General features: G+C 45.1%; 1 protein-coding gene across 3 annotated transcripts; it reads right to left on the reverse strand.

Annotated features, from left to right (window-relative positions):
- Positions 1-2,999: 2,999 nt before the first annotated feature.
- Positions 3,000-38,966, reverse strand: DAB2 (DAB adaptor protein 2). 3 transcript variants are annotated; one of them, XM_080972572.1, is made up of 15 exons: positions 38,775-38,966; positions 20,730-20,920; positions 19,393-19,532; positions 17,853-17,951; positions 16,461-16,592; positions 15,174-15,257; positions 14,448-14,474; positions 14,231-14,278; positions 13,826-13,888; positions 12,011-12,661; positions 11,105-11,255; positions 7,786-8,322; positions 6,774-6,886; positions 5,826-5,900; positions 3,000-4,284 (listed from the first exon to the last, which is right to left on the reverse strand). In XM_080972572.1, exons 2-14 carry the CDS (start codon positions 20,824-20,826, stop codon positions 5,835-5,837), a joined length of 2,208 nt encoding a protein of 735 aa, XP_080828698.1. In that variant the 5' UTR covers positions 20,827-20,920; positions 38,775-38,966; the 3' UTR covers positions 3,000-4,284; positions 5,826-5,834. The 3 variants fall into 3 exon arrangements, with proteins under 3 accessions (XP_080828698.1, XP_080828697.1, XP_080828699.1); XM_080972571.1 differs by having other exon boundaries at positions 7,669-8,322; XM_080972573.1 differs by lacking the exon at positions 12,011-12,661 and having other exon boundaries at positions 7,669-8,322; positions 38,775-38,960.
- Positions 38,967-72,089: the final 33,123 nt, after the last annotated feature.

Genomic DNA, 72,089 nt, shown 5'->3' on the forward strand with positions numbered 1-72,089 from the left:
TGTATTTAACTCTGGAAGTGTATGCTTGATTCTGACCAAAGTCAGTCTCCTAGAGCAAAATACATATCAGGAGGCTTAGTTTGGTCAGAATTGAGTACAGTGGTACCTCGGGTTACATACGCTTCAGGTTACAAACTCTGCTAACCCAGAAATATTACCTCGGGTTAAGAACTTTGCTTCAGGATGAGAACAGAAATCGTGCTCTGGCAGCGTGACAGCAGCAGGAGGCCCCATTAGCCAAAGTGGTGCTTCATGTTAAGAACAGTTTCAGGTTAAGAACGGACCTCTGGAACAAATTAAGTACTTAACCCGAGGTGCAACTGTATACACTTCCAGAGTTACACAAATACTGAAACCAGACATCAGAATGTGCCACGGTTAGTGGAATATTCACCCCCCCCCCAAATAGGGTGGGCAGGTTAGATTGGTGGGGCTTGTAGCATCGCTGAGCAGGATCCATACAGTTGCTTGATTCAAGAGGGAGTTGTACGTGGCACAGAGGCCAATGAAAACACATTTGAGATGCTATAAATCACGCTTCCTCAAACTCGGCCCTCCAGATGTTTTGAGACTACAATTCCCATCATCCCTGATCACTGGTCCGGCTAGCTAGGGATTATGGGAGTTGTAGGCCAAAAGCATCTGGAGGGCCAAGTCTGAGGAAGCCGGTCATAAATCCACCACAGAGTATCAGGCAGCAGAGATTAGTGTTAGTTCAAGGCACTGCAAGATCTGGCTTCCCTTCTGAGCCACTGTGCCATACCTGCATACTTCTGCAGGAATAGTTATGCAGTAATCTTAAGCTTAACTTGGTTGTACAGAAGGTTTGACAAAGTCCCTTTTAAATATGCCCTTGTTTGGAGTAAGATTGTTTACTTTTCAGAGATACAGAGGGACATCCGATTCTTTAGCAATCACGTACAATCAAAAGAAAAATTAAACATTTACTAGCTGGTTGTTTGTGGCACTTACTTCATCCTGAACTCGGTAGCTGGGGAAGCAACTTCGAACAATTTTTTTTTTGTAGCTTAGAACGAAGCTTTTGAGGCAAAAAGGGCAGGTGAGGAGGGAATCTCCAACAGTGCAGGGTACTCAGGAAACATGCTCCAAAAAGAGAACCTTGTGATTCCCACAGCCATAGTGGGAAAGAACTTTGGCACAGTCGTGGGTTAAATCTGGTTTACACACACACAAAAAATCAAAATGCCATTGCCAATGCCTCCAGTTGAAAAGATCAGGAGAGCCCAGTGAATTACTACCAGTCTGACAGCACATAGGAAGCCATTTTCTACCCGGCTAGACTATTAAATCTATCCAACATTATATTATCTCCATTGACTGGTGGTAGCTGTCCATGGTTTCAGAGGGCAGCCCTTTCCCCCAAGGAGATGCCAGGGATCTTTGTATGCAAAGCTTGTGTGCTACCACCAAGCTGCCCTTTGTGTAAACCGACCTTTGCCAACCTGGTGCCCTCCAGATGTTGCTGGACTACAATCTTGGTGCACATCACACAATAATATATTATTTATACCCCACCCATCTGGCTGAGTTTCCCCAGCCACTCTGGGTGTCTCCCAGTCGAGTGTTAAAAACAATACAGCATTCAATATTAAAAACTTCCCTAAACAGGGCTGCCCTCAGATGTCTTTTAAAAATAGGATAGTTGCTTATTTCCTTGACAATTGATGGGCAGGCGTTCCACAGGGCGGGCGTGACTACCGAGAAGGCCCTCCGTCTGGTTCCCTGTAACCTCACTTCTTGCAATGAGGGAACTGCCAGGCGGTCCTTGGCGCTGGATCTCAGTATCCGGGCTAAACGATGGGGGTGGAGATGCTCCTTCAGGTATATAGGACTGAGGCCATTTAGGGCTTTAAAGGTCAGCATCAACACTTTGACAAGGATGTCAAAGCCAAATATTAACTGTTGTACCACCAGCTATGTTGCAAGCCTTTACCCCAAGTTTGAGGCAGCAGCGAGAACCTAGCTGAGAGCCATATTTTCAATAGCAGCATACTGCTGTTATCAGTTAAGCCCGCATCCTGTGGACTGCATCCAATGTTCTTTGGACCCCAATAGTGGGGTAGGAGAGCTAAAAATAATGCCAATATATTTCACATCTGGCAACTAATGCGCTCCTTTGGTTTCAGATAGTACATGGGGAGACAAATTTAAACAGCCTGGGACACAAATTTTCACGGCCCTCTAGCAGCTATGGTGACTCATTTACCAGAAGTAGTTTATTTAGTGTTAACTCTGGAAGTGTATATTTAATTCTGACCAAACTAAGCCTCCTGATGTATATTTTGCTCTAGGAGGCTTAGCAAACTGTCCCATCCATTCTTTAGCAACAGAGAGATGCAAGGAGCTTCCCCCATGAACGGCAGTGGCTGATGTAGGTGCACTCCCACCCCAACTGGGCAGGTGGCTAGTGGGGAGCACATGCCCGCCAAACGTCCTGGGGAAAAAAGGACACCCCCTTTTTCTCACAAGATCACAAAGGCCACTTTTGGTGCCACACTCTTGCCCTGAAAAAGTGCTTTTTTGGGGGGGGGGGTGAGATCGTGGCGCAGGTCACGTGACTCACCTGGGAGCGCACCCAGAAGATGCATGTCCCAATTTTTGACACTGTGAAGTGGGGCGGCCATTTTGTGTTGTGGCATTTCACTATGGCAGCCATTTTATGACTGACACCCACAATTTTTCAGAGTTCCAAATGTGCCCTGGTCCTAAAAAGTTTGCTTATGATTTGACATGCTGCACCCGCCTAAATTGCATACTGGCGCACTGAGGGAAGCAGTACTCTATCAATGTGGGTCTACATTCTAGGTGATTCAAGGACCCCAGGCTTTTATAAGCTTCTAGCTACAAATGCTTTTACACACCTGTTCAATGACTTAGACTCAGGGTACCCAAGTAAAACTACTATCATATGAAAACAAAGAGTCCTGCTTCTGGGAAACCACGTTTAAAGTTTTCACCGAACTCCCTAGAGGCAGAGGCCGCTTTTGAAATGAAGTTACATTTAATTGTCAGAGTATTTGACTACTTTTTACAATGTAACACAATCCAAAAATTCCTACATTTCCAGTCAGAGACAAATACATATAAATTGATAGCTTTGTTTTGCATTACAGGAAAAGTGCAGTAGAATATGTACAGAGCAGATTGCATAATTCACCGGCAGAACAGGTCACTACAGACAAAGTGTTTACTAGAAAGCAGATCTCCCATTATGCATTTATCTGGCCATTTAAACATGGATACCATTTTCAAGTTTGCACTGATAAACGCTGTAAAGGAGACACACACAATGCTCTTGCATCAGTTCTGCTCAGTTTGTTATTAAGCCCCTTGTTTTAATGAATTGTCACTCTGCATAGAGTTCTAGCTATACTAAACCTTGATTGCCATGATTGCAATTTTTGCTTGCTCCAAGTACAGTTGCTTTTCAATTTTTACAAGTGATAGTACATTCACAGGACCCACCCCCTTCTTTAAAGGACACCCATCTATTTCTGCATCCATCCTTTTTCAACCCTGGTTTGAAGAATCTTGCTAGAGGGTTAATAGTCAACACACTAGATGCATTAAAAAAAATAAATCACTTCCAAGGTGTATCTCTCGACTATGACCACAGCCAGCCTGCATGGACATTAAGAGTCAGTCATTACACTTTTGGAACCTCCCCATTACAAGTCAAATATGGTTTTGAATGATCTTCATAACAATTCAAACATGCTTTCACTTTGACATTGCTGGAGGCAGAGAGGGTGTGAAATTGAGTTCTGTCCAGTTTTTAAAGCTTGCAGTTAAGGCTGGGAGACGTACAAGAGACCATTTTATGTTCTAGGTGACTCAGTGCTGCGAATTCATATCCCGGTTCTTTCCCCTTGTGTGGAGGTGAATACTAGTCTGTGCAGTTTCTCATCCTAGAAAGAAGTTCAGTAAAAGCCCCATTTACAGCCAAGGTTCATCCAAGCCTTGACAAAATGTGAAGTTGGCTGAAGGCCTAGGAGACACCACAGTGTTCAGTTAGTTAAATCCACTTGGGCTGAAGTTCGCCACCCAATTCCAGTTTGGTCACTAGCAGATTCCTTCCTCGGCTTCCGATGGCTACAATCCAAGGACTCTTTGCACCGTACTGCAATCCAAAAGTGGATGGCGAAGAATGAGGCAGATAATGCATGCAGAGTGAAGACAGTAACAGGGGAGGGTATCCAGTTATTCATCACATCCTTGCACCATGGGCAGTCCAGTTATTCCTCTGCTGGTTTGCACTCATTCCTGGGTCAAGAGAACGAGAGGGAGATGGTTAGCACCACTGGGCTGAGTCACATGAAATTTGCTCTCTTGGGGTTTGCTATGTGGAACTACTGAAAAGTAACGGGTAAGAATGGGATGTGCAAATAGGAGTAGATACAGCAGCAGCAGCATGCAAAAAGTCAATCTTTACCATCACTTTTTTTTTGCTGGGGTGCTTTTGGACTATGTGGTTCGGAATATAGTAGTCCTGTAAATGGCTGGTATGAAGATAGCACTGAATGTTGTTATAACCGTAGTATGTAGGAAACTACTTAAGCAGCTGGACTGGTGACTGGGAGTGGTTGTTGAGACCATATAACACTGGTCCTGAAAGACCTACATTGGCTCCCAGTACGTTTCCAAGCACAATTCAAAGTGCTGTTGCTAACCTTTAAAGCCCTAAACGGCCTCGGCCCAGTATACCTGAAGGAGCGTCTCCACCCCCATCGTTCTGCCCGAACACTGAGGTCCAGCGCCGAGGGCCTTCTGGCAGTTCCCTCACTGCGAGAAGTGAGGTTACAAGGAAACAGGCAGAGGGCCTTCTCAGTAGTGGCGCCTGCTCTGTGGAACGCCCCCCCACACCAGATGTCAAGGAAATAAACAACTATATTACATTTAGAAGACATCTGAAGGCAGCCCTGTTTAGGGAAGTTTTTTGATGTTTGATGTTTTATCATGTTTTTAATATTCTGTTGGGAGCCACCCAGATTGGCTGGGGAAACCCAGCCAGATGGGCAGGGTATAAATAAATTATTTATTATTAATAATAATAATAATAATAATAATAATAATAATAATTTTTTAAAAAAAAAAAAAACAACCATTGGTCCAGATACTGCAGTATATTCTACACAGTCTGGCAGCTGCCCTCTAGGTTTCCAGGAAGGAATCGTCTCCAGGCCTACCTAAAGATGCTGGGGACTGAACCAAAGACCATTCACATGTGAACCAGATCTTCTGAGCTAATAGCCATCTCCTTACTTAGCACCATATCCCTACTGAGCAACATTAAGGACCAAAACTGGTGTCCATCCTGCTCTGGGCAAGGCTTACTCCCCACCGAAGCAGTATACATATTTTGTTCTGGGTGCTTCTTGATCCTTCACCAGCTGACCTGGCTTACCTGCTACCACCATTTGTGGATGGCGTAACCAAACCATAGCTCCATGCTCAGATGACCTCACAGCTGGTTTTCTATAATGCTTTGGGACTGCCCTTTAGTGCAGGACTCAGCCACTAGAATGTCCATTGGTACAGCCAGAGTTGTGACTTTGGTAGCCTGTTCACATCTGTGTGCAATGTAAGGAGCTCACGGTCCCAACATTTATAAAGCCTTAAATGACACAACACCAATTGTGGTGGTTTGAATCCTGGTCTCCCAGATCCCAGCTCAAAACTAACTGCTAACCCACATTGACTCTCCACACAGTTGCCTCTTTTACCTCCTAGCATGACCCCTGTTTTGCCTTTTTTAGATCGTGTCAGGTTCAGGATCAACAGCCACCCCTTTAAGAGACACTTACCTATCAAGCTTACGCAAATGGGTTTCCAAAAGGATCACCAAATGGAGCAGAAGCCAGCTGGTGCGGTATGGCAGTCTAGAAAGAAGGAGGCTGCTTTATTTATGCACAATTTGGAAGTCTTTTTGCAGGCAAGTTGCAAATACTTGAATACCCTATGCTTGCCAGCTGTGTCGAGTTGGCAAATATCTTATTTGATCTAAGCTTCTCACATCCAGTAAGGTTGCAGCAGCTTGTTCAGAGGCAGTTCATGCTTCTTAAGTGAGAGTTGTGGTTGACATCAGCCCCCATCACCAGCTGCAATATCTAGAGTACAGATCTCTTGCAGGTGACAGGCGATGCAAGCAACAGTTCCGTTCAAGGCACCTTCAGAAACTGGGTGTTGGGTATTGTGTTCTTGTGTGTGTGTGTACACACCATATACTATGGTGGTTTGGTCTTACAGCAAAGTGTTGCTCATGCCACTGAATTATGCAAACATACAACCCCTGCCAATTAGTTTGGTCAAGGATCAGTGCAGTCTGCAGGCTGATAGCTAACAAGCATGTTGCTTGAGTGTGCCTTCCATTCTAACCAAGGGTCAAAGGGTGCTTGATTATTCTTACATCTATCCTCTTTTTTTTTTTTTTTAAATATACATATATGCATGGAGCCTTCAATGAATAGTGGTTGGTGTTAACACACTCTTATCTTTACAGATTGCCAGCTTTAAGCTACACTATAAACACTTTTGATCATGCCGTCATGTTCGAATAGCAAGAGCCAAGACAGATAATTTTACAGTTATCCTGCCACCTGCACTTGGGTTAACTGGGGACAGTGCCAGCTTTTGTTAGAAGGCAATAGGACCCCAGGGGTGCTTCAACTCTGGAGAAAGAAATGGTCCATAATTTACAGCCAACAGAAGTACAGCCATGGATACATAGAAGTGAAGTTTGCTCTGCCACTTACCGAGTTTAGCGATGGAACAGCAAAAGGGTCTGTCTTGAAAGGGTTTTCAAATAGGTCTTCAGCAGGCTTGGCAGTTGGCACAGTGTTTGGCCTGAGAACAGGATTTGGTGGCACTGCAATGCAGAACAGACTTATTTTTAAACCACCAGACACTGTAAGCCACCCATTTCACATAACACAGCAAACACAGCCACACTTGGCACCAAGCGCTGTGTTTTTCTGCTGAGGGCACACGTTGCAGGTGGATCAGTGGACATCACCATTTAGTTTACACATGCACAGAATTCAGAAGCAAGGCTTCTTAAGCAGTCAATATGGCACCTGGCAGGGACAGACTGTGCCCACAGAGGCCTTCTCTGGGGCTCATAAAGTCCTCTTACAGCATCACCCTGAAATTAGTCACTGAAGCAAGCATTCTACTTCAGTTCTGGTGTAGCATGGCACCCACAATTGTTCCTCCAGTTTTCAAATGTGCCCACAGGCCCAAAAAGAAGATGCTAACCATCTGCCCATCCCAGGTTAAAGCACACATCCACCTGCCCCAGAGACTACTTAAAAATATGCAGCATGTCCACTAAAATACGGTGGAACCTTGGTTTTTGAGCACCTCGGAAGCCGAATGTTTTGGAAGCCAAATGCCGAAAACCCGGAAGTAAGTGCTTCTGTTTTTGAAGGCGCCTCAGAAGCCAAACGGCTTCCGCTGCAAGTTTTTCAATTTTCTCAGTGGAAATTGCTGACAGCCCTTTGCGCCTCGGTTGTCAGATGTTTCAGAAGTAGAACGGTCTTCCGGAACGGATTACGTTCAACAACCGAGGTTCCACTGTATGCGTCTTCTGTGAGGGGGAGGAGAAAGGTCAGAACTTTAAGGTTCCCTCAAGGAATACAGCAGATTTACCACCAGTTTTTGTAGCCAGCCAGCTAGCTTCAAAGTCATCGTGGTCAGCCAACTCTTGAGGAACCCCCACTTTGTTACTGAAATAACTGGCAAAGGCTCCAGAAGCTTCCGACAGACCTTGTTGTTGCTGCTGCTGCTCTGCCCTCCTCGCAGGCACGGCGGGCAGTTTTGCCAGCTGGAAGTCTTTGAACATGGCTTTTACATCCTTTATTTCCTTATCACCAAGGGGATCCAAAGCAGTGAAGGCGTCGCTTTCCTTCTTGGGCAACTCCTTCTGAAGTGCAGTTCTGGGAGGCAACTGAGGAGGACTTCTAGCAGGCAACAGAGAGGGGCCCTGGGCTGCAAGCGGAGGTGGGAATATGGAGGGCTGGAAAGGGTTCCCAGTGCTGGAGGGCTGGACCCATGCATTAGGAGGAGGACCCCGCACAGGCTGACCCCAGAGATCGGGAGTTGGAGCCTGGATCGGGGCTCCCAAGGACAATGGTGGCTGACTCCAGCTGGGAGCTTGTGGAGCAGCGTCAAAGCCAAGAGGCTGAGGGAAGCTTGCTGGCTGAACACCCAGAACAGATCCAGGAAAGGCTGAAGAAGGCTGGTTGAAGATTGCAGGTTGGGGACCCCAGGCTGGTGTTGGAGAAGCAGTTGAAGGCAGGCCACCTGGGGAGAAAAAGCCCACACATCAATAGGTTATGCTGCTCTCTCATCAGGCAACTCCACAAACACCTTAGTTGGGGAAAAAAGCACGTTTCCAAGCACAATTCAAAGTGTTGGTGCTGACCTCAGCCCAGTATACCTGAAGGAGCGTCTCCACTCCCATCGTTCAGCCCAGACACTGAGGTCCAGCTCCAAGGGCCTTCTGGCGGTTCCCTCCCTGAGAGAAGTGAGGTTACAGGGAACCAGGCAGAGGGCCTTCTTGGTGGGGGTGCCCACCCCGTGGAAGGCCATCCCATCAGATGTCAAGGCAATAAACAACTACATGACTTTCATAATACATCTGAAGGCAGCCCTGCTTTGTTGTTGTTTAGTCGTGTCCGACTCTTCGTGACCCCATGGACCAGAGAACGCCAGGCACTCCTGTCTTCCACTGCCTCCCGCAGTTTGGTCAAACTCATGTTTGTAGCTTCGAGAACACTCTCCAACCATCTCATCCTCTGTCGTCCCCTTCTCCTTGTGCCCTCAATCTTTCCCAACATCAGGGTCTTTTCCAGGGAGTCTTCTCTTCTCAAGAGGTGGCCAAAGTATTGGAACCTCAGCTTCAGGTTCTGAAGCTTAGGGAAGTTAAAAATGTTTGATGTTTTATTGTGTTTTTAATATTCTGTTGGGAGCCACCCAGAGTGTCTGGGAGACCCGGCCAGATGGGCAGGGTATAAGTAATTAATTATTATTATTATTGCACATACCAGCACAAGGTTTAAATCTATCTGTATTAAAGACTCAAGAGCCCCACTAGATCAGGGCATAGGCTTATCTAGGCCAGCATACTTCTCACAGTGGCGAATCAGATGCCCATGGGAAACCTGGGAGCAGCGCCTGAGCAGCTACAGTGTTCTCCCCACTTGAAATTCCCAGAAAACTGTATTCAAAAAGGTATAATGGCAAAACCCTTCCCCTAGTAATATTGGGTTTGCCACAACTTTTTTTGTCACAAGCCTTGCCAAGGTAAGTAGTTGAGGATCAAAGTCGTTTTTCCTGCAAGGAACACAGTCCCTCAGCTTCATTATTTCTCCATCCTAACAAAAAGACTAACGCCTCTTGATTATCACCATTTGGCAGGAGGAATTCAACTAGATGCCTGGAAACTTAGCCTTCCCAGGAAGACGTTTGAACACCCCAGAAGCAAATTAAGATGATGAATGCTCAACAAAAAACCCCAGATCTAATCTAACCTCTGCATAAACTTTGTGCATGCAAATCAGAACGAATGCTCAACCAACAGGTCATTCAGAGGAGCCACCTTACCACGGCAACATGGTTCCTAAACATGGTTCCTAAACAGTCCCAAACAAGTTCCTTTGCTCAGTTAATCCTGGCTTACCTTAAAGACTAGTGCCAGCTCCACTACTAAAAACAAGCACCTGATGGAGGAACACACCTGCCTGGGATACACGTACAGGGAGGTGTAGAGGCTGCCCACCCCCTCCTCATATTAGCACTGCAAGGCTAACAGTTTCAAATCTCCATTTAATTTAAACTTCTGTGCCTGGATTGATCTGTGCTGTTCATTTATGTGTGTGGGGGGGTGTAATGTGTTTACTTGAGGATCCTAATTATGAAGTTTTATTCTGGAATTATATATAGGGTTGCTATATTTCAAAAAGTATAAACCAGAACACCCCCAAAATTGTATTTACATTAAAAAACCACCTTTTTTATTAATTTTTCAAAAATAATAATAAAATAAGGATACAAAAATCAAACCACCATCTAACATTTATACTTCTAATTAAAAAATCCTACTATTTTACAAACCTTTTCAGGTTCTTTAAAGCTCAATACTTCCTTCCACCCCCTTCTACTGGTTCTTTACATCTTACATCATTCTCTGCATTTTGTTATCATTTTTATCCACTTGTTACACCTTTGCATTCTCTAATTCCTTACTACTTACAAGTGCTTAATATAAACCTGCCAACGTATTAACTTGTTTACAGTATTTCTGCGCATACACAATAAATTTTCCCATTCTTTTTTAAGCTTCTCATTGTCAGAGTGTCTGGGTTTTGCCATCAGTTTTGCCATTTCTGCATAGCCTATGAGTTTTACTTGCCATTCTTCTATTGTTGGCAAAAACGAGCCAGCTTAGCCTAGCGGTTACTTCGGTGCAATGTTTGCAGGTTTTTTTAAGGTAAATTTCGGTAATTCCCCCAGATGTCAATTCTGCCTTTGAAATCCCGGTAATGTCTGGGAAAATCTGGACGTATGGCAGCCTTAATTATATACCACTTTGTGGAGGCTGTTATGCCCTGAAAAGGCAGGCTAGAAATCTTTCCATAAAATATAGTGAGCTTACTGGTACTTCTGCCCCCAAGTGTCTCTACAGGACTTAAATCATGCCCTAGAATTATGATAGTTGTTTTGTTTTTTAACCTTCAGAAATTCTACAACTCAGCTTATAAAGCGGATCACCTAAGAAGCGTAAACCATGGGTGGGGAAACCTATGGCCTGTTGAGTAAAGCCCTTCCCAATGTCTTACTGTCTTTCTGGATCTCACAAGATGTGCCTTTGAACTGAACACAAAAAACCAGACTGCATAAGACAAGATACAGACATTAAATTGCTTTGCAACGAAGGTACACACAGATCCATCAACATGGCTTTCCAGATGTTGGGACTGCAACCCCACAATCCATTGGCCACACTGACTGGTGCTCATGGGACTTGTAGGCCGAGAACAGGATTCCCCATCCCTGCCTCAAGGAAAGAACAGACTTTACTAACCTAGTACAGGCATGGGTGCTGCTACAGGAGCACTAGTGTTGAAGAGGTCTAGAGGATTGGTCTGTGCAGGTGGAGGCGGCGCTGCAGTTGTCAGAGTGCTTGTTGCAGGAGCAAAGATGCCTGAGCCAAACAGGTCACTACTGGCTGAACCCTGGAAATGTGTTGGTGGGGAAGACACACCAGGCATAATGGTACAGGGAGTTAAACATTGCCCAGATTGCTATTACAAGCACTACAACCCCCCCAAACTGTCCTATAGGCTGAATGGCTGAAGAGTCCTATAGTGTGCATCTAAGTTAAATCGATTCTTATTAAAGATGAGTGTGGGCTCCCATCTACAGCAGAGATGGAGAACCTCTAGGACATTTTAGACTGCAGTACCCATCAGGCCCAGCCAGCATAGTCAACGGTCAGGGACAATGGGTTTTGTAGTCCAGCGACTTCTGGAGGGCAACAAGTTACCCACCTTTGGTCGACAATATTCTCTGTCAGTTCTGTACGGTAGCAACCAAGAAGGGCTGCAGCCAAATAGAGATATTTTATATTGCAAGGCCGATGCAACACCTCGACACCTTGTTACTGAACTACACCAATGATCTCCCCAAAGCTACATTCAACACATGCATTAGGAGTTTAAGCGTCTTACTTACCAGAGCTACAGAGACATGGCAGCATTAGGAGGAGAGAGGAAAGTTAGGATTAGAAAGAATGATTGATGTACACAGAAAGCCAAGCCACAGAGTTTAAGGTTTGCTATGGCTATGACCGACAGCTTATAAGAGGACCGAAGGCAAGCTAGTTCTCTGCCAGCAGAGGTTTTGTTGAGGAAGGGGGAGGGAAATCCCTTCACCTAGTCCAAGTAGGAAAACATGCATGTCACCACTCTGTGCATGCACCATTGTTCACCTTAACAGTCCTCCTTCCTCTTCCTGGCTTGGTGCTTTGGGGAGGTGGGCTAATCGTGATAGAGTCATGCGACATCAATTGGCTGTTGCTATCGGAGTCTAGCCGTAATCCATTTTGCACTGGTAATCCTTTGGAAGAGCTCTCCAGAAAGACATTTACTGGGGACGTGGCAGGGAAGCCGTTCTGTTCTCTCTCCGGCACCCCATTTGGAGTCCTCGCAGCTAGTTGGGCAGGCTTACTCTCAAGCAGCCACTGGCTGGCTGGCATTTCCTGCTTGCCAGTTCGGTTGGAGATCTGGTCAAACTCTTGCCCAAAGTAGTCTACATCCCCATTCATACCACCGCTCCCCATGGGGCTAGTCACAACACTTCCCATCTTCTGGCTGGGAGGCTTCAGAGAAGAATCAATTGGGGGCTGCGACAATCGGTCAGGTTGCGTGAAAGGGTCATCCCTGAAAGGGTCAGGATTTGGGGTGGGGAAGAAGCTGAGATTTGCAGAGAAAGCATTGTCAGGCAAGAAAGGTGGCTGCAGCTTGGACAGTGGTAGGGGAGGCACGATGTCATTCAAGAAAATATCCTCCTCTTTGAGAGAAGTCGGAGGGGCCTCAATTTCAGAATTTAAATCCACTAACAGGATCTCTTTATCCTCCTCCTATTAGGTTTGAGAGAGAAGACTGATTAGCAGAAGAGACACTGTAGACAATGTGCAAGAGAGTCTCATGTGCTTATTAAAAATCACAGAGCAAGCAGAATGGCAATGGACTCCAGCAATTCTTAAAATAAGAAACCTGTGAACTACACACTCCCATGCCCTCACATTTGATAGGTAACCCTGTAGTGAATTTTGTGCACTTATTGGACAATCAACCAGGAGATTTGAAGATCAGGAGCATCAGTTCTGAAGTTGTGGTAAAGAAAGAATGTTTACACAATGCTGAGTGGAGTCTGGTCCATTAGGGAAAATGGAAACCACTAACCTCAGTCTGCTCTTGGCCAACTCCCATGGGCCTACCTTTGTATTTAGGTTCAGCCCAGGGGGTAGCCCCAGATATCAACTTTCTCCTCCTCGTGGATAGGACCCCTAATGCCATGGTGGCCTGTCTGGAAAAACCACAAGTACTTGCACCCAAGAGTTGCAATCTTCCCAAAGGCATCTGACTAGGAAGCCTGAACATGGCGGCAATTTGTGGTCACATAAATCCAACCAGGATTCTCAGTGCTTCGTACTTCTTCTAGTTTCCTTCTCAACCCTTGCTCGGAATATCTTAGAGAAGCACATTGTACTTTTGCATATATTCCCTGTCCCAATGCATCCAGCTACATGTATGTAGGGATTTTAAAATACTGGTTCACAGCTTTGATTCTGGCGGCAGTGTTCGAATCCCTGAATAGTGTGTTTAGTATGGCTGAGCCAATCTCTAAAGCATATTCTCTTCCACTAAACTACGGTAACATGTATGGTGCCCTCCAGATACTCCCCACCAGTTGCAGTGAGCATGGCCAATAGTCAGGGATGATGGGAGTTGAAGGGCACCATTTTAGCTACCCCTCTACTAAGTCAATGCCATCCTGCCAACATGGCAATTCCTGATAGGTACAAATGGGCAATGGGCCCAATTTCATGCATCTTACTCTGGGGGGTGGGACTGTGTTCACATTTGTATATAGAAAAGTTCAATCATATGGATAGGTAGTCAACTGCTCATCTGAAACCACCCCTAAGCATCCAAGACAGGCCAGTCCTTAGAAGATTTCTCCTACCATCAAGTCATTTAAAAAGCTATCAACAGTACAAATCCAAGTCTTTACTACTCACTGAGGGGCTGTTCAGGTCAGGAGGAGTAGACATGTCTCCAAACAGATCCATCTGCTCCACACCCTTTAAGAACAAAATGGACAGAAAATTAAAATCTATCATACACCTCAGCCTGCAAGGTCATTCGAGTCTAACCAAGAGCATGCTTGGAAGCCCAAGTCTCTGTGGTCTACTTCTCTGTAGTAGTTCAGTTTGTTCAGTCAATCAACTGGCTGCTCATATGTGAAACCTCTCTAGGGACCTTGGGTGTGGTCTCAAAGCAGAAGAGGCCACTATTTTGTTGAAGTCAACCAGGGCTGGTCAGTGCCTGGGTGGGTGACTATCTGGAAACCACATGGATTCCTCGCTGGTCCCATGACGGGGGGAGGGGGAGGCATGATACAGAAGAAAAAAGAAATCACATACCAGCTTTATTTTGTCGGCTCGTTCAGTAGCTGTTTCATCACTGCCATTCTGGAACAAAGGAAAGAGAATGTGGTTTTTTTGGTCTCTGCTACACAGATACTCAATAAGAATAAGCTTTCCCCCAATTTCACATTGTTTGTAAGCAGCAAATGTACTTAAAAGTCTAACAGGCAATTGCATTTGGTTTTTCAGGCCTAAAGATCAATTTGTTTCTTACCTCAACAGGTTTATTGGCCTCTTCGTTCTGAAAAAAAGAAGAAAAAAGACATCATGCCATCAACATTTATAGAAAAGCTTTATATATTTGTCCATGTCTACACCGATGGGCAGCAGTTGTCGAAGGCCAATGTCTGCCCCATCACCTGCTACCTGAACTAGAGCATGCACAACTCATAGATGGGATCTGCTTGGTGCAAGGTATGTTCTTCACTATCAAGCTATGGTCCCTTCCCTTAAGGGAAGGGATATCATATTACATGTTGGAACTGCTGAGATGCAACTCAGATTGCACTGCAGGCAACTCTGTCTGCATGGGAAGGAGCAGACTGAGGAACCTCCAAGCTTCCTAGTCTGTCCTTTAACCTGTGCTCAATTTCCTTCAGGCTAGACTGATACTTTTAGGGTTGCTGACCTTGTTTCCTACTTACTTTTTTACACCCTCACCCTGGAACAGATCTTCCAACCCAAATAGATGAATTCATTTTCCTTTTTACCCCATTACCTTGTTGACTGATCTTCTGTACTTGAAGAGTGGACTTATCTGGGAGTAAGTGGTATTGCCAAGTTTAGACAGGCTCCTTCCAGCTGTGTAGGATTTATCTTAGATCAACCAAGTTCATGGTTCAGTCACTGCCACTTTAGATCAATAGCAGGTTTCATTTATCTTAGGTATGGCTACTGAGCAGCCTAAAAATCTGGAAAACTTAAAAACAGGCAGCATTACCTTTCGCTTGTCACCCTCTTCTTTTTTCTTCATGTTATAGATTACTTGGAATAGATCCTTCAGATCTACTACTAGAGGTTCAGCCTAGAAGAGAATAACAGGCAGTGAGTGAGTGAATGGATAGGACTTAGATTTCCACTTTGTGGCGGAATTCACAGTTCAGCTCATTTCCAAATGGAGTGGAATAGAATTCAAGGAACAGAATTAAAGGCCTATATTAGTGGCATTTTCTCCCAGTGTTCCAATTTCCTGCTGTGTTTAGAGTTCCCTAGATTTTACTTTCTTGGGTTCCATGATCACTGCAGGTGGTGACAGCAGTCATGAAATTAAAAGATGCCTGCTTCTTGGGAGAAAAGCAATGACAAACCTAGACAGCACCTTAAAAAGCAGAGACATCACCTTGCCGACAAAGATCCATATAGTTAAAGCTATGGTTTTCCCTGTAGTGATGTATGGCAGTGAGAGCTGGACCATAAAGAAGGCTGATCACCGAAGAATTGATGCTTTTGAATTATGGTGCTGGAGGAGACTCTTGAGAGTCCCATGGACTGCAAGAAGATCAAACCTATCCATTCTGAAGGAAATGAGCCCTGAGTGCTCACTGGAAGGCCAGATCCTGAAGCTGAGGCTCCAATACTTTGGCCACCTCATGAGAAGAGAAGACTCCCTGGAAAAGACCCTGATGTTGGGAAAGATGGAGGGCACAAGGAAAAGGGGACGATAGAGGACGAGATGGTTGGATAGTGTTCTCGAAGCTACCAGCATGTGTTTGACCAAACTGCGGGAGGCAGTGGAAGACTGGAGTGCCTGGAGTGCTCTGGTCCATGGGGCCACGAAGAGTCGGCCACGACTAAACAACAACAACAAATGCCCAAACAGGCTGAGAGTTGGTGATTGGCCCATGGCTACCCAATGAGCTTCATGACCGAGTGGGGATTTAAACCCTGGTCTACCAGGTCTTAGTCTCTAACCACTACACCACACTGGTCTTGCTCAACATTTCTCCAACCCCTGCAACCTATTAAATATGTAGCAAATGCCAAGCCTCAGAGATAAGCAATTTAACAGTACATCTAAGCTTCCAAGTTGGTGGCCAAAACACTTATGGCAACCAATTCCCCAGTTTTAACCATACTCGGTGTGAAAATTTTGTCAATCCTGCAATTTAAGTAGAGAGTGACAGCTTCCATTTGCAATTTTGTACTGTGCAGCATTGAACATGAACCCAGAATGCTACTTAGAAGAGCAGCACATCAGCACCACTGGTCCCACGATGTAAAGTTTTACCTGCTGTGCTGTTTTGATGGCGAAGAACTGGTGCTGCCCTTCTCCGCCACAAACGTAGCCAAAGGCACGGTTGTCAGTCACATCCCGGGCTATAAAGGATATTTTGTTGACTGGATGCTCATGCTCAATAACCTGGAATCAAAGTGGATGACATGGTGCCAGACTTTAACTCTTGAAAATGTGTAAACCTTGCACTGGTGGTCTTGTAGGCCACCCTTTGCAGAGCATCCCCTGGCAGGTGCCTATTCTTCTGTTTGAAGATCTACAGTAGAGTTCACTACCCTTTTATGTAATTGGTCCCACTGAACTGCTCTTACACAAGTCAAGAATCCTCCACCCCAAGTCCAAAGTCAACCGTCTTCCAAGCCCATGATTCTAGTCCTGTTCTATGGGAGCACTGATATGAGAACGACTTGTTCATGTTTTACTGTCTTAAGTGTGCCCTGGAAATTTGACTTCCCCATAAAGACTGCTGCCAGTCCAGCTCGCTTTTGTTTCAGCCATTCAACAAAGTAGTCAGCATCAATAGAGCTCAAATATTTTAGGCTCTCTGTATGAGGCGTGCACTGCATGTGCACGTGCTATGACCAGAAGCATCTCTGGACCATATCTCAGCACTGGGAAGATTATAGCAATAGCACAGAGATTGTTAGGAGTAGTTACAGGTAGGTAGCTATGTTGGTCTGCCATAGTTGAAACAAAATTAAAAAATTCCTTCCAGTAGCACCTTAGAGACCAACTATGTGATTTATTGGTATGAGCTTTCTATCTGAAGAAGTGTGCATGCACATGAAAGCTCATACCAAGAACTAACTTAGTTGGTCTCCAAGGTGTTACTGGAAGGATTTTTTTTTATTTTGTTCGGAGTAGTTTGTGCTTTATGGTAAAGTTTTATTCTTCGGCTTAGAAGTAAACACTAAGTCATTGACACACACACACACAAACACACACACACTCCAGTAGGGACTGGAAGCTGCCTGTTTCTTACATAGCCTTTAGCCCAAGAAAAATAGAATGCCCCAATTAAAATTTTCACTTGGTGTTCATCAGCCAGAATTTCCTAGATAGGGCTGAAGTGACCTGTGAGGTGAGTCAAGGTTTGCTAGAAAAGCTACAGCAGTCCCCACGTTAGAGGTTTGGCACTAGAGTTTGGTCCATTATGAAATACTTCACCTGGATGGGTAATTAACTAGATGGATAACTTAACTGGCCTGGGCCAGTTTCTGCATTTCTTTGAAATGTCTCTAATGGGAAAGCTGCTGTTTTAAGTTCAGCACATTTTTAGAAGTTTCTTCACCCCAACAAGTTTTAGGTTAGATTGGCACTTTTTTTTTTATTAAGAGAATGGACAGTTTCTCCTAATGGGTTCAGCTTGGCCTCCTCAGAACTTACCCCTGTCTTCTCATCTATGACTTTGATCCCAGCAAGAGAGATGTTCACCCATACTTTCTGTTTGTGCTGTCCTTGAGAACGGGCTGCTACCGCCATTCCCTACAAATGGAACAGCAAAGACATTTCAGTATTCAAGACGTACTGTCGATATAAACTTATTGCAGCTTACGGCTATCACTTAGGGTAAGGGATGGAGAATCCATTTCCCTCCCAGATGTTGGACTCCAACTCTCCATTAGTCAACATGGCCACTGACCAGTGGATAACACAATCTTCATTTCAGCATATTTGAATTTCCCTATATCTGAGTTATGAAAATGCCAAGTCGAATACCAGCTATATACTGCTCCCCAGTTCCCTCACATTTTAGGATTTATTGCATGTTTGGGTGGGTGGGGGGTTGTCTTGCAACCTTCGTCTTGCGTTCCAGGTCTAAGTAAAACTTAGAAACTCAAAAGTGTTTGTTGACAAGCAGCCCCCAGGCATTACCACCACACTTAGAGGCTATTCAGTTCTGGGCACCACAGTTCAAGAAGGACACTGACAAACTGGAACGTGTCCAGAGGAGGGCAACCAAAATGGTCAAAGGCCTGGAAACGATGCCTTATGAGGAACGGCTAAGGGAGCTGGGCATGTTTAGCCTGGAGAAGAGGAGGTTAAGGGGTGATATGATAGCCATGTTCAAATATATAAAAGGATGTCACATAGAGGAGGGAGAAAGGTTGTTTTCTGCTGCTCCAGAGAAGCGGACACGGAGCAATGGATCCAAACTACAAGAAAGAAGATTCCACCTAAACATTAGCAAGAACTTCCTGACAGTAAGAGCTGTTCGACAGTGGAATTTGCTGCCAAGGAGTGTGGTGGAGTCTCCTTCTTTGGAGGTCTTTAAGCCGAGGCTTGGTACAACCATATGTCAGGAGTGCTCTGATGGTGTTTCCTGCTTGGCAGGGGGTTGGACTCGGTGGCCCTTGTGGTCTCTTCCAACTCTATGATTCTATTCAGAGGGTCATTCAGTACATGAAGGCATCATGTGTGGCCTTCAGACAACACTGTGGGAGGACAGTGTTATGAACAGTCATGTCTCAGAGGAATTTACCAGCACTGTTTCAATACATAAGCAAGAACTCATTTGTCTTAATGAAGTTGTTTTGCAGGAGGAAATAAACAAAATTCTGACATGAGGTGGTGACATTCCACCTAAGAAGCTAATTGGAACAAACCTGAGCCCCAAAACAGCATGCAAGTTCTATCTACAGCATAATGTTCTAGAAATGTTTCCACTTAACCTGAAAATTTTCAACTTTGCCACTATATATTGTTATCTGAATCAGCACTATAAGCAACCTGCAGTATGTGCTAGGACCCATTCTCCACTAGTTTAAGATACTTGAGGAAAGGTCCTATAATTGTCGTTGCTAAAATAGCTTCTAGGAACTGCAGTTTTGCAAGGATGTCATTAGTAATCCCTAGCCCCCATGAAGCTACAATCATCATCTGGCACCTTAAAAAAACGAAGATGCAGGAAATATGAGAGACTCACCTTCAGCTTCATCATTGAATCCTGACTCATCTTGTCTCCCCTTGCTTCTGGGACATCATCAATACCAATCAGTTTGGCCTTGTATCTTACACCATCACCTTGAAATCTGGCCAAGAGAAATTCTTCTGTCTTTTCCGGTCCTGAAAAACCAGTTTTATGGTCATGTGCTTTTGTTTGTCCTGCACAGGCTATTAAAAAATCAGAACCTGCATCTCTGTTTATTCCTAACAATGCAATTTAATATAGTGGTATGTTTCACCATCAGCTATACCAACATTCAGTGTGTAACCACCGTTTCATCTCCACACTGGCAGTGGAATGCTCTTGGGTAAGAGTAGGGTCAATCCACTCACAAACATGTTAGGTATAAAGAGCCAGAGTTTGCGGCAGATTCCTTGCCCACTGTCTGCTTACTCACGGATCCATCTGTGACTGTGCAGTCCAAGGCAAAGCCCCTAGGTGGCAGCCTTCTGCCAAACTCCTGCTTGTCTGCTTATTTCAACGCTCTGGTTTATGACTCCTTTTAAACCAAAAACCAGTTGGGCAGGTGGGAGTCTCCACGATTTTGTTACTAACCACCCATCAAAAGGACTAACGATGGACAGGCTTTGTGAACATAAGGTTGCAAAGTTGAGAACTAATTGGCTAAATTCCCTGTCATCGAGTATTTACCACAGCAACTGCTGCTTGTTTTCAGCAACTCTTAATTATTGGCAACTCCTTAGGACAGGGGTCAGCAAACTTTTCCAGGAGGGGGCGGGTCCACTGTCCATCAGACCTTGTGGGGGGCTGGGCCCACCGCCTCCTGAAAGCAACCCCTGCCGAAAGGCCTGCCCACCTATGCCACTCATGCCGCAGCCGCTGACACTGCCTAGACTTCGGCGGTGTTGGCATCCTCTGTCTCAGCGGGGCACAGAGCCCATGCTGCTGGCCTGGGTGGCAGAGGCAGCCTCCACGCCGCTGCCACTTTCTTCCCGCTCAGCTGCTTCCTCCTGCTCGGCCGCTTCAGTGGGAAGGAAGGGGCGGCACCCAGAGGCGTCTGTGGCTTCTGAATTAGAAACCGTGCCAGTGTCGCTGCCCACCCAGAGGCATCACGGCTTTTGATTGGCTGCAGGAGCTTCCTGCAGCCAATCAGAACCCGGCCCGCGTCACAGAAGTCAGTCCCCGCGCGGCGAGGCCTCTGCACCGTGCCTGTTTAGCACTGGGACTGACCGCAAGGTTCGCAGACTGGATTAGCAAGCCCGGTGGGCCGTATCCAGCCCACGGGCCTTAGTTTGCCAACCTCTGCCTTAGGAGCTAGAGAGCTGTCCTGCCTCCTGGTGCCACTCCTGCCTTACCTTTCTTCTTCTCCTTTTTGAAAGGCTGTGTTTTCGGTGGTGCCTGTTGCTGGGCAGGCGGACTGTTTCCACTAGTTGCTTCCACTTCATTCGACATGGTGAGAGAGGCCAGTCTCAACTTCAGGAGCAAATGCGGCCCTTGGTAACGTGACTGGAATCCAGCTAGCAGCGGACAGGCATACTACTCTGACCTTCAGGAGACAAAAATTGGGATTCAATTCAGTGTTGCCACTGTGTTGCATTGAAGAGTTACAAAGCATAATTTTCAAGAAACAGGAATATAAAATGATACTATCAGGACTATTTGTTCATTCAGCACAGCACTACAGAAGGCGGTCCTTATCTGTTACTTGAGCCTTTTGAACTGGAGTTGCACAGTGACTGAAACTGGACCTATTATACGCAAAACATATACATATATGCAACACATATACATTATTTTTTAAATTATTATTTTTTGCTTTTATGTATTTTTTCTGGAAGCCACCCAGTCAGAAGGGCAACGTATATTTTTTTTAATTATTCTGTTCTCTGCTACTGAGCTTATGTTCCTTCAACAATAGGTTTAGGATGCAGTGAAGAATTACTCATGAAGCCTTGATGTGATTCAGTTACAAAGATCCTGGCATGCCATATAACAAATGCCTTCATTTTACAGAATGATGGTTGCATCCACGATATGGGTACAAACCCATATCAGGCCCCATTCAGAGTTTACAGTAGTGCTAAAATTTAGATTAAGTGGGGACACCTGTTGAGGCTGGGAATGTGTGTACAATCTAGCCCCACCAATACTAAAGGACAAGGCACTTTAAGACCATCACACATGGACCAAGGACTCTTGCACACTCCCCGCCATCCTGCCGCTGGGTAAATAGAGGTTCTCAAAGGCATTTCTTATGAAACACATCCACCAATCACTTCATTTGACTGTGGATCACAGTCGGCAGCCGATATGCTGAAGGGGGATACTCCAGACATTCTGCTGCACAAATGAAGCACGTGCCTTTGCCTAGTATTAGCTTGCATAGGAATGAACGTGGGTGGAATCAATGATGCTGGCCCTTCCATCTCCTGTTTGTTGCCATCTGTTAGCAGAATAACATCATGCTAACAGATTTGTTAGCGAGCAACTAACCTATCCAAGGCACAAACATTGCAAGGTATAATCCTGCCTTTCATTCACTTTTGAGACTCTGCTGGTTTCTCCAAGTGAATTGAAGACAGGGGTCTGTTGCAGAGGAGAGATCAAACAGCAGTAAACCAGTCACCAAGACACATGCTTCAAGTAGCTACTGAGGTTGCACATTCCTGCACATAGGGACCTCATTCTGGTTTGTGCAAGGGAGTTTATTAAGCTTCTCTAGGGCTCTTCAGAATGCTACCTTTAGCCTTTAGTTTAGGGAAACTTTGTAAGTTATGGTACACAAATGCAGCAGATCCCAATTCCTTAGAAGTCATGGACGGGGAATAATATTACGCAGTCCTAGGAGCAGTGGCGTAGCGTGGGTTGTCAGCACCCGGGGCAAGGCAAGTAATTTGCGCCCCCTAACCCGTGGATTTTAGTAGGGGCAGAGAGCTGCGAGTGCGAGCGCCCCCCCCAAGATGTTCCGCCCGATGCGGCCGGCCCCCCCGCACCCCCCACGCTACGCCACTGCCTAGGAGAGCTGCACCACTTTAAAACATGGAACGGTCATTGGCACACTCGATAACTCTTATCCCCTAGCTACCACCCCCACTGGTTTTTACGCTATGGGAGTGTTATTTGAATGTGGTAGGTGGGTTGGGCTTTCAGTGGTACAGCACCAGGAAGGCTCCACCATATGACTAGTTCTACATGCATTGATCAGCTGCAAGCCTTTGGACATCTACAGTTTTCAGGCCAGGAAGGTCACTATTAGCTATGCAATGTCCATATGCATGAGACCTGGCCTTCATTCCTGTTGCAGGTATTTGGTTCAGCTTTGAAATGCCGGCTGGTGTTGGCAGAGTTGCTTTTGCCGAGCTTGACCTCCTAGAAATTCTAGTTGAGGCTGTATTTCAAAGTATTTAGGACATGGGATGCAGGCATCAAATGCTTGTGGTCTTGGGGTGTGTGTTTACTTTTGAGTAGCCCCGCTTTGCAGACTTGAAGTTGCAATACAGCACTGCATCAGTGGACCAGTGAGTCACTTGTTCAGCCATTTGTGGAAGATGTTTCAACAGATAACATACAGCCTCAAACAATCCAAAGCTTTCACAAGACACTTCAAGCCCTGCACCTTAAGATTCAAGCGTTACGGAGAATATAATTCAGTGTTTTTCTATGCAGTCTATTCTTACTGCACAGCGCTGGGAATCGGATGCAAGACAGGTACCCTATCAACATAGCTATACTGAGTAAGGGACACAGTTGTTTTAAGCACCAGACAGCTGCATGCTCAGGTTAGGACAAGCAATGGCGGCAGCAGTGCCATCCACATCCTTTTGCACAGAGGTGGACCAATTCCAAGCCTAAGTGTGGGATTTGGAAGGGATTCTGGACTTGTCAGTATCTGTACAAGCCTCTCCTTGCTCCAGAATACCACAAAGGCTACACTTCCATCTGCCCCATAGTCTACTTCCCACAGCCCCCGTTTTAATCTAGAAAAACAGGCCTATTCAATTTGTTTTAAATCTTCAAGACGCACCGCCAGTTTTATAATTAGGTATGTTACGGCATTTTATTATGTGTGTAATTTTTGTTGTATGCCACGTGGATATTTTATATGAGGGAGCCACCTATAAATATTTGTAGAAACAAATAAAATTAAATGAACAGCTTCGTTTATTTTTCTAGAGACCCGTTTTCTCTTCAAGATGGAATGCTTGTTATCACTCAACTGAAGCAAGTGGAATGCTGACCAGGTTGTTTAGGGGTACAAAGGTTGCCGTTTCACAAAGTTAATATTTTAGTGATTGAGAATCCTTTGATAGTCTTCAGCCAAGTAGATAGAGGCCAAGAAACACAGTTTCCCTCCTAGATAGAGCTCTCAGGCTCCTTTAATTTCAGCTGAAGGAACTCATTGCACCAGCAGACACCATGAGAGGGGGGAATGGTCAGAGGCCAGGCAGCCTGAAGATCTCTCTCTTGAGGTGGCACAAATACAGTCCACACCTTTGCACCCTTTTGCTTGGCCATGGCACCCAAGTCCCTCATCATCTTTGCAACTGAAATGTTGCAGGGATGTAAAACTACTACCTGTCTTAACACATTTGTAAATACTACAATTGCCAAGGTGAGAGAGCCTGTTTTTTTTTGTGTTTTTTTAAAGGTGTGGCGGTATGGAGTTCACAAAATGGGCTTAAATCCACTTGGGATGTACCTTAAGTGTTTTTTTTAAAAAAATTAATAAGCAGTTCTGCTTTGTGCCATGTGTTAACAGGGCACAAGGCAGAGGTTCAAAAGGTGATTTGACATCATGTGACCACTCCTTAGAATGTAGCTGTACCTGAGCAAGTTCTCAATCCTGTTACTCTCCATTCTTCTATTAAGCACAAATTCTGATCTGTTGTCTCATGACCACATGCATGCCAACGGTTGTACGAGTCAAGGAAAGAACACAGATGTTATTCAACTGGTTGCTTCTACATTTGGAGGAATAGCAGGGGAAGGGCCCCACAACTTTCTTCCTCCCCCGCAACTGCTTATTCAGCTACTGGTTGTAGTAAACACTACTGGGAGAAGCAGCCAGAAGGCTGCCAGCTACTTTCAGTAGGTTGCAGGGGGCATCACATAGGTCCATGGCCTAGAACCGTAACATGTTCTAGATCAGTGTCTTGTGACTGTTTTCTTCTCAAAACAGATGCAGCTATGTTAAGCATGCTCATTTAAAACACTGTCATCTGTTTAGCAGTTTTAAACGACTGTAGATGCCTAGGTGATAAACTACCCAAAGTCAGTGTTCTGTCTAGTTCTACCCAACATCTCCCTCAAGGTCCCGAAGGATCTCTTTTGAAGGCATGCCCACTGGCATTTGAGTAAATGCTCCTATGACTGGAGAAGCAGAATATAAGCAAGACTGATCTTCCAGGACAACATTTTGTAGATTCAGACTCCAAAGGTAGTCTTAAAGCCATGATTGCTAGGTCTGTATGTTTTGCTTCCCCTTTCTTGGTACAATTACAGCCAACAGGCCTGCTCATGTTTGCAGCCTGCATGCTCGCAGCTCACCCAGCACACTGCCAGCCTGTCGCACTTTTTGAAGAGCCACAAGACTTTTCGGGAATCCCCCAATAAATCCCAAGCACAAATTGCTTATGGGCTGCACCAGCGTTGGAAAATAAAGCCATGCAACATTTGCCTTGGCACTTCCTTTGGTGAGAAGATCAAGAAAATACACCAGTGCCAACCAATAGCTGAGTGCCAAAGTATGTTTTTCCAGTTTCATCTGGGCAGGTCAGTCAACAGCTTTCAGGTAGTTTCTTGCCAGTTTCCAGATGCAAAGCTACCTGAGTCTAGGACAAGTAGGTTTCTATGTCCTAAGGAGCCTCTTTTGCCCGAGACGCAGATGATAGATAGGTTTCAATATATTGGGATTTAGAGATGCAGTTATATACCAACCTCACATTTCTCAAAACCCTTTTGGAGAAAAGACAACCCTAATGTTCTTCCTAGGGAGGGGGAGAAATCTATTCAGTTTGTATTTCAGTCTGCATTTGGAAAGGTGGACTTTCCCAACTGACACTTCCCGAAGCGAAGCAATATGCAAAAAAGACACACAGCTGTCCTGCAAAATTTGCACTTCTGAATATTTCATTGCAAGTACACCAGTCAGCTAAAGGGAACAGACACATATGTACAGTATAAGCGCTCCAATGTCTGGAAAAAACTGGATCCAGAAAGTGGCATTCCTGAAAGTGTTATTTATTCATTTTAGATGCATACCCCATAATTCAAACACTCAAAGAAGCTTAATACACAAGCACACAGAGGATCTTGCCAAATACAAAGTCAAGCCATGGACCTGCCTCTACCAATACTGTGGTATCCTGAGATACCAGAGGTTGAAATAGTGGCCTTTTGACATATGGAAATCATGTACTCTGCCAAGAGATCCTTCACTGAAGAATGAGCAACTGAACCTTACAGGATGAAGATGCCTCACCTCACCTCCATTCTATACCACTTTGAGCAAGCTGTAACTGCAGGGGCTTGTTTGCCCCTTTAAAGTCTGCACAAAGCTTAGTTTCCCATAGGGATGCTACCATGAAACACTGACTTTACCCACAGCCTGGGACTCAACAAAAAGCACTGTAGCTTTTGAAGGTAGAAGCTACTACCAAATCCCTCTTTTCTTTGCAAGAGGAAGGAGAGCAGCCCAATATTGCCCATAGCAGCTTCTTAAGAGAAAGTTGCTTGGGGGACGTAGAAGCTACTAGCTCACCCTACCCAACAGTCAGCCCTTAAAACTGCTCGGAGGAGTCTCAACACACAGCAAGGAATGTTATTTACACTATTCCTAATCCCAGCTACATATTTTTGTGTGTGTGTTTGGAGTAGGGCTGAAGCACCACGTTGCAAAACCATGCCCAAAGAGCTGCGTTTTTGTATGAAGCCTAGCCGAGTTGGATCTGCAGCATAATCACACATTCATGTGTATCAGAGCCTTGACCTGCTAGGACACTTACAAATACAAATTCTGCTGAAAACTCAGCCTTGAGTTGGGCAAACCCCCTTCACAGTGCGGAGCAGGAAAATGCAGCAAGCTGCCAGTGGCAGAGGAAGAGCAGTATCTTCCATTGCCAGCTCAGCGCCATTCCTCTGCAGTCCCCTTTGCCTCTCACCAATGCTGCACAAGTGACCACAGATGCCAGTACAAACATGGAAGGAATGGAGCAAGAACAGTGAGTTGGAGAAAGGAAGCTTGGTGTAGGTCTGTAGTGAATGCCAGGGATTAGACTAAGGCCTGTATTTGGCTTTAGGCTGGAGCTGGGAGTAGCTGATGTGATGCCCTCCAGATGCTGTGGACTACGACTCTGAGCATTGGCCAAACTGGCAGGGGTCAATGGAAGTTGTAGACTTCTGAAGGATGCCATGTTTGCTATTCCTGGGCCAGAGGCTCCACATAACTAGGCTGTATTAACCTTGATACTGTTAGCAAAGCCACTTAAATAATGCAGGTGGTGTCCTGGGAGCCGGCGTGGTGTAGTGGTTAAGAGCAGTAGTCTCGTAATCTGGTGAACCAGGTTCGCGTCTCCGCTCCTCCATATGCAGCTGCTGGGTGACCTTGGGCTAGTCACACTTCTCTGAAGTCTCTCAGCCTCACTTACCTCAGAGTGTTTGTTGTGAGACTCCTTCGGGTAGTGCTAAAACAGGATATCAAATCCAAACTCTTCTTCCAGATAGAAAATAAATCCTGGTAACAATTGACTAAGCAAAGCCAGTGTATAATGAGAGACGACACGAACAGTGGGCAGAAACTGCCAAGAGACTGCAGCAGGGCTATGCTGCTCTGGCTGCAAGTGCCCAACAATGCTAACCCCTGGCATCGGCCCATCAGGCACACACAGCTTCTAGAAGAGCAGCCTTCTTTTTAGATGTACTGTGTCAATAACATGCCAGCCGATTAAGTGTCCTTTAACCAAGCAACAGCCCTATGGACCATCTGCCCACTGCCTTCATATCAGTACTTGTTGTTTACCATCACAAGTTATGTTAGACAGATGGGAAAAGGTCTTATGCAAGTTACCATCATTGGTTTCCCCCACCACAGGTGATCAAACCCAAGGCGTTTCACTGCTAAATGTGAAGGACAGTGGTGGGTTGTCCATTTGGGCAAATGGGGCACTGCCCACCAACCTCAGCCAGCCCCCTCCTGCCTTCTTTCCTACCACAACCAGTCCAGGAGCTGGCCTTGACTTCCTCCTCCCAAGCCTCAATGTTGCCCTTGTAGAACTCTGTTGAGGAGAATGGGAGAAAACTAGAATCGTTGTGTCCGCCTGACATTGATTCTGGCTCTGCTTACTGTTGGGCTCCTTTGTCTTCTGATCAATGGATGCCAGCACCACTGGTGAAGGACAAGATGCCCTTCCTCATTCTATGGATAGACTGGCAGTCCTTACCTTACGCTCAGCGATAGCAAGGAACAGCATCCTCCACCAGTGCAAGGTAGGCCATATGCCACACAATTCTCCCCCAAAACCTTGCCACAGCATCCCAGCCATCTTCTACGCAAGGACACTGCCTCACTGTGCCCAATGACTGTGCCAGCCCCCAAATCCAGGCTTACAGCCTTCACAATACTTGCAGAAAATTGTAAGGGCCCCAGTGGAGTTGCCCTTCTCCTAGGCCTCACTTGTAATTCATGAAGTACCACAGGGTAGGAGGTTTTAAGTTCCAAGAACCAAAAGCACTTTCAGAGACACATCTGCTTTCCATACATTTATCCAGAACAGGATCTTAAAAATCTTTGTATTACTACATTTAAAGCATTAGAGACTTTTAAAAAGGTAAGAGATTAAGTGTTGCTATTTTGGATACTCGTGGATGGCAATTCCTTCCTACATGCAAGAAATGTATCTGAGATACACAAGCTGGGTTTTTAAGTAACTACATATTACTAAAAGATGGCAAAGTAGCCGCAAGCAGGAGGGCAGTAAGCCACAATCTAAGGCAGCGGCTCTCAACCTGTGGGTCCCCAAATGTTGTTGGACTACAACTCCCATCATCCCTGAGCTCTGGCCTTGCTAGCTAGGGGTGATGGGAGTTGTAGTTCAGCATCATCTGGGGACCCACAGGTTGAGAAAGGCTGATCTAAGAAGTATGCTATCACCTTTTAAATAACCCATGCTATTCAGCTGGTTTTTACTTGGGACTTCCAAAGTTGACTTCTAGGGTACACAATTTCATAGAATCATAGAATTGTAGTGTGAGGGTCATCTGGTCCAACCACTTGAAATGCATAGTTGACAGATGGCCATCCAACCTTTGCTTAAAAACCTCCAAGGAGAGTCCACCAACTTCGGAGGGAATTCGTTCCACTGTCAAACTGCTCTTACTGTCAGAACGTTCTTCCTGGTGTTTAGTCAGAATCTCCTTCTTGCAATTTGAAGCCATTGGTTTGGGTCTTACCTTTCAGAGCAGGAGAAAACAAGCATGCTCCACCTGCCATGTGACAGCCCTTGAGATATTTGAAGATGGCTATCACATCTCCTCTCAGTCTCCTTTTTTCCAAGCTAAACATTCTCAATTCTCTTAACAGTTCCTCAGGAGGCTTGGTTTCCAGACCCTCCTGTGCACATGTTCCAACTTGTCAATATCCTTCTTAAATTGTGGTGCCCAGAACTGGACACAGGCATGGTCTGACTAGGCAGAATAGCGTGGGACTATTAGCATTTTTTTGCAGCTGTTGACTCATGTTAAGCTTGCACTCCACTAAGACCCCTAGATCCTTTTCATGTGTACAGTGGTACCTCAGGTTACATACGCTTCAGGTTACATACGCTTCAGGTTACAGACTCCTCTAACCCAGAAATAGTGCTTCAGGTTAAGAACTTTGCTTCAGGATGAGAACACAAATCGTGCTCCGGCGGTGCGGCGGTGGCAGGAGGCCCCATTAGCTAAAGTGGTGCTTCAGGTTAAGAACAGTTTCAGGTTAAGTACGGACCTCCGGAATGAATTAAGTACTTAACCTGAGGTACGACTGTACTACAGGAAAGACCTCTAAAAACAAGTATTTTCTGGATCTGCTCTACCCCTACTTTCTGAAGCCAGTTAGACTTTCCCTTCATCAAGCAGCAAGGAGAGACCTGCACTTTACTACCTATTAGAAAATAGGTTATTATTTGCCAACAAGCAAGGGGAAACTACATTTCTCCTTTACCCATCCCCACATAGGGTCTGGGCTTTCAGTATTAAGATAGATTCATTGTACTTTACAAAGGAGCATTTTTTTCAACTGGCCTGCAATGTCCTGGAAACAGCAACTAAGGAGTATGATCCGGAATAGAAAGGAATAACTGCACCTCCCACTAGAGATAACACTGACAGTTTTATCCTTTGCTCAGCCATGTGCATGAATTCAGTATTACTTGGTTGTATTCCACTTGAGTAGAATATAGCACTAGCAATTATGTCAAGTATTTGCAAAGACAGCATTATCTATTGTGACTATTCTACCAAGTGTCATGGTATGCATAGGTCCAGGCAACACAAAGGGGGTGGACAGTCATTCCTGAATCTACCTATCTCAAGGAGGAGGGGGAGGCAAGTTGCAAAGCTGATGCTGAAGACACAAGGCATTTTTGTACACTATTCCTGAATGCCGATTAACATACATCCTCTGAAAGAGTGGGGTCAAAGGATTCCCATTATTGGTACATAGAGTAAGTTTAATATACAAGCAGCTTCTTACTTTTTTGGGAGGGGATGGGGAGCTTAAATGAAACCTTCCTCCAAATTCCTATCCAAAAATTGATTTAATTTTTAGTTAGTATTTCCAATATTTAATACTGAAAAACATTTGTTCTGAGTGCTTTCAAGTGTTTAGAAACACTTCATAATCTAGTTACAGCCATCCTGTAAGGCAGCCTTGAGTAACCTGCTGCTCTCCACAAATTGTTTAGGAATCCTATGAGTTGGAGGCATCAGGTTGGGCACGCCTACCTTATTATCCCCTAAATTGCAGGTGGGGGAGACTTAGGCCAAAAGAGAACAGCTTTCCTAAGTCTACCTAGCAAGTTCCCAGAAGAGGCAAGATATCAGCCACATTATTCTGGATCCATAGCTCAGGATGTTATCCAATCAAGTAATATCAGTAGACCCATTACATCAATGGACTTAAACATTCACTCATGGATAACTTAAGTTCATTTATTTCAATAGGTCTACTCCAAATATGACTTAAGATATCATTGAAGGCAGTGCTCTATACCAGAGCCTCTCTCAACCTTGGGTCCCCAGATGTTGTTGGACTACAACTCCCATCATCCCTGACCACTGGTCCTGCTAGCTAGGGATGGTGTGAGTTGTAGTCCAATGACATCTGAGGACCCAAGGCTGAGAAAGGCTGTTATACCAGCTTAGCTTTACTTTTAAGTGCTGTTTACTGCATTTTGATTTTTGTAAGGCGCGTTAGAATACATGTATTCTTAAAAAGCACTATATAACTGAATTACACCGTTTCCTCATGCAGCAGATGAGGTGATAAACCCGTGCCTGGGCAAGAGCTCAGTGACAAGAGCATCTGCTTTGCATGTAGAAGCTCCCAAATTCAACCCCTGACATCTCCAAACAGGGCTGGGAGGGAAAACACTATGAAATCCTGAAGAGCCATTGCAAGTCAATATAGACAAGAATGGGCTAAATGAAACAATGGTTTGATTCTGTGCAAGGGCAGCTTCTTATGTTGAGAGCACCCCATGCTGTCAACATCTGTGGTACGGCGATTACACTGTGTCCACATAAAACCAGGATTACTCAGGCAACTTCTGCTCCCATCTTTGTTCCTTCTAGAAGTTAAAAGCCAAGACTGATCTAAAAAAGGTTTAGAAGGCACCTACCAAATTATGTCAAGTTTATCATTACCAAAGGCAACCTCCTTGCAGCACATAGATTTTATACCATTTTGACTGCCACAAACTTCCTCATCCTGTAACTAAAGTTAATGCAAGTGATTCTCTAGAAGCCATGAGACTACAGCTAATGGGAATCTCCTGGGCAGAGGAAATTATTTTAGGTCTGTAGTGCACAGATACCATATGTTCCAAATGCTTATTTTCTGGTAACTGTTCCTATTTTGCAAGATGTTAAGGGTTCCTTGACTATTAATGTTCTACACCACCACCACAACAACAACAACACACACACACACACACACACACACACACACACGGAATGCCATCTTGCGGTGCATGCCTGTATGTATGTATGTATGTAATAATAAATAATAATAATAATAATAATAATAATAATAATTACTTATACCCCGCCCATCTGGCTGGGCCTCCCCAGCCACTCTGGGCGGCTTCCAGCAGAATATTAAAAACAATAGAACATCAAATATTAAAAACTTCCCTAAACAGGTCCAGGGGCATAGCTAGCTGCTCTGACACCCAGAGCGCTGGGGGCAGGGTACCGCAGCGATCCATGCATGGGGGCACCACATGAGGGTGCCATGGCAATCTGCACATGGGGGCGCCACACGGGGGCACTGTGGTGATCCGCGCATGGGGGCACCACGGCGAGGCACCCACGGAGTCCGCCTGGCAGACGCAAGCCCCACACTGCTGTTTCGGGCAGCGGGGGTCCCGAGCCACTGCATGATTCCCAGGAGAGACGTGTGGCTCGGGTGTGCTACAGGCCAGGCCCCGCGGTAAGTGCTTCCCCCCTCAGTGTGTCATTTTGTCACCCCCCTCAAGGATGACACCCGGGGTGGGCCACACATACCCTGCACCCCCCCCCTCCTACGCCCCTGAACAGGACTGCCTTCAGATGTCTCCTAAAAGTCAAATACAGTGGTACCTCAGGTTAAGTACTTAAGTCGTTCCGGAGGTCCGTTCTTAACCTGAGGTACCACTTTAGCTAATGGGGCCTCTTGCTGTCACCGCACTGCCGGAGCACGATTTCTGTTCTCATCCTGAAGCAAAGTTCTTAACCTGAGGTAATATTTCTGGGTTAGCGGAGTCTGTAACCTGAAGCGTATGTAACCCGAGGTACCACTGTAGTTATTTATTTCCTTGACATCTGGTGGGAGGCCGTTCCACAGGGCGGGCGCCACCACCAAGAAGGCCCCATTACATGGGTTAGGTGCTTCCCAGCCACTCACTTCAACAGCCTATTTAAATCCAACAGCATGGTGCAGCTTCTCTGTTGAAGACAACCAGATCCACTGAGGTTAGGTTTATGGGTATATTTTGCAACACTCCTTGCTTCAGGAACCAGGGCAGGATGATCTAGGGCACAGTACAGGGATAAAGAACAGAGGGTGCAAAGGGCAGCTTTCAGCACTGCACTGTAAATGGGGCCTCAGCTGGACAATTTCAGACTCTGGATTGGAATGGTCTTCCTGGGGGACCTCTCCGTAGAGGGCATTGCAAGCTACATCACAATATAATTATAAGTCAGCCCTGAAACTGATGCCCATTTTGTGGTCCTCCTGCTCATTGTGGGAGGGTTCCCAGTCATGGGTACTTGCCTGTATTTGATCTGAAATATTGGCAGGGAAACACTGATGATGTACATGCTCAACAATGCTACAGGTGGGCCATTATCTTCCTTTTGTGAGCTAGAAGAGGCTGAATTAACACCCAGCTATATATTACATGCAGACCTGTACAACTAAACCCAGATGCTGGTGTTCTAGGTTGCTTCACACTTATCACACTGTTTAGTCATCCCATAGCAGTTTCACAAAACTACACTTGGCAAGGTCTGTTGCAACTGGCACAGCTCTGGATTTTGCACTCAGTTGCAGCTGCCTGTAAAAAAGGTTTTTAACTTGAGGCCTAGAATCCCACCAAACCCAGAGGAATTCCGATCACGCTACCATGAGAATTACTTGGGTGACTGGGAGTCATCTCTCATTGAAAGATGCCAATGGTTTCTAACAGTTTTAAGGCACTTCTGTGAACTGATTCCCAGGTCGCTATACACTAAGGCGGCTTAAGCACCCACACATTTAAAGCACATGGCGTCCCCCCAAGAATCCTGGGGAGTTTACCTCTCACAGCACTACAATTCCTAGCACCCTTAACAAACTACACTTCCCAGATTTCTTTGGAGAAGTCATGTTCTTTAAGTGTATGCTGGGTGCGCAGCTTAAGTCAAGCATCCCAGTCAAAATCATGGGGCAGACATTCTTGGAAGTACAGCTGCCTAGAGAGTCTTTTAGCAAGTAAAAAACTCCAGTGGAAGAGAGTCAAGTCATTTCATTAAAAAGGGCTAAACAGTTGTGACAGCGTTGGCTGCAAAAACCACCCTGACACCAAGAGATCTTTCCTCTGTTGTAAGAACACTAAGAACTAGCCAACCACTTAGATGAATCCCATTTGGGTCACCTCTCACGTCCTGCTTTCACTTCCATGGGGTGATTATGCGGCCAGCGCTTCCTATCAAGTGTTCCACATTTTTAGCTGTCATATCCAACAACATCAGTGACAGAGTAACACAAACCTTCTAGGTTATATATGGAGAAAGCTCAGCAATCGGGGAGTTCAACAGTATATAGCCATGTATTTCCCTTAATAAAATGGTCCCCCTGGAAAAAAATGTTTAGGGTTAAATGGTAGTAGTAAAGTCTGTTTATAACACATGAGCTTAGAACTACAATATATATTTACAGCAGTAGGAAAGAGACCAGGAGGTTAACCAATGTTCAGTCTGCTGTCCAGGTACTAACTGCTGCTAAACTTCCAAGTTTGTTGCTATCTCTTCCAATGGCTCTTCATCTTTTAGACCACAACCCTTCAAACAGAGGACTGTCTCAAAAGGAGGACCTATGCCTACCCTAACTGGGACTATTCTCCCCTGCCCTCAATAGCTGCAAGCCCAGCTATGGCAAGTTAATGGGGAAAAAACATAAGGATTATGCAGCAAGAGCCAGGGAATATACCCTGGGTGGTTTCCAGATTGGGGTGAGCAGCTATGTTTAGAACGCCATAACGAAGTTTGACCAAATTGCAGGATTTGCCTGTATTAATCCAGAAGGAATGCATCACTGGAATTCTGCTATGCCTTTGTCACATGGCCTGCTATGTCAGCGCCAGAAAGTTCTTGCTTTTGGCCTTGAATCAAATAATGCAAGGTCTATTCATTGCTGGCATGTGGGCCCCAGAATTATAACATTGTTGTGTGAACCAAATGCATTACAGAATTTGCAATCTCAGGATGATTGTGGCAGTGGCCAATCAAGAGTATACAGTATTAGCAGCAGCCAAGCAACAGTGTATTAACACCCCTGTAAGTTAACTGCTCTGCAACTGCAAGTGGAATTTGTAGGTACTGCGGTTAGCTTTCATTTCAATGATTATCCTGCCAAGCAAGAGGAACTGGCGGGACTTAGTAGCCAGCTTCAACATAACAGATCTAACTGGTGCATTCTCTCGCACACAGTTCCTTGCAAAGACCACTTCTGTGTCCACCAGACAGCTTTACAGAACATCTGAGGTTATCAGCTGGTGCATCCTGGAGCATACAGCAAAACATACATGCGTTGCCTTCCAAGTCAGGGTAAGCAGCACCATCCTTTGGTTGAGACCTATGCTTCATTTTATTACTCAGTTGCATTCTGAACTGCTGAGTGAGCAGTGATGGATAGTTGACTGCCAATGTTTTGTCCTTAGCTGGCCCTGTTACATGGTTAGTAGTAAAGTTCTGAAGTTCAAGTTTTCTGAAATATTTAAAGAGGAGCAGCACAAGGCCTACACAGCGCACAATCTGCTACCTTCTCCCATCAAGTAACACTATTTCTGCAGAGCTTCTTGTCAAGTTTGCATTAATATGGGGCAGTTCAATACTTTCCGGGAAGTCGTCTCAGCCCAGCACAAGTCTCTGTTCCTCCTCCCCACCCTTAATCCAAGCTGCCATCCCATCAAAACCCTCATTTCCAGTTAAGGCAACTTCTCAGAAGGATTAGGGGCATCATGCCACGTTACAGAGGTCCCCTTACTTCCATAAAACGAGATTTCTGCCAAAGGCAACTTCTGCCTCAGCCATCTGAAATAATTCCATTAGAACACTGCTGAGTGACATGCCCCACTTGGAACAAACAACCTCAAGCAAGGATTATTCGAGAACATTTAATTAGGGGCTCTTTTCCTACTCAGGGAGCACCAATCTAGCCAACCAGTCGGTGAATTCTACACAACCACCCCCAGTGGCTAAGGTAATGAACATTCAAGATGAGTGCATACTACCAGGTTAAAAACCTCATGGTTTTAGAAGGTGTCTGTTGATTAATGCATATGCTTCCAACATCCACATATACATTTAACAAGAACTGGGGTGTTTTTTTCCAAGCAGATATTGGCCTGGTGATGAACTCTGCTTATCCCAGATGCACAGAATGTGATAAGATAACTCATTAGGTTAAGCGTTCCCATTTGACATTTCATCTCCTTGCTGTGGCCGAAGGAATGACTAGGCATTTCCCCGCCTTAAAGAATGCTGTGACTCCACTAGATCTCATATGGCTCCTCGAAAGGGGCAGCTGATTAATAAAATGGCTTTGCCTTATCTGCCACAGAAATTTTAAGCCCACCCCTAAGCTTAAAGGGGTAATAAAAGTTCTGGATTTCAGTCAAGTTGGACTCCTAGATCAGAGGCTTGCTTGCAAGTTCTACAGTCCTGTTAAGACATTATGTTTATTAACCACCGTTAAGCATTACACCTGCGGAGAGAAAGGTCTAGGCATTCTCACTTTTTTCTGCTTGCAAAGCAGGTTTTTGGTTTTTTAAGCCTCCTGGTAAGAATTTGACCTGTTTGCTGTCTAAGAATGATACAGCAGAAAAGGAATAGGGATTGGGAGGGAGGAGGAAAAAAGCATGTCACAGTAGCTTTGCCTGAAATGCTTCTACCTCTGCATCTGGAAACTCTACTTTCATTCAAACACGCAGGTGTATAGCAAAAAAAGGCAGTTCAGCCAATTAGTTACACTAGAAGTAGAACATGAAACCCTCCTTTCAGCCCATCTACACCATTAACAGAAGCCATGGCTTTTGGCTATTTGGTGATTAGCCCACCACACCTCTCCTCCTTACACCTGTGAATACAACTCACCTGCTCCTCATCTTCCATTAGTTCCTTTTCTGCAGAAACATGCATTTCTATTTTAGGGCAATAATTGTTTGGCAGCACCACCACCCTGCTTCAAACAAAGTGCTGGAAAGATGTCTACATGCCGATACTGAAGGCATTCCATCAAGGGCTTTCTGGGGCCAACAATTTTATTTCTTTAAAGCACATTGATCCTGCTCTTTAGTCAAAGGTCAAGCATATGACAATTCCTCTTCGTGCTTACAAAAGGAAAGGGATTGGGAGGAAGGAAACCAACTCCGGCACTAGAAAGATTTCAAGGGGAGAAACTGCCAAAAGTCACTAGTCTATCAGCAAAGCAGATGGGGAGGTCTGGCAGATCCACCTTCTGACTGAATGACTGCTGATCGAGTTGAAAGAACTCAGTGAAGCAAATTGATATAAATAAGGGTTTTGAGACTGCATGCTTCTAGAGTTGCCATGTTTTACTGGTCTTGTGCCTCAACAAGTCAGTCAAGGCTTTGGACATGAAAGGTGAGGTTTCTTGGTATGGAACTAAGCTTGTATATGCTCCGCTGATCCTGGAGGCCAAGAAAGTGGCAAGCCTTTCTTCAAACACAAGACATGAACCTGTTGGCCGCATTAATCCTACGTTCTTCAGATACTTTTCAATATCTCCCTCCCCACAACCATAGTTGACAAGAATCAACCCCTTTCCCCTGAAACCATAATGGCTTAAAGTATTATTTCATTCATTTTTCCAGAGTGCTGTAATTTTTTTTCCTTTGCTGTACATATTTTCTTGCCCTACAAATTCTCTTCCAGATGCATGTGTATTAAATCCAATATTTTATCCTCTAGGAAATTATTTTTCCTACCACCTCTGGAAGAGGGAGAGAAGAAAGGCAACACAATCCCAGAACTCCAGAGGTTTTAAAAATGTTAACTTGCCTTTCCAAACCACCCTATACCAACAAATTCCTGGGATAAGCCCTTGGGCGAGCTGTTAAGTCACACACTTAGCCAGGGTTTGGGGACATATTACTTTCTATTGTTTCCCCACTTGCTTTTAAATGGACCACTGTTTCCACCAGGGCAAGGAAGAAGTTACAGGAGCATTTGACACCTGGGAAGGTGCCCTACTCTAGGGAAAGCTGCCACGTTTAGGACACAAGCCAGGGATCACAAAAACCATTACCCTTGACATTTTCCAGGGCCCAGTTCAAGCCTAACCAATCAGCGAAGCACTGCAGATGCAAACAAGAGATAGCCAACATGGGACAACAGATGCACTCTAGCTCCACTCATCCCTGAATAGTGCTGTGCAGACTGGAGGATACCCCTGTGCCAACTGAATAGCAATGTCTCAAGGGATGCTTCCTCCGACTTTCCGCGGCTTAATTGCTCCCTTATTTTATTCAGCTTGCTCAAACCAAGCTCTCCAGCACGACCATTTCAATGGCAAGATTTATTGTTTTGTATACATTTGCCTGCCTTGACCTAGCCCCCTTCCAATGCTTGTTTATTTTCCTAGGATTCCGCTCTCCCCGCACCCCTTCCTAAGAAATGCCGGGAGTCCTGGTCTCTTAAAGGGGTAGCTGTGGCAGGGACATTATCCTCAAGCCGGATTGCTACATTTACACTGCAGGCAAAACACCACATTTAGAGCTGGCTACTTTGTCGCCCTCCCCACTCATTCCATTACTTCACCATACAATTGCGGCAAGATTAAACTCAAATAATAGTAATAGTAATAGTAGTAGTAGTAGTAGTAGTAATAATAATAGCAGCAGCTCCCAGCAGTCTTGGCTGCAAGATGATTTTTTTTAAAAAGCAAGCTAAGGAGACACTGTAGTTATTTTATAGAAAGCAACCCAGCATTAGAGAGTGGAATGCAAATTCCCAATTGAAGAGGCCAAAATATAGCCATTGTTTCCTGCCTCCCAAGTCTGGCAAGGCCACCTGGAGACCTTCGGAGGCGCAGCTGCCTTGGGGACCGACCGAGACCCAGCGTGTGTGTTGGGTATGTTTTTTGCGCGTGTGCGTTTGCGTGTGCGTGTGAACCCTGCTCAGAATAGGCCCCCTCGAGCCGACAGCAGCCACCCCTCGGAGGCTCCCCGGCTGCCTGGCGGCGAGGCAGCTCGTCCGGTCGATCCCGGAGCTCCGCCGGTCTCGTCGTGCCTCTCCATGATACCTCCTGGGAGGTGGGGAAGGCAAAACGCGGACATGTCACTCGGACGCCTCCGAAAAGCCGCTGTCGTGGCTGCAAACAGACGCTGCAAACCGGAGCCTGCCTCCCTGCCTGTCTCCCCTGCCGAAAGCGCGTTCCTTACCAGCCTCAGCGCCGCGCCTCTCCCCACATGATCCCGCCACGGGAAGCCGGCAAGCGCCCTGACGCAGCGGCGGCTCCGCTTAAATATTGAGCCCCGCGCGAGCCTTCGGCGGCCTGAGCCACTCACAGCGAGAGAGATGGTTTTAATCAGCTGCTGGCAGCTGAGCACTGCCCAGGAATGCGCGCCGATGTTTTTGCTGCCTCGGCTCGGGCGACTCCCCCTCAACGTGTCTTGCGCTCCCAAACTTAACTCCTTCCGTCCCGGAGAGGAAGGAGATGGAGGGTGGGGGGTAGGAAACAGTCCAGCGCCGCGCGCGCTGGAGGGGTCAGTGGTTAGAGGCAGTGACGGATTTACGTATAAGCTAAACAAGCTATAGTTTAGGGTCCCACACTCTTGGGGGGCCCCCCAAAAAAAATAAAGGGAAAAAACCCCTGGATATACATTTCCAACATATAAGATAAAAAACAAATAAAATAAAACCTACAGTGTTTTGTGTTGTGTAGGCTCCTATGATGTCAGTAATGGCCCCCGCCTGCTAGCCTGCTCTATAAAATATCACTGGTTTCCTCTTTTCTATATATAGGGTGCCTACATTCTGCATGGACTGGTTGCATGGCAACATGTGCAAATGGCTTTAGATATTAGGTCCATAAATTACCATATAGCATATATTCAACACAAAAAACAGCAGCAATTTGTTGTTGACAAAGGACAGCTGGACAGATAAAGGGCCCCATTACCTCCAGTAGCTTAGGGCCTCATCAAACCTAAATCCGGTCCTGGCTGGAGGGGTCAGTGGTTAGAGCAAGCGGGGAGGGAGAGCTGGGGCTGGTGGGGGAAGAAGGGTTTGGCAGAGTTTAGGATCTGGACGTTATGAATGGGACAAATTAATAGGAACCCAGGGAGCTGCCCAAACCAAGTCCCCAATGGCGCAGCAAAAAAACTGCCAGCAGGTTTGCAAAACTAAGCAGGGTCCATCCAGTTTGGTTTCAGATTGGATGGGTGAGGTGTGGGTTGAGAGTCTTGCATTGCACGGGGCTGGACTAGATGACCCCTCGAGGTCCCTTCAATTCTGCATTTCTATGATTCTAAGTATTGCCCATCTGGCTCCATATCATTTGCACTGACTGGCAGTGGCTCTCCAGGGTTTCGGGCAGAGGGCAGCCCTACCCAGAGGCGCCAGGGATAGAACCTGGGACATTTGACGTGCAAAGCAAGTGCTCCACCGCGGAGATATGGCCCTTCCCTCGTATGGCGGGCTTTCTGCCATGTCCTTGAAATCTATAGGGCAGGGGGGCTGTATTTGAGAAGATTATGCAGAAGCAGAACTAGACTTTATTTCACCTGGGTCACAGACCCAGTTTGGCACCCTCCCCATGTGCATTTGCGCGCTCTCTCTCTCTCTCTCACACACACACACACAAACACAGGCTGGGAGCCTCAATGGTTTCAAAAAAACCTGGCTCTGTGAGATGCTCGGTTCAGGATCAGGGCCCCAATCACTTTGCTTTCTTTCCTTTGCACTCTTCAACTTAGCATCCTTCATTAAAGGTAAAGGGACCCCTGATTATTAGGTTCAGTCGTGACCGACTCTTGGGTTGCGGCGCTCATCTTGCTTTATTGGCCGAGGGAGCCGGCGTACAGCTTCCGGGTCATGTGGCCGGCATGACTAAGCCACTTCTGGCAAACCAGAGCAGCACATGCAAACGCCGTTAACCTTCCCGCCAGAGCGGTACCTATTTATCTACTTTGATGTGCTTTCGAACTGCTAGGTTGGCAGGAGTAGGGACCAAGCAACGGGAGCTCACCCCATTGCGGGGATTCGAACCGCCAACCTTCTGATTGGCAAGTCCTAGGATCTGTGGTTTAACCCACAGCGCCACCCACGTCCCTGCATCCTTCATTGTATTCTATCAAATTCAATGGGATTTAAAAGGGCCTGTAGATGAGTAACCGCTCAGTCCTATTAATGGCTTCTCAAAGCAGTTCAGTGATGCTTGCTCCCAGATAGGTGAGTGTAGGATTGTAGTTTAAAAGGGTTGAGGACTGTGGTCATAATGTTAAAAGTCATTCATAGTTTGGGACATTTGGTTTGTGTGTGTGTGTGCAAGTGATGGCTAGGAGCCAACTCCTAGGGGCCAAGGTCCCTTCGCTCCCCATAAAACATTTGAGGGGACCAGGTCCTCTACAAAGTTAATGGACATTGTCATTCATATGTTGGGTGCACGCCAGGTCTTGTGATTGATTATGGGGGAGGGGCTTACATGGGCCCTCCCAATAGTTTATTTAAGTTGGCACCACCCACCTGTCAAAGTTGCCCCATGGGATCATTGGCAAGGGGGAGTGGGGAGAGATAAAAAGTCTGACACCAACTATGTCTTTCCCATCGCTGCCTTACAAGGCTGTTTTTTCCAGCTTGTTTCTGTTCCGTGCCTGTCATGTGCTCAGTCATTGGTCCATTCCATCCTGATTTTTGTGGATTTTTAAAGGTGGAAAATTAGCATTTAAATTGCATGCAATTTCTAACACACTTCTAATTCCTCTTTGTGTACATTTACTTGTTTTGAGGATTATTAGAAAATGCATGTAAAACCCCTTGAATACTTAAAAGTGCCATACAAATGTTGTGTATTGTCATTATGGTGTGGTTTATTTATATGTATACTGCATTTTAACTCAAGGTTCCCAAAGCAGTGAACAACAATATACATTAATACAAATGAAATATATAATAAAAGTACAGTGTATCAATTAATCAAAACAAAATAAAATAGCATCGGAATTCAGCCACGGATACAGATTGTATAATAGGATTTGATTCTCACTAGGTTCTGTGCACTGGAAATTGCAGAAATATCCATTCTCACTTTGGTTCTTTGCGGGAGGGAAGAAGTAATCAGAACCACCTTGTTGGCATTTCTCCCTACACACCTGGTTAAGTCAAAACCCCTCAAAATAGTGCCATCATAGCTCATGTACATAGAGGTTTCAACCGTCTCAAGAGTGGTTGTTGTTGTTGTTGTTGTTTAGTTGTGTCCGACTCTTCATGACCCCATGGACCAGAGAATGCCAGGCACGCCTTTCTTCCACTGCCTCCCGCAGTTTGGTCAAACTCATGCTGGTAGCTTTGAGAACACTGTCCAACCATCTCATCCTCAGTCGTCCCCTTCTCCTTGTGCCCTCCATCTTCCCAACATCAGCGTCTTTTCCAGGGAGTCTTCTCTTCTCATGAGGTGGCCAAAGTATTGGAGCCTCAGCTTCACGATCTGTCCTTCCAGTGATCACTCAGGGCTGATTTCCTTCAGAATGGATAGGTTTGAGCATCTTGCAGTCCATGGGACTCTCAAGATTCTCCTCCAGCACCATAATTCAAAAGCATGAATTAGCTGTCTCATTACTATTACTACTACTCCTGTTACTATAAGTGTTGCATGTTCCCCACTTCTCTGAGCAGTGGGCCGGGCAAGGCTCAGTTTTCTTTGGATGAGAGAGCACTGTAGACTCATGGTGTCTTATTAACTAATCTACAAGTACAACACAAGTGGAGGCAACTGGCACTCCTTCGAGGCAGGAGATCCCCCAGAGAGGAACCTGGGCAGGTCTCCAAGACTGCACCCTCACTTCTGGCTAACTCCAATACCTGCAGTTGGAAACTTGGGTTTTTTCCTCTCTTTCTCTCATTGTGTCTAACTCTCTCTTCCAAACTGCAAACACCTTTTCCACACCTTGTCTCTGGACCCCCTCCTCAGCTGGAGGGATGTTGCCTCCTACAAACTCTTGATGGGTGTCTCATTCAAAAACACAGAGATTACCAGCTATCAGAACACAATTGCCTAACCAATTTATGCTCAATGATGCAACATTAATCAGCTTTTCTGGGCTATTATCCAGTAATCTTCCTAACAACGCAGCCAAAACAATAGGTTATAGGCTGATGTCCTCCAGAGCTGAGCCAGGGCCAAACAAGAAACTCTTGCTCTGCCCCCAACACTAGAAATATATGTAAGCAGAGGTGGGGAATCTGCAACCCTTTGGGTGCTGCTGGACTCCAGTTCCCATCAATCCCAGCCAACATAGCCAATGATTGGGGATGATGGGAGTTGAATTCCAGCAGTATCTTGTTGTCGTTTAGTTGTTTAGTCGTGTCCGACTCTTCGTGACCCCATGGACCAGAGCACGCCAGGCACTCCTGTCTTCCACTGCCTCCCGCAGTTTGGTCAAACTCATGTTAGTAGCTTCGAGAACACTATCCAACCATCTCGTCTTCTGTCATCCCCTTCTCCTTGTGCCAACATCAGGGTCTTTGCCAGGGAGTCTTCTCTTCTCATGAGGTGGCCAAAGTATTGGAGTCTCAGCTTCAGGATCTGTCCTTCCAGTGAGCACTCAGGGCTGATTTCCTTAAGAATGGACATGTTTGATCTTCTTGCAGTCCATGGGACTCTCAAGAGTCTCCTCCAGCACCATAATTCAAAAGCATCAATTCTTCGGCGATCAGCCTTCTTTATGGTCCAGCTCTCACTTCCATACATCACTACTGGGAAGACCAGCAGTATCTAGAAGGCCACAAATCCCTCACTGCTGCTGAAAAAGAAAGACATTCTACACATGCTCAGAGGCACTGCCCTGAGCCATGAAACAGAAGGTTCTGATGCTAAGCCCTGGTAAGCCCCCATCCTAGATTCAGTATCCCTTATCCCAGGTCTGAGGAACCTGTGAGCCTCCAGATGTTGTTGGACAACAACTCCTCATCATCCTTGACCGTTGGCCATGCTGGTTGGAGTGGATGAAAGTTGCAGCCCAACAACATTTGAAGGGCCATAAACTCTTGAACCCCACCTTCCTTCTTTGCAAAGCAGCCTGTATCACTCTTTTCTCAGAATGCTAAAACTTGGGTTCATCTGGTGATTGGGTTCATCCGGAACTGACAAAGAGGAAGTAGTCCTACATGCTGTGTGTAATCAGATTGTGAAATTTGCCGCCATGAGATCCGGTTGTGGACACCAACTTAGAAGGCTTTAAAGGACAAATGGGGGCTGCTAATCATGAAGTCTGTATGTTATCTCCAGGATTCTGAGCAGCACCATTTTCATAGAATCATAGAACTGTAGAGTTGCATGGGACCCTGATGATCATCTCTAGTTCAATCCCTGCAGTGCAGGAATATGCAGCTGTTCCATACGGGGATCAAACCTGCAACCTTGGCATTACTAGCACCACACTCTAACCAACTTAGCTATCCAGGCATAACACTATGAGATGCCCGTATGATATCTATCATACAGTGTATATGCTGTCTCTATACAATCTCTCCAGGGTTAGCAACAATATTATTCTCATAATATGTGCCACTGTTTTGATCCAGCAGTGGGATAACTCCTTTGGAAATGGTTTGGAGCTTTGAAACCCTTTTAGTTTTGTGGGGTTTTTTGGCTAAATATTAACAAGTCACTTCAGACTTAATCCTTTTCAGACTTGTAGAGCCATTGAATTCTGTCGGAATTAAACACTTATACGATATGTTACAGGATTGTGCCCATCACCTGTTATGAAGAGTATATGATACAGGTTTAGCATTCTTCAATGGTATATGGCATGGGATACATGCACTTCAAAGATACATGTCTTTTAAGAGCATTTAAGGCAGATGTGTTAAGATAATTATAGCAAATTGGGGGGATAAAAAAAGATGATGAAGGCTTGTTTAATAAGTAATGAAAATGAGAGCTACTCATTGAAGAAGAACAATTATATATAAAATGGACAAAGACAATGCGACAAGTTAAAGGCGACGTAAAAAAGCCAGAAGAAGGAAGGAGGGAAGTCAGCTCGGAAGAGCAAGAACAAATGTGAAATATAATGTATTTGTATGTATAGTATGTAACTAAAAATTCAATAAAGATCATCTAAAAAAAATAAGAAGAAAATTAGAACTAATGTACCTGTAGCCTGTGGGGGGAGTTTTGGGGGAGGGCAGTAAGCAATGGAGAATGCCACAGTCCCCTGGAATGAACCGAACTCAGAAACCTGAACTCAGGCGAGTCACCTTGGTTCATAGCAATGAAGTGGCAGGAGTATATCTGGTGAAATATTAAACCAATTGATAGGTCCACACTGCTAGAATTACTTTATAGATAGATAAGAGGGACAGCGGTGACATGAGAAGACCGGGAGGTGATATGATAGCCATCTTCAACTATCCAAAGGGCTGTCACATGAAAGATGGAGCAAACTTGTTTTCTCCTGCTCCAGAGGGTAGGACCCGAACCAGTGGCCTCAAGTTACAAGAAAGGAGACTTGACATCAGGAAGAATGTTCTGATGGTAAGAGCTGTTTGACCGTGGAATGGGCTCCTTCAGAAGGTGGTGGACTCTCTGCAGTTTCTAAGCAGAGGTTGGCTGGCTATCCATCATGGATGCTTTGGTTGAGATTCCTGCATTGCAGGGGGTTTGGACTGGATGACCCTTGGGGTCTCTTCCAACTCTACAATTCTACTATTCCAATAACTAGCAATCTGCGTGTTTATGTGTGAGCTGCTCCATCTCTAAGCAGTGCTCATTCATTATGACAGACACAAATAATCCCACATATGGATGCACTCTGCAGATGTCATAATGAATATGTGTAAGGTAGTGCCCTCAGGGTAGGACTTTGGGGAAGAGGTGAAGGGCCCCACTCCACAACATGTACATCAGGGCTCCAAAACACAGCAGGACTGGCTTGCCATAAGACCATTAAGTACAGAGAAGAGCCCCACCACCATACCCAAAATGTATTGGAACAGAGTAGCCGAGTCACATATAGGAGGGTGGCAAAACGAGAATGAGCCTTTTATGTAGGGCCTCCACATTGGTAGAATGCTCTCCCCAGGGAGGTTTGCCTGGCGCCTTCATTATATAGTTATAGGTACCAGGCAAACCTCCCTGGGGAGAGCACTCCATTAATCAGTCTTGGGTGGATTAATATTCTACAGCCTTTTAAAGGTGTCTGCGGGAAGAGGGGAGTTATTGTTTCATTGGCTTGGTTTGATTATTTACTTGAGTTTTATATTGTATTTTATTCTGCGAACCTCCCTGCTGAGATCTTTTGATTAAGGGCATAATAATGAGGACACAGTGCAGGCAGGCAAAGGCACTGGAAGAGAGAACAGAGGAAGGGCAGTGAGGGAAGCGGTCTGGGAAGATGGCGGGGCTATGGATAATTTTATGGCCAGATACAAAGGCTTAGAGGGCCACAATTTACAACTGAGGCTGGGGTTCCCCATCTCTGCATTCAATTTGACAAAGAATTGATGCGTTTGAATTATGGTGCTGGAGGAGACTCTTGAGAGTCCCATGGACTGAAAGAAGATCAAACTTATCCATTCTTAAGGAAATCAGCCCTGAGTGCTCACTGGAAGAACAGATCCTGAAGCTGAGGCTCCAATACGCTGGCCACCTCATGAGAAGAGAAGACTCCCTGGAAAAGACCCTGATGTTGGGAAAGATGGAGGGCACAAGGAGACGGGGATGACAGAGGACGAGATGGTTGGACAGTGTTCTCGAAGCCACAAACATGAGTCTGACCAAACTGCGGGAGGCAGTGGAAGATAGGAGTGCCTGGCGTGCTCTGGTCCATGGGGTCACGAAGAGTCGGACACAACTAAACGACTAAACAACAACAACAACAACAACAACAACAACAACAACAATAATATCCAAACCCAACCAAATACTTTTGGCACTTGTGGCAGAAAAGCCTTCAAGTGCCTCTCCCTTTCCCAGGCAGTAAAAAATGAACTTAATTAAATTGCCTTTGGGTCGTATCCAGCTAACATGTCCTGCCAGTGCAAGGATTTCCACTTCTGCAATGAGACCTCCTCACTTTTCTTTCCCCTGTAAAAAGGTAACAATGCAGAAACAGCCGCCCTATATCCCTCCACTGTATACATACAGAATGCTAAAGGCTGAGCTATGGTGTTTCAAACCATTTTCCCTGGCTCAAATTAAGCCCCACCAGAGAGCCAGAAAAATCAGGCTATAAAAAGCAAGTGAGGGGAAAAAGAGGAAGTGATGCAAGTAAATCTGAAGAACAGGCAGACACTGCAATCCAGGATGTGAATGTATGCTGCGCCATCAAGTTGCAGATTATTCGGGGTGGTATGTTCCCCTTCCTGTGAAATCTGATGGCCGAACTACCCTAGCAGTCCCGCCCCCCCCCCCCGAAAGGGACCAGCATCGAGGCTGCAAATGCGAATTTCACTGCAACCTTAAAAACATTGCAGTGATACTATTTGTTTTCATTATCAACTTCATGAGGTTCATATACTGCTTGGTTAAAATAAAAACCTCAAAGTGGTTTACAGAAAGAATAAAACAGGGAAAGGCAAACATTTAAAAATAGCTACTTGAAACATTAAAAAAGTAATCAAAATAAACGATAAGCTGAAATCCAGATTAAAACACACGTCAATATTCTGCATGTTTCGGGACACATTTGCCTAAACTGAAATGTTTTTCTCAGGCATTGGAAAGAATATAGGAAGGTGCCGCCCCGATGTCTATAACAGACTGCAAGTTCTTTGCTGCTTAATGTATTTATTTAATTACATTTAATTAAGTCATTATATGCTATAATGCAATTAATTATATTTAAGTGTCACCCTTTCCCCCAAAGGAGGTCAGCGAGATGTACAGCATAAAGTAACAGAATACAAATCAATTATGTTAATGCCTAAAATGCATAGAACGTCTGGGGAAACCTTTTCAGCCTTGGGGCCACATTTGCTTCTGGAAATCCTTCTGGGAGCCATATGCCAATGGTGGCAGGGCCAGGAGCAACGATGCGTGGAGCAATGACTGTAAATTTTACCTTTGTATAGTAGGCCAGTTTCTACACATGCTCCTCTTTATCGTCCTTCCAGGAATGCAAGAATACATCATCAGAGTTCAAGCATACATTGCAGCAAGTCAAAAAAACTTAGGAGCAATGCAGGGTCAGCAAGAGGAGCGGCCTGGGGAAATTTCCAAGGGCCACATCGCAAGGCCAGAGAGGCCTGAGATTCCTCATCTCTCTCTCTCTCTCTCTCTCTCTCTCTCTCTCTCTCTCTCACACACACACACACACACACACCCCTACACGCACAGAGTGCAGGTCAGCCATGTTGGCAGTTTACTCAATTTTCCTGGTGTTTCTGTAATAGCTACCGTATTTTTCTCTCCATAAGACGCACCTAGTTTTTGGAGGAGGAAAACAAGAAAAAAATTATTCTGAATCCCAGAACCCAGAACAGCAAGAACGATCACTGCGCAGCGAAAGTAGCATTCCCTCTTGCTGTTCTGGCTCCTGGGATAGCTGCGCAGCCTGCATTCGCTCCATAAGACGCACACACATTTCCCCTTACTTTTTAGGAGGGAAAAAGTGAGTCTTATAGAGCAAAAAATACGGTAATTTCTACATTATATTGGAATACGTTCTACATTATATTGGAACTTTCATGTTTAGTGCTCATATCCATGTTATTTGATTCCCTCCCCCCAAAAATTTGCACCCCCCTTTGCCAGGAAAATTGTGGGAGTGAAGGGACATTTGGGGCAGTATATGCTTCTTTCCTGCCATTTTCATGAGGGATTCATGGGGGACCAGAAGCACCTATGTGGAGAAAAGGTGGGGGAGTAGCAAAGTTGTCCAGTGAGGCTCATTCTTGTGTCACACCGTATCCAGGGGCGGAGGAAGGGGTGGGGTGGAGGGGAAGCCACCCCGGGTGTCACCACTGAGGGGGGTGTCAAAATGCCGGGCGGCATTTGCCACGTGGCCTGCAGAGGGCCCGAGCCACACATCTCTCCTGGGAGTGATGCGGTGGCTTGGGCGCCCACAGGCTCCGCGCTGCCCCAAACTGCCTGCCACCTCCCCCTCAGCTGTAGGGCGGCTGAGTGGGAGGAAGCAGGCAGACTCCTCGGAGGCCCCACGGAGCGTCATGCCCCAGCTTGCCTCGCCCCACGGGCGTATCTACTGGTGTGGATAAAACTTAGCATGGCATGCTGGTGTATTGGTAAAGAAAGCCACAGTTCCATAATGTAACAGGTACTTCAGTGTGAAAGGAACGTTAGAAAATGGAACAGAAGTGCTAGCATTGTAAGTAGGAAAACAAACGTAATATTTTGCATGTCCTAATGCACCCCAGGGCCTCAATGGGAACAACTTGCATGCCAACAGGAAAATGTCCCAGAGTATTCAGGAATCCCTTAGATTCCAGAATTTTTTAAGGAGTGGAGCATCTTAATGCATCCTCTTGCTGTACAGGGGGATCAGTCACAACCAATCTAAACTTCACCAAGGCATGATCTGTCAGTGACAGCAGAGTGACATTGCCCTCACCTCCAACCCAACTGGTGGGAAAACTGAGAGTATGATTTGCAATCTTCATTGGGCCATTGATGTACTGAGACAGTCACATGGTTGCTATGGTAGGCATGAAGTCCTGATCTAAATCAGACAAGGTGGGCCTGGGGTTCTCCAACACCACGCCTGAGACCATCTCTGTCATCTCAGTCAGGGATGTTGCTGAGCAGTTGGGTAGGTAATACACCAACAAGACCCCCTTCTTGTCTTTCTGGCCAGGTAAAATTTTTCACTGCTCATCCCCAGGTGGACTGAGTTCCTGGTGAAGGACCTAGAATCACTGCAATGCTGCTGCTGTACAGAGTAGCCAGGCAGCAAAGCTGGGTCAAACCTGGTCACCTCATCTCATCTACCCAAGTCTTGGAAGTACACACCAGATGATCAGGCTTCCTCAAACCCGGCCCTCCAGATGTTTTTGTTCTACAACTCCCATGATCCCTAGCTAGCAGGACCAGTGGGCAGGGATGATGGGAAGCGTAGTCTCAAAACATCTGGAGGGCTGAGTTTGAGGAAGCCTGATCTACATTATCTACAATCGTAGCATGGATGAGGGTTGTTATTGTGAACTGACCAATAGCACCACCAGATAGGATTGGATAGCATGGTAGCTCAAGCCTGATTGGTTGAGGGATGGCCCAGAGAAGGCAAGAACTTCCAGACCCTTATTGCCTCCTCTCCAGTGATGTCATGGTTGATCCCTTGTGGCAGTCACTCTCCTGTCAATGGCCTGGCCAGTAGTGGCATCCCAGGAGTCATGATGCTGTCTCTTCACCCAATCATATCTCTTTTCAGACCCACAACGCATATAAATAAAAATAAAAAATTGAGGAGGGAACTTTGAGGTGTGAGGAGAACTAACCTGGGACTAGTTGCTGTTTTGTTTTGTATTTATTTTTTTTACATTTCATTCTGCTGCTATTATTATTCCAAAATAGTCATGTTTTTGAGCTGGAAGCTTTCCCGCACGGAGGACTCTTGTTGCCGACAAGTGCTTAAGCGTAATCCTCTCCTGCCTTGCCCACCCATGTCTAATCTTCATTCAGAATGAAATCCCAACGAGCAGAATAATCGCCGGTTTAGACAGTATTAACATTCAGAAAGCAACAAAGAAAATTGCCAGTGGTGCCACTTGTCAGCTGCAAGTAGGATTGACGGGCTGGAAAAGTTAAATTTGCAGGAGCAAACCTTGGCAACCATCTCGCCCCTGCAATTGCTATGCTTAAAAGTAACAAAAGAGGTGTTCAGATGAACCCCCTTCTGCATTAAGGCAGGGGTAGGGAACACTTTTAGTCTGAGGGCCACATTTCCTTTCAGCCAGCCTTCCAAGGGCCTCATGCCATTGATGGGCATGGCCAGAGGCAAAGAGTGGATGGAACAATGAGCTCTTAAAAGGTAAAGGGACCCCTGACCATTACGTCCAGTTGTGGCCGACTCTGGGGTTGCGGCGCTTATCTCGCTTTATTGGCTGAGGGAGCCGGCGTACAGCTTCCGGGTCATGTGGCCAGCATGACTAAGCCGCTTCTGGCGAACCAGAGCAGTGCACAGAAACGCTGTTTACTGTATTTTTCGCTCTATAAGATGCACCAGACCACAAGACGCACCTAGTTTTTGGAGGAGGAAAACAAGGAAAAAAATATTCTGAATCTCAGAAGCCAGAACAGCAAGAGGGATCACTGCGCAGTGAAAGCAGCAATCCCTCTTGCTGTTCTGGCTTCTGGGATAGCTGTGCAGCCTGCATTCTGTCCATAAGACGCACACACATTTCCCCTTACTTTTTAGGAGGGAAAAAGTGAGTCTTATAGAGCAAAAAATATTACCTTCCTGCCGGAGCGGTACCTGTTTATCTGCTTGCACTGGCATGCTTTCGAACTACTAGGTTGCCAGGAGCAGGGACAGAGCAATGGGATCTCACCCTGTCGTGGGGATTCGAACCGCCGACCTTCTGATCAGCAAGTCCTAGGCTCTGTGGTTTAACCCACAGTGCCACCTGCGTCCCAATGAGCTCTTACTTTTGTGCATTAGTCTATGTTCCAGTCACACGCAACCCAGAGATTTCTACACCTGTACACACCTCCAGCGAGGTAAGCATGAGGTGTTATCACACTTCAAGGACACAGTGCAGCCAGGCAAAGGCTGAGAACAGAGAACAGAGGAAGGGCAGTGAGGGAAGCGGTCTGGTAAGATGGCGTGGCCATGGATAATTTAATGGGCCAGATACAAAGACTTGGAGGGCCACATTTTACACCTGAGGCTGGGGTTCCCCATCTCTGCATTCACTAAAGGCTTGTGTGGGACATGCCAGGCCTTGCAGGATAGCCCCTCTCCTTCATTGTGCCTGCTGGTCACTGTACCTGCTGAAAATCTTAAAGACGCCCTTCGATGGGGAGAAGAAACAAGTCCCTTGACATTTCTGTACACCAGACATTTCGAGACTTCTTTGGTAAACCACACTCTTGCCTTTCGCTGATGAATCATTTCACTGTTAGTCCATTCATCCTTTTTTTTCTAGAATCAAGTGACATCAGCTAAGTTATTTTTTCCCAACACACGTCTGCATTTCCCCACCTTCTTAATTATGGTTAACATAGAAGGAACTTCTACTGTTGGTCCGCCCATCTCAGTATTGTCTACACTGACTGACAGCAACTCTCCAGGGTTTCAGGCAGGACTATTTCCAGCTCTGACTGGAGATAGAAGCCGGGAGCTTCTGTGTGCAAAATAGGTCTTCTCCACCAAGGTCCACCCTGGCTTCCATTTTACAGAAGATGTTACAGCACCTCAAATACTGGTTAAAATTCAGATTAGGCGATGGGATTTGTGGCCTATGGCTGGTGGGAATGTGTCGGATGCTGATATCGCTTCTTGCTTTTCTGGATGGAGGACAGAGAAATGGGTTTAGAAACTTGCCTGCTGCACAAAGGCAAGATTTACATGCGCTGCCCCACCAGCATATGACCCTGTCCATGACTGACACTGGCATGTGGCCCTTAGAAGGTTGCTCAGAACAAAATGTGGCCCTCTGCCTCAAAATGGTTCCCCAGCCTTTTTATGTGTTTTAGTCATTAACTGAATTCACTCTCCACCCCTGGCATAAAAGGTATGTTTCTAAAAAGAGAGACAGGTTTTTGTCCAAATCCCGTTGGGTTCCATTTAAAGGTAAAGGTAAAGGACCCATGACAGTTAAGTCCATTTGTGAACGACTCTAGAGTTGCAGCGCTCATCTCGCTTTACTGGCCAAGGAAGCCGACATATGTCCACAGACAGTTTTTCTGGGTCATGTGGCCAGCATGACTAAGCCGCTTCTGGCAAAACCAGAGCAGTGCATGGAAACACCATTTACCTTTCCACTGGAGTGATACCTATTTATCTACTTGCACTTTGACATGCTTTCAAACTGCTAGGTTGGCAGGAGCTGGGACCCAGTAACGGATGCTCACCCCATTGCGGGGATTCGAACCGCCAACCTTCTGATAGGCAAGCCCTAAGCTCAGTGATTTAGACCACAGCGCCATCTGCATCCCTGGGTTCCATTTAGGGGTAGGGAAATGGTGCAAATTTTCATTGGACGGCTGTGTTTTGCTTTGTGTATTATTTCAGAAAGTGCAAATTGGGTTGGTTCGCCTTCTAAATGTGATCGGAATTCAATTTCTCCCCCATTCCATAGTTCCATTAGCTCCATAACACACCGTTTTGCAAAGCTCCATACAACTGATGCACTCTTGGAGCAAGACACCCATTTTGTTCTGGACCTATCTGTAAAAAACAAAAGAAAACAACAAAAGAGTGTGCATTTGATAATTGCCATGTTAGGAATTTTGAGTTTCAGCGGCAGCAGGGTGGGGGGCAGAGGGGGATTACAAGGATTTGTTTCTCTTCCAAACTGGTCTTTTGGAGGAATGTGCCTTTAAGGGTTACTATAGCAATGCTGGCTGCTATTGAAACTGTAAACATTAATGATGACTTGGAAGCTGACCCTGCAAAAACATTTCTCTCCTTTGGAGCAAGACTTGCAACAACACTGCCATAATATGCAACTCCTACTGTGAACACCAGGATTCAGAGGTTTTCTTTTCTTAAAAAAAGAAAGAAAGCGAAAGAAAATGGAATGCCTTGACATCCTGGATAGATAGTTCAATTCCACCAACGGGAAAATAATACATTCTAATTTTATAAGAAACCAAAGTTCCTGCTTCAGCATATTTTGAGAATTCAGCATGTATTTTGGGAGTCTGCAAGGCTGCATTTAAAAAACACACACACACCATTTGCCTGCCAAGTTCCAAATCTCCCCCCTTGTTCCTTTTCCCTTCTCTTTTGAAAACTTGAATGTCAAGACTCAAGTTAAGCCCGTGGCTGGAGCTGAATCCTTTATAGGCTGGGTGTCAGGCAGAAGCTGGCGTTTCATTGTTTCTGGAGAGGGCAGAAACAAAGAGATTCTGGTGTAGTAGTGGGGAAGGAAGATTTATGGCAAGACCCAAGACTGCTCTTCAACATTGCTAGAATTGCCAGCTGGCTATGGCTTTGTTGGGCGGGCAGATTGCTAGCTATTAGAATCATAGAGTTGGAAACTACCCCAAGTCCAATCTAGTCCAACCCTCCCTCTGCAATGCAGGAATCTCAACTAAAGCATCCTTGACAGATGGCCATCCCACCTTGTTTAACCTCCAATGAAGGAGAGTCCACCACCTTCTGAGGAAGTCCACCCCACTGTCGAACAGCTCTTACTGTCAGAAAGTTATTCCTTTCTCATAGTTGGAATTTCCTTTCTCATAAACTGAAGCCATTGGTTTGGGTCTTACTTTTCGGAGCAGGAGAAAACAAGCTTGCTTCATCTTCCATGGAACAAAGCTTGAGATATTTGAAGATGGCTATCATATCTCCTCTCCAGGCTTACTCTGTGGTGGTTGGTTGACATTTCATCCTTGTGAGAGAAATGTTTAGGAAAAGGGTTGGGGACTGTTTGCAGCCTGAGGGCCGAATTCCCTTCTGGATAACCTTCCAGGGGCCACATGCAAAAGTGGATGGAGCAACAAATGTACATTTCGTCTTTGTGCAGTAAACTGGTTTCTACACATACCATACACGCATTATCGGAGTTCAAGGTCATGTTCCAGTCAGGCAAAAATGATGACGAAGGGCAGAGTCCCAAGAAGACCTGGGCAGAGTCCAAAAGGGCCAGACCAAGAGAACTGGAGGGCCACATTGGCCACTGGGCCTGAGGTATCCCTGACACACATGTCTAGAAACAGGATGCCACCTAAGTCCTGCTCCTCTACTTAAAACTGGGGGATAGTACCAAAATCTCTTAGGAGGCTCAAAGATCTTAGGAGCCACCCTCCAACCTACACCCTTCCACCTTTTGTTCTGCATTGATCTGCAGACCAGGATGCTCTTTAGCAAAGTGCATAACAGTATATAGTGTGTTAATGGTTTGCCATCCGTATCTTGATAATCCTGGGATTTGTGCCAAGTGGCTCTCTTGAATGAATGAGCCTTTGAATTACTTCCAGAAGGGTAGACACAGATAATATTGACTGGTGGTTTTTTGGTGTTGGCATCTTTGTTTTTCCAAAACCATTTTCATCACAACGCAATTTCCATTAACGCTGCTGAATCATTACATTTGGAAGCCACCCAGACAAGGAGACGTCTTAAACGGAGAGTTAAAAATTGAGAAGCTTACATCATCGGGTGCAGAACAACGCAAAGGCTCACATGAGAGTCTGGATGAATTCAATGAGGGAGGAAAAAAAGCAGAGGGGTGGTGGAATGGGAGGACAATTGATTCAGGAGCAGAAAGAGTTAAAGAAGAACCACAGATCTGAAAATAGGGGAGTTCTGTTTACATACTGGCAAAAATCTGCTTCAGAATTGGAACCAGTGACTGAAAAGAAACTTCTAGGGAGGTGAAGTGAATGAATCACCCGTATTAGAGACCGGGACAAGTCAGAACCAACCTCGCTTCCCTCAAAATTGCATTAGTTGTCACATTTAGGGTTTTTAATTTGGCCTTTCAGACTTAAGCTGTTAGCTACAAGCCATGATCTGGGCTTGATGTTGTTCTCCTGGGGTGAACTTTCCATTTGTATGCTAATGCATGTTTAATCAGAGCTCACTTAGCTGCACAAAGGAAGAGTTAATTGAAATTCTCCAAGGGGATTTAGAAACAAACAAGGTACAATCCTGCCTTAATAAAAACATAAATGATGGGCTAATTATATATTAATAGGGTTACAATTAAGACAGAAAAAGAGATAGCATCGATGAGAACTATTTTTCTTATACCACCCACCTTGTGTGTCCCCCCCCCCCAAAAAAAAATTGTTTTCGATATTAGGGTAACTATTGAAAACTGAGTCAAGTTCCAGAGGTGTTGAGAGTGAATCCCACAGTTAGCTTTCTAAGGATTGTCACATCAAGTTGTTCAGCAGTGGGTCTTCAGTTTGTGTTCTACACATGCTTATTGGCAAGTTATTATGTTGGCAGATTGCTTTCAAAGAGTTGGGTTAACCTCAGCCTTGCCCTCCTTCATTCATCAGGGAAGTGTCCACTTATTTATAATGATCTTAGAAACAATGATATTCAACCATTGTTAAGATTGCAGAAAAGAAGGTAATCTCTTGCAAATACTCGTATTTTGCTGTCTGATGTAGAGAAGTAAATATCTAAATTTCTTTCTAAGGCTCTACATAAAACTTAAAGCGGGTATGGGAAAGGATTTATCATTTAAAGGTTAAGGAGTACAAATGTAAGTCACTATTACTACTACTACTACTACTACTACTACTACTACTATTTTCATGTGTATAATGGCTGTTTGCTAAAACACAGCAAACTGACTGACTGTAATTATATTGTTGCATGCCACCCCAATCTCTGAGCAGTGAGAGATTCCAGGAGTTCCAGAGTTCTTGTTTCCTTCAGAATGAGGGGCAGCGGAGAGTGTGGTTTACAGTGGTGCCTCGCAAGACGAAATTAATCCATTCCGCGAGTCTCTTCGTCTTGCGGCTTTTTCGTCTTGCGAAGCACAGCTATTAGCGGCTTAGCGGCTTAGCGGCTATTAACGGCTTCGCGGCTTAGCGGCTATTAACGGCTTAGCGGCTTTAAGAAAAAGGAAACAAACTCGCAAAACGTTTCGTCTTGCGAAGCAAGCCCATAGGGAAATTCGTCTTGCGGAACGACTCAAAAAACGGAAAACTCTTTCATCTAGCGAGTTTTTCGTCTTGCGAGGCATTCGTCTTGCGGGGCACCACTGTATTCATTAAATTTGTGTACCGCCCTTCATCTGTGGCACCACTGTATTTACGCATATATAAAACGTGAGCCTACAATGTAGACAGGGCCGTCTTCACCATATGTGCCTCCGGGGTGCAAAGATTGAATGATCATGTGTTGCTATACATTGTGAATTGCAAATGAATACAGAATCCAATTAAATGCATACAATGAAAGGTGGCTTGCCGCTGACCAGCAGACAATGGCAATGAATAGGTGTAAGAAGATCAAATTCCTGGTAGCATACCTTACAATCTATCATGGTGGGACAGGTTGCAGAGAATGGTTGGTCTCCCCCCACCCCCGTTTCTATACCGCTTTATATTTTTAAGAAAAATCTCAAAGCGGTTTACAGCATATTAAAACATCAATAAAACAATCCGGAATCAAACATTTCTGAAGAAAGACAAATATAAAATACAGTCAAAGCAACATAATCAACAAGAAACTAAAATATTATCTTAAAGGTTTCAAATACACATTTAACACAAAAAATCTTAAATATTTCAAAAAAAAATTGCTAAGTGAAGTCAAATATAAAATGCACATTTAAAACAGCATAATTAACAAGAGAATAAAATATCATCATAAGCATGACATGGCTGTTTGGCAGGCGCAAAAAGATGGGGCAAAAGAAACCAATAATTAGGATTTATTGTCAGGCATAGTGATGTCCCTCTGGTCTCACCAGGTGCCTCATTAGTAGGTCCCGCCCCCTAGGCCAGGTGGAAAGGGCCTTGCAGGAAGCAGCCTTTACGACTCACAGCCGGGCGATGGTTGGCTTGCTACTCAAGAATCTGGGCAATCAATATAATCCCATGCTGGTTCCTAAGTATCAGCATTTTAAATGCCTGATTCATGTTTATTTATTTGGTTGCATATTCTGTTCAGCCTACATATGTGTGTGCAGGTGAAAAAAGACCAGATATTGTTTGGTTCTGTGATAATATTGCCAAAGCAAATATGAGGACCAAGCTGGAATCCCAGCTAGTGGTAAAATATACCTTCCTCCAGAACAAGGATCTGGAACTTGCAGCCCTCTAGATGCTGTTGGACTCCAACTCCCATCAGCTCCAGCCAACAAAGCCAATGGCCAGGGATTATGGGAGTTGTAGTCCAACATCGTTTGGAGCACCACAGGTTCCCCTTCCCTTCTCTAGAAGGATCATCTTTGCGGATGGGTTATGGACCCTTGATGATGTCTGGAGATGCTTTGGTTGAGAACTTTAATGATAAATGGCATTCTGTTACCTTCTCGACTGGACCTATAGCTACCTAGTCTTATTGACCTAGTTCTTCACTTCCCCAGATAGTATGGTTGTTCCGAGCACCACAGTTTTATTTATTGTAGTTTTAATACAGAAGATATTTCCAACTTTTTCATATTTTCTCTTTCTTCAAAGACAACTGGACATGATGTTATCTCAACTTTAGTATCTCCCAAAAACAAAACCACTTCCAAACAGGGGGAACAAGATAAGTATCCAGCTGATCATCATTCCATAGTGTTTAACTAGAAGACAGATGTGTTGTTTGTTTGGATCAGATGTCTCAGTGTTTTGCACTAATACCCCAAGGCTATTGCTTTATCTGAAAGTGCTCCTTTCCTGAAGCAGGAAAGCCAAGCACATCCTTCTGAAAGCATGGGCTGAGGGTTCTGCCATAAGCCTTTCACTTTAAAATGAAAAAGAGCATTTAATATAGGGCAAATAATTTCATGCCCGAGGTTCTGTGCCTTGCATATAAAATAAAGCTGAGGATTTTAGGCCAACTTAACATATGGCTTATAACAGTAGAAGAACTTGCATGATCTGAACCTTGTTATGTAGTGAAGCCAATAGCCAAGCCATTTTCCTTTAGATTAATGCAGGGGTAGGCAGAAGGTAGATCAGGATCTACTAGAACAAGGATAGCCAATTGGATGCCTTCCAGTTGTTATTGGACTACGACCCCCATCATCCTTAACCATTGTCTGTGGTAGCTGTGGCTGATTGGAATCCTACAGTGACTCAGGTCACCATCTTTGCTGCCCTTGTCAGAGTAGATCCTTGGGTAATTTGCTGTAGATCAGTGAGGATTTTGGATTCCCACTTGTTTAACAGCAGCAACAAACTGACTTATTATCACCTAAATGAAGAAAGCTAACCAGGAGCAGGCTTTTGTGTAGAAGTTCTGTGAGCTCATTTCAGTTTGCATACTAAAATAAAATTATAGGTTCTGAATGTGCTAAAAGTTCTTTAATTCTAACAAATATTCCTTTGCACCTGGCTCTGTTTGGTGGATCTTAAGAGAACTGGTAGAGATGCGGGTGGCACTGTGGGTTAAACCACAGAGCCTAGGACTTGTCAATCAGAAGGTCAGCGGTTCGAATCCCTGTGACGGGGTGAGCTCCCGTTGCTCAGTTCCTGCTCCTGCCAATCTAGCAGTTCGAAAGCACGTCAAAGTGCAAGTAGATAAATAGGTACCGCTCCAGCGGGAAAGTAAACGGCGATTCCGTGCGCTGCTCTGGTTCGCCAGAAGCGGCTTAGTCATGCTGGCCACATGACCCAGAAGCTGTACGCTGGCTCCCTCGGCCAATAAAGCGAGATGAGCTCCGCAACCCCAGAGTCGGCCACGACTGGACCTAATGGACCTTTACCTTTACCTTTAAGAGTACTGGTAAAAAGAACAAAGTACAGCTGACAAGTCACAGGTCACCTCTATTATTATGCCACGGCATTCCACAGGTAAATGAGTAAGACTTCAGGAATGGTCAGAGAAATGGAGTGATGTATTTACGCTTGCAGCCATTTGGTCCACCTATCACCTATAAGGCAAGGGTAGCCAATGTGGAGCTCTCTAGATGTTGTGGACTATAACTTGCATCAGTCCCAACCAGCATAGCCAACGATGACGAATTGTGGGACTTGTACTTCAAAACGTCTTGAGATCAGCATATTGTCAACACCTGACGTCAACAAATGATAACATCTGGGAACTGTCTGGATGCTTTTATAGGGAGTATGAGAAAACAAATATGGATCATATAAAGTTGCCAGGTTGCATATGTGTATATATGCAAACAGATAAACAAATGATATCAATTGATATTGGTTAGGATTAATCTAGTTAGTCTAGTCCCATCAGCAGAAGCCTTGTTCAAGGACTTCTGCTTGCACAGTAGGGCTTTCCACCTTTTCCTCCCCCAAGTGCCCCTAAAATTGTCTCTGGAGAGTGTTGGGAGAGCATTCTGAATAGTGCATTGGGGAAAAGAGTCGGGATTGCTCCATCTGGCAAGTTTGCTGATGGAGTGATTAGAAGCGTGTGATGCTGAATTCTTCCCATTGTGTTTTCATGACTCAGACTGCATTTTGTAATGAATTTTAACTGCTGCTAGCTTAGTATAACTGAAATGACTTGCTGCTTTATTTTCTTCATTGATATCTCACCCTTTCCCCAAGAAGCTAAATATCTCTCCCCCCCATCTTATCCTTACAACAAGCCTCCACAGTAAGAGGACTGACTACTCCTAATCTATATGTTGTCCAATTCTGTTGCTTTAAGGGAGGTTTCCTCCTGCTGATTCCTGGAGCTCAGGAGGCTCTGATTTGCTGAAAATCCCATTGAGAAGAGTGGGTTAGTGGTCCATGCCACAATGGCTGCTTTCTCTCCCTTGGAAATATTTTTAGCTAGATATTCTAAAATAATCTTATGGGATTGTTTTGTTATTGCATTCCAGTTCTAAATAGGAAGCAGATTCATGTGTTTTCCTGGAGTTGGCAGCAAGGCAGAAACAAGGCAGTAATAATCAGAATGGCTTTGGAGACCACAGCGGAGCGGTTTACCGCCAATGCCATGATCAGCGAAAACTGGCACGCTGCCTCCTCCTTTCTGCCTTCAGTGATATTATGGAATTTAAAGACAACTGCCTCAGGGCAGCTGCAAAGAGTTACCAAGCATTTTCATGGAACTGAAAAATATTATGCATTTGATCTAGAATGGATTGGGGGGGGGGTGTGGAAATCATGAAACAGGATCTCATCTTTTCTTAACCAAGTAAATCCTCAGCAGAGCCCAGCATTCAAAGTCACTGGGGCCCAATGGTGAAGCTTTCCAATCACTCAATAAAGTTTTCAGGAGCAGGTTTGGTATTTGGAAAGAGAGAGAGGAGGAGGGAAGGAGTCTTCCCCTGTGTTTTGACTCCTTAATGGAACAGATTCCCTGCATTTCCCCCTTTTCCCCCAAACGTCTTCGTATTTCAAAGCAGTACGATCTGCTTGCCAGAAGCAAAGAAAATGGTTCAGTTTGTACTTTCGACAAGGGGGAAAAATTCCATTCAGATGAAGAACTTGTTCTTTCTCGATCCAAACGCCGTAAGAGAGGCTGTTTCTATACCCTTTTCCGGTTGTTGGATGAGGACTCATTTGTTGGGAATGAGGGCTTGCAAGCAGTGCTGAACCCATCAGAAACAGAACTCATTTGGGAAACAGAATGAAGAGAAAAGCCATTCACAGCAATATAGAAAAGCTTAATTTAAACTAGTGACAAGAGAAACATGTTTCCTGGAGAAACATGTAATCGTCAACCTCTGTGCATGATCATTAATGACTTTCCCGTAAGAGAGGGAGCAAGTTATGGCATTCCAGACATGTCTGCAAATATTACCCCAGTCTATTTATTACTTGGTGGCCTGAAATCACATTATATGGACTTCTGAAGGTCAGCAAGTTATAGAGACTTCCAGTCACTTGTTAACTATTTGCTTTTCATTCATCACTGCAGTAAAACAATAACTTCTGAGGCTCATCTGCATAAAGTCGTGACGTGCGGAGTCGATAGACCAGAAAGGAGCAGGCAGCAGGTTGCAAAATGCATGAGGGTGAATTGCAAAATCTAGCAGTGAATCCAGCCACACACCTTGAGCAGCAGTCAGCTCAGTCAGCAAAAATCAGGTGGGAAGGCTTTGCATTTTAGGCTGCTGCTGCTGAGGCTTTGTGAATGGGAATGTTCTCCTTACCTAGGACAAGCATTTGGCCAAGTCGTCTCTGACATGCTATTTCTCTATGGCTGCATTTAGTAGTAGAGGGTCTCATGGAAGCTCTTATTCTGGTGTGAAAAAAATGGTGGTCACCAACTGATCAGAGCCACTGGAGGCCTCCTGTGAGTTTCAATCCCCTGAAAATTGTGTGGCACTCTTGAAAATCACCAAAATGTCCCCCCTCCAATTTTTCAGCTAGAAATGGGGTGACAGAACTGCAGAGACCATTAGGTATCAGTTAAATCCAGTTAAATCCAGATTTTTGTTGTTGAACAAGCAGCCCTGTTATTCTTCCTCCCAACTGGTGTTGGTTTGAAACCATTTGGCACAATTCCCCCATGCCTCAAGCCCAAAGACGTTCTATGCTATCAATGCATTTTGATCCCAGGTATCACATGAAATGAACTGGTCACGAGACAGTGTGATGATGTCAGACTGCAGGACAACCATATCTCACGGTACGTAATGATGTCATGCTATCACCATGAACATCATTAAACAGAGCCAGGGATTCCAACCAGAAACCACTTTAAAAATGGGAATGTACTACATTATGTCTTGATGGATTGCATGATGACATCAGAAGCTTAAGTGAAGGACTGCATAATTCAAATTGTCTGCAGAATGAATGGGAAGTGAAAGATGGTCACAGAGAACAAAGGCCCACAATGGGGGACAACATAATGGGGGGAAAAAAGAGAGGTTTGAAAGACAGTAAGGGGGATTCAGTTTGTCCCTAATTGAATCCACTTGTTTTAATGCAATCTTGGGTTTGGATTCTTAAGTGCTGTCTGCCTAAGATAAATGAACTTGGCGTTGCTTCTTTGCTGTAGTGGAGATGATGAAGTCATTAATGCAGAATGTTGCTTTGGGACAGCTGCCTCCTGCTTTGAAAAAATAAACTTGTCAGCTTTGCTTCAAGATTCATATTCTATAAATGCCTCCGCTCTGGCTGATTGGAATTCACGTAGCAGCAGGAACCAACCTTTGACACCGTAATAATGTCAGTCCACCATATTTTCAGTTTCCAGCGCTCAAAGACTTCGGCGATGTTTTCTTTTAATCTCCGAGCAAGTTACAGGACCAAATTCCTAAAGAAAAGAAGAGAATGAAAAGTTATACCTACTTTTATGGGTATTGGGTTGGATCCAGACTTAAGAACATAAAATCCAAGCATTCTGGACATGAATTAAAAATATTAATATCCTGACTTTTAATCTCCTGCCTAGTAACCTATATTTTGCTCCCAGGAGTATATAACCCCACATAATTCTCACCAATATGCATCACGACCACTGACTCACCCCCAGCCTTATCTACCAGACCATCTAAATGTGACATGAGAATTGCAACCTTTGAAGTAGGCAGGAAAGCTACCATGCAGTCTGCATGTATCTTTGCAGTTTTATATTGTAGAAATATCCTTGGACGATGGGAAGCATATAAATTTAATTAATAAATAAATAAATGTCCACCACAAATCCAGCTATGTCCCTAATGATTGAATCAACTGCTACCAGGAGCCATTGCCAGGGTCCCTTCTAGGTGATCATTTGCCTTTTCCTTAGAGCGACTCCTTTTCCAAGACCTTCCTTCTCCCTGACTTTGTGGGAGTTGACACCCAACACCACCACCACCACATCCCTGAGGGACTCATCCACCAACCCCTCTGATTCTGTCAGCTTCTTTAAGCCAGATGTTGTTGTTTAGTCGTTTAGTTGTGTCCGACTCTTCGTGACCCCATGGACCAGAGCACGCCAGGCACTCCTGTCTTCCACTGCCTCCCGCAGTTTGGTCAAATTCATGCTGGTAGCTTCGAGAACACTGTCCAACCATCTCATCCTCTGTCGTCCCCTTCTCCTTGTGCCCTCAATCTTTCCCGGCATCAGGGTCTTTTCCAGGGAGCCTTCTCTTCTCATGAGGTGGCCAAAGTATTGGAGCCTCAGCTTCAGGATCTGTCCTTCCAGTGAGCACTCAGGGCTGATTTCCTTAAATCAGATACCTTGGCCTAAAGGAAGCATGTTCCCTGAAGGCCAGGAGCTTATTGTGTCAAGCACACCTCCATGACTTCTGCTCAGCAGGAAGATAGTGGTATACCTGACACTCTGTAGAATATACTGGATAGCACACACCCCACACACAAACACATGTGCGGCGTTGGTGATCCTTGACCATTCATGTTTCAGTTCTTTCATGTATTTATTTCATAAAATTTATATACTGCTTAATTGCAGAAAAAACCCACAGAGTGATTTACAAGAAAACTTATCACTAAAAAAGTTACAATCGTAATTTTGCAGTTTCTCTAGCTCATTCCGTTTTTTGCTGTGTAGGGGTGTGGTTTTTTTTTGGTTGCTATTTTGGATGGCCTGATTCAGGGCATGCATCATGCGATATCATTCCCTTTCCTCCCAGCAAAGATGGTTCTTTAACTAGAACATGATTTATTTATGTTGGGACCCGTCCAATCATACTAAATTGAGCTGTAGTCCGAGAGACTTGGCCGCTCTGCCTCCTCCAACTTGGACTACCCTGCTTCCATTGTTCTTACAGTAAGGCAGCGCAGTCATTTAAGGTTCTGAGCTGCTCTTTGCCAAATACCATTATCCTTTATTAGTAAGAGATAGGCTTTGCAGAGACTCCGAAATGCTCCACTTTCTCTTGCTATCACTTGCCATCTTGAGCACACGCTTGTCAAAGTTCTTTGCTCCTGATTCAGCAAAAGTCAGAAGCTGAACCGGTTGTGGGGGGAAGAAACCACCCCTATTTACATTGGGCTATTTGTGTTTGCAGAGGTGGCCTTCAGGGAATGCATCCAAGTGATCTAGAGAAAATGTATTTCGCAAAGAAAAAGGAAACAGCAGGAGCATCCTGTATTTCTCTGCTGTTCAGCAGGAGCTCCTGCCAACATCAACATCAACCACTCTCAGTTACATTTTCTCTTGTTTTTACATTGTGCGTTTGGGCTTACCGTCAGCAATTGATTGTTGTCTCACCATCCCACTCCGATGTTGATTATAGGCATTTGCAGAGGCACCCTCCAACATCCCACAAAATAGGGACATTGTGTAATAACCTCACATATAGTTTGCTTGCTGAATTCAATGGGCTTAATCCCTAGGCAAAGGTGCACAAGATTGCGGCATAAGGGCCAAGCTATATGCAACATGCAAGACGCAACCCTAAACCTTAGGAGACCCTAACCCCACTGGCCTGAGAGTAAGCCCCATTGAAATCAATAGGACTTGCTTCTAAGTCAACATAGGAAGCTGCTGTATATTGAGGCAAGCCATTGGTCCATCTTGCTCTCAGTTGTCCATGTTGACTTGCAGTGGCTTTCCATGAATTCAGGCAGGGATGCCTCTCCCAGCCCTACCTGGAGGTGCAAAGCAGATGATCTACCTCTGAGTCACATTATTTATTATTATTATTATTATTATTATTATTATTATTGATTTCATGTATGATTCGCTTCCCATGAGGAATCCAGAACTCAGTGGGCTAGTCTCCGGGTACACATACATTGGGTGGCAAGGTAAATCATGTCTAATTCTGCCCCTCCCCAATCATTTTATTTATTTCAAAATGCAGCCATTGAGGCTCCAGTCTGCAGCAGAAGATCCGCATGAAGCAAAAGGGCTTCTTAACCTCTTCACTGCCTGATCTTTTTCTGCTAAAAATGCCTCCCCAAAATTTCTCCCCCACCACATTTTCAGGACAAGACCTCTTTCTCCATGTTGGAAATAGAAGCATTGGGAGCAGGGAGATTTAGCAGAAAAATCACTGGAGAAGCAGCTTTAAGAATGTTTCCCTTGCTACTTTTTCTTTTTAATTACCCAAGGCATCCTGGGTAGGAATGGATGAATGGATCTTGTTGCAGCAGGAGGGGGAGACACTGCTTCTTCTTCACTAACCTGACTCATCTCTGCTTCTTGGCCTCCCTCCTCTCCTGCTTCTGCTTCCACTTCTGATTCTGGACTTCTGTCTGCCACAGACTCTCCCTCCTAACTAAACCCTGTTACCTCTTCCACTTCCAATGCAGCCTCTTTCCAGTCTACTCCCTCTTCTACTCCCTCTTCTCCCTCTGACCACTCATCGTAATCCCACCACCAGTTTCTCGACTGTGAGCCTTCTTCCCATGGAGGTATCCCAGCTGGTGCCTTCCACCATTCTTCTGCATCTACCAGTCCATGATGACAAGGTTGGCTTGAGAATTTATCTGCCAAATTCAGTGAAGTGTGATGCTTCGGTTTTCACATTGTTTAGGGAAATGCAGATTAATATTTAGGATGTGAATAGAACCAAATGTTCTCCCCCGTCCTTAGTCATCTCATAGCTCTACCCCTAAGGATCAGCCATCAATCTCTACTTATGTTTAAGAAAATTGTTACAAAGCCTTGCTTTGTTAGTTTTATGATCCTATAAACCGTTTTTTCTTTGACTTTTGCGGAATTGGGGATAGTCCCTCTTGATACATGACAGATGGAGTATTCCTTTCATCCTTGAAATAATTTTTATGGCACGTTATGAATAACTGGTAGCAACTCCCCTCTGCCACCCCTCTCGCAACATCACAAGCATGGCTTGTTATGTTAAGGACATGTTTTGAAGAATATTTCAAAACGACAAGGCTGGAATCTGATGTGGCAAGAGATGTTCATGACTTTGCTCTTGGACCTGCTGCATTGCCTATGACTTTCATTCCAGGAAACCCTTCTTGAAGAACAAACGGAAGTTTTGTACAAGTTGCATTTTTGGAAAGAGTAGGATGAGTAACGGAAGACAGTTACTCTTGCTCAATACCGAAAGTGGGAACTTCTTCAGAACAAAAATAATTGGGAAACATTTCACGCACTGGAAGGGGAACCTGCGTTCTTGAAGAGTGCTTTATATTTCTTTCATTTCTAGCTTGCTTCCTCCCCATGTTCTCTGGGTTGCAACAATACATCCTACACATACTACACTTGATCTTAGCCAAAAGGCCGAGAAGAGACAACACATCATCAGTATCATTATCATAACAATTTATTCCTCCTTCTTCACCCTGAGGTCCCAAGGTGGGCTTCAACAATTAAAACACAATGTTAAAACAGTTTCCAACAACATTCAACCACAGAAATAAGGTAGTCCCGAAAAGTGTCAAAAGTGAAAAGGTGTGTCTTCAGAATTTGCCAAAAGTTGTCTAATGAAGCTGTGGGTAGGGAGTTTCCACAGCTTAAGGTAAAGGTAAAGGGACCCCTGACCATTAGGTCCAGTCGTGACCGACTCTGGGGTTGCGGCGCTCATCTCACTTTATTGGCCGAGGCAGTGAACCAGAGCAGCGCACGGAAACGCCGTTTATCTTCCCGCCGGAGTGGTACCTATTTATCTACTTGCACTTTGACGTGCTTTCAAACTGCTAGGTTGGCAGGATCAGGGACCAAGCAACGGGAGCTCACCCCATTGCGGGGATTCGAACCGCCGACCTTCTGATTGGCAAGTCCTAGGCTCTGTGGTTTAACCCACAGCACCACCCGCGTCCCCTTCCACAGCTTAGGGGCTTCCAAAAAAAGAAAGAAAGAAAGAAAAGTATTTTCCTGGGTTATCACCTCCCAGAGCTTCTGAGGATGGTGGAACAACCAATAGGGCCCTCTCTGCTGATCTTATTACCCATGAGTGTTTGTAGTGAAGGAGGCAAAAACCAGAGGATAACAGAATAAAATACCAATTAAACTGTAGCATAGCAGTAGTATGAGTAACTATGTAAAGGGACCGTGAGCACATGTTGTACTATTCATGGGGAGAAAAATAGACAGTGCTGAGGTAAAGCACCAGGACCCCCACCAATCATTCACGGGGAGCTGCCAAGCCTCAAGCTGACCCTAGTGACAGCCCCCTCCACCCCTCAGTGACAGTTGACTGTCATTTTAAATGTCCCACAATGCCCTGGAGTACTCAGTGTTGCTCTGGGACGTTCTGAAATTTTAAAATGGTGGCCAGGAGCCCAGTAATGTAGGAGCTAGAGGTGGCGCACCTTGCTGAGATCCCCTCAAACATGGAGGCAACCCTGCTGAGGCAAAAAAAAAAAAAAGACAAGAAGAGAGGAATGAAAATTAAACCTAAATTGATGAAATTGCTCTGTATTATACCAAAAATAACCTGCTGCCCTGTTAGTGAGAAACATTTGCCTGTCATTATTTCTATATCTCAACCTTTGGAGGCCCTGAAGAGTTGGAGGCTCCAGAACATTCCATTTCAGGAAGGGTTGTGAAAGGCTAGATACACACCATCAAGGAATTTAGGAGAACTTTGATCGACTCTTCAATAATGAAGATGCAACTAAATCCAGTGCCAGCCTGGGGTGATACAATATCATAACATGCCAGGCTCTCTCTTCTCTTCAGAAATCTGATTGAGGGGGAAACAGCTGAGGAAAGTTTCAGGAGGGAAAGCAATAGGGAGAAGAAGGGTTAAGCACCCCTCCCCCTCCCACTGCTTTGCTCCTGTGAACCAGCCCTTCCTAAATACTGTTTTGCAAAGGAGAAGCAGAAGCAGCACCCATTTCCAAAAACATATGAAAGTTGGGAGGTATGGATTTGTTCTAATTCACAGCAGCGAAAGCAGCGAAATTGGTTTTTATTGCAACTCTGTCAAATTCAGTGGAACTCAGCTCAGTTACAACGAATGTTCAATCACAACCATTCTGTAGAAATGGATGTACAGTCGATAGGAAGGTCAGCAGTCTTCACTGATAAAGCCACTTCCGGGACCTGGCAAGGAGGTGGGGTTGCGGGCTTCACACCCACCCCACGTGCGCGGGGGGCTGGCTTCCAGCCCCCGCGAGAACGAGGGAATCCCGGCCGCGTCGTCCACCCAGCCAGCCAATCGGGTGGCTGGGGGGGGGCGTAGCCTGCCCTATTTAGGGCCGGCACGGCCGGGGCTCGCCCTCTTTTCGCCGGCCAGCCAGCACGTTTTTTGTTGGAAGGTTTGTATTAGGGTCTTTTCTCACCCTTTCTTAGGTTTATTTCTTGCAGGGGTAGACCGTTTGTCCTTGGATCACGGCAGAGTCACGGCTTCCCTTGGGAATGTTTATCCAGCGGATTCGCCCGCGCTACGGTGACCATTCGTCCGGATAGTCGATAGGATCAATGCCTAAGCCAATGCCTCTCATTCCTGAAATCAATAAAGTTGTGGCCTAATTCGCCCATTTAACCTTAATTCTGGTGTCCTGTGTCTTTATTTCTCCCTGGTGGGGGGCGGGAACTCGCCACGCAAGAACGTAAGATGGGATTAAACCCATCTAGTCCAGCTTCCTGTTCTCACAGTGGCCAACCAGGTGCCTGTGGGAGGCCTGCAAGCAGGACACAAGCACAGGAGCACTCTCCCTGCCTGCGGTTTCTAGCAACTGGTATTCAGAAGTGATGCTTCCTCCAACTATGGAGGTAGAACATAGCCATCATATCTAGTAATGGCTGATAGCCAGTTCTCCTCCATGAATTTGTTTCATCCTCTTTTAAAGCCATCCAAGTTGGTGGCCATCACTGACTCTTGTGAGAGCAAGTTCCATAGTTTAACTATATGCTTCATGAATTTGTACTTCTATCTAACTGTCCTGAATCTCGGATTCAGGAAGAGGCCGGAGAGCTATGTGCCATGCATTCAGCAAGGTGTTGACTTCCAAGGCCCTTCCAATTCTGTGATTCAGGCCTAGGGAAATCAAGCTCATTGGTTCTGCACCTTTGTGGTGTAGAAGAGGGACAAGGCATATCTGTTGTCAGGATGCTGTCAGCAGCTCCCAGCTGGTTGCCCAGGAAAGTACAAAGACAAGGAAAAGTTTCTTACAGTCCTTTTTTATTTCAAACTTTACAGAGAGAGGCTATAGAACCCAGGCTCTTGGGTAATGGCATTGGCCCAAGTGAATCTCCACCCCCCGTCTCCCCCACTTCCTCATTCATCATCATCATCACCTCCTCTACGGGTGCTGCTATGTGCCCTCTGTCTTCAAGCTCTTTGCTCTCCTACTTTTAATGCTCACTGGGTTCTGGGAGATGGCCTGTCAGGAATGCTTTCCTTTTTAAAAAAATAATAATATATTTTTTATTAAGTTTTCCATATTTATCATTATCACATTCTATTACATAATTCTGTCACTAAAACCTTGCTCAGACTGAGCATCGACCTCCTTCCCGCCCTTTTTCTGACTTCCAAATATCTTTACTGAATTCTTAGCATTTCTATATCCACTTTTTTACCTTATATCCTCTTTTTCTACTTCACCTCATTATATGTAAATCAGTTTCTTATATTCACTTTACAAAACATTTCAACTTAAACCTACAAATGTTTTCAGATGTTTACAATGCTCTTTCATATATGATATAAATTTGCTCCAGTCCTTTTGAAACAGTTCATGCTGATTCCGGATCTTCCCCATCAGCTTTGCCAGTTCTACGTATTCCACCATCTTATTCTGCCATTCTTCCAATGTTGGAATTTCCGGCTGTTTCCATTTCTGAGCCAGAAGTATCCTTGTGGCCGTTGTTGCATACATAAACAAATTTACATCTTTTTTTGGGAATATCCTCTCCAACTAAACCTAACAGAAATGCCTCTGGTATTTTGTTGAAATTATATTTAAAAATGGGTCAGGAATGCTTTCCAATGACAACGTGTCAGTCACCTGCTGCTCTGGCTCTCCCATTATTTCCCAACTTTCTCCCTCATCTGCTGCTGAGCTGTAACCTCCCGCAAATCCCTGTTGTAAATCTATACTGTCTTCCTCCTCCTCTTGGAGGGCCAGGCTGGGGAGGTGGTCTCCACTATTCCTCCTCAGCCTCTGCCCAGTCCCTGGCATCTGCTGAAAATACGTCTTCTAAATAAGGAACCTTGACCTCTTTTGCATTTGACTGCCCTTATCTTACTATCACAAGTCCTGCCCCCTTCCTGGCTCCAGCCTGCAAAGATTTGCAGGCAGTGAAAGGGGTAATGGTAATGAGGGGCTGTATCAGAGAATGCCCATCTACTTTTATTCTATAAAACCAGGACACAAAACACAAGCATAAAATAGCTAAACCTGGATGGAAAATTCTGAATATTCAGAATACAAATCGCTCACACAACCTGCTTTTTTACCTATTGCTCATCTGAAGATTTGATAAATGAACAACCAATGAGCAGAAGATGCAATTTGAACCAGGCTATCAACCTGGAGCAAACAAGCAAGCAAGCAAGTCTAGTTTCACAGCAGGCTCAGGGTAGTACAATTTTGTTTCAAACCCCACCAGAAAAGAAATTGCACCCCCCCTATATTTACCAGTGATTATCTTATCAGGAGGTGCTTGCAGTCTGCAATAATACAGTAGCGTTTGTGTACCTTTTGCCCAGGTATTAACAAGTTTTAACTGCAGTTTAGTAATTGGGTTACTAAGTTGTTCTAATGTTTAACATTTCAGACAGGAAATGAAGGTAGTTTTCCATTCCTCCTGCTATCCAGAAACCACCGGCAATCTCAAGAATCTTGTCAGGGATCCTGGCAGGCAGCAAAAGGCTCTTTTTTATTCTTGTGTGGTCCCGCTTGTCGAGATCACCTCTGGGCCAAATGTGAAAGACTGGCTGGTTCTTTTCGGTGTTTGGAAGAGTAGAAGAAGTGTTGTTGCCATTTCAGCTCCTGAGAATAACAGGAAACTTTTGAGGGGAGGCAGGGGAGTCGCTGAGGTAAAAACATGGGCCATGTCACACATTTGACACACACTGCTCTTGACAGGGCCATGCAAATAGCCTTGGCAATAATTGTTCCAGTTTTAGTTAACATCCAGCCAAAGCAAGTACTAAGGTCAGCTTTAAGCTGTTCTCCATTGTTAGAACTTTAGCTAAATTTATGTCGGCTTCCTGGGAGTTGTTCTTGTGACTTATTGTGGAAAAAAGCATGGCATTGTTTCCAACACATGCATATCAGATTTGGTTTTGTATGATCAAACAGAGGAATGAATGAAAGCTACATGCATCAAGTTGGAGCTGGAAAACCACAGAGCATTTTAGCAACAACAGAGAAAGAGTAAGCCTGAGGGAGGCAATTCAACAGGCCCAGGAAAGGCTCGTCGTATGGTCCTCATGGGACCATGCCACCTCACAGGAAGGAGAGCAAACTGGATGTCTGAATAGTGCCCTCACGACACAAACATCCTTGTATGTGGAAAGCTATCACATTAGTGATTCTAAAATATAATAATAATAATAATAATAATAATAATAATAATAATAATAATTTATTACTTCCCAGTCACTCTGGGCGGCTTCGAACAGAATATTAAAAACACGATAAAATATCAAACATGAAAAACTTCCCTAAACAGGACTGCCTTCAGATGTTTTCTAAAAGTCAGGTAGTTGTTTATTTCCTTGACATCTGGTAGGAGGGTGTTCCACAAGGCGGGCGCCACCACCAAGAAGGCCCTCTGCCTGGTTCCCTGTAACCTGTTGTTCAGCCCGGACACCGAGGTCCAGCTCTGAGGGCCTTCTGGTGCTCCTCTCACTTCTTGCAGTGAGGGAACCACCAGAAGGCCCTCGGCACTGGACCTCAGTGTCTGGGCTGAACGATAGGGGTGGAGATGCTCCTTTAGGTATACTGGGCTGAGGTCATTTAGGGCTTTAAAGGTCAACACCAATAT

Source organism: Podarcis pityusensis (assembly GCF_964106645.2).
Source record: "Podarcis pityusensis genome assembly, chromosome: 11".
In the NCBI taxonomy this organism is placed as follows: Eukaryota; Metazoa; Chordata; class Lepidosauria; order Squamata; family Lacertidae; genus Podarcis; species Podarcis pityusensis.

Coding starts and splice junctions, on each gene's coding strand:
- DAB2 (XM_080972571.1), bottom strand. CDS start 20,826: ATGTCGAATGAAGTGGAAGCAACTAGTGGAAACAGTCCGCCTGCCCAG. Junction 13,889..14,230: donor GAGCCGACAAAATAAAGCTG/GTATGTGATTTC, acceptor TTGTTCTTAAAG/GGTGTGGAGCAGATGGATCT. Junction 11,256..12,010: donor GAGGAAGGAGGACTGTTAAG/GTGAACAATGGT, acceptor ACACATTTCCAG/GGTTCAGCCAGTAGTGACCT.